The sequence below is a fragment of the Corvus cornix genome, chromosome 5 (assembly GCF_000738735.6).
Source record: "Corvus cornix cornix isolate S_Up_H32 chromosome 5, ASM73873v5, whole genome shotgun sequence".
NCBI lineage: Eukaryota > Metazoa > Chordata > Aves > Passeriformes > Corvidae > Corvus > Corvus cornix.
The window spans coordinates 17788612-17860700 of NC_046335.1; the positions used below are offsets into that span (position 1 = coordinate 17788612).

At 39.0% G+C, this 72089-nt stretch overlaps 2 protein-coding genes across 5 annotated transcripts; one reads left to right on the plus strand and one right to left on the minus strand.

Moving 5' to 3' along the window:
- Positions 1-4686: 4686 nt before the first annotated feature.
- GPR65 (G protein-coupled receptor 65) lies at positions 4687-12037 on the minus strand. 4 transcript variants are annotated; one of them, XM_020584055.2, is made up of 3 exons: positions 11954-12035; positions 10157-10252; positions 4687-7297 (listed from the first exon to the last, which is right to left on the minus strand). In XM_020584055.2, exon 3 carries the CDS (start codon positions 7175-7177, stop codon positions 6140-6142), a length of 1038 nt encoding a protein of 345 aa, XP_020439644.1. In that variant the 5' UTR covers positions 7178-7297; positions 10157-10252; positions 11954-12035; the 3' UTR covers positions 4687-6139. The 4 variants fall into 4 exon arrangements, with proteins under 4 accessions (XP_020439644.1, XP_019135888.1, XP_010392117.1 ...); XM_019280343.3 differs by having other exon boundaries at positions 10157-10222; positions 11954-12014; XM_010393815.4 differs by lacking the exon at positions 10157-10252 and having other exon boundaries at positions 11954-12037.
- A 3298-nt stretch (positions 12038-15335) lies between these two features.
- On the plus strand, positions 15336-48374 carry GALC (galactosylceramidase). Its single transcript, XM_039552461.1, is given in 20 exon segments — positions 15336-15421; positions 15423-15587; positions 15589-15715; positions 15717-15764; positions 16655-16723; positions 18553-18616; positions 20633-20746; positions 22193-22332; positions 24472-24510; positions 31457-31587; positions 33819-33974; positions 36038-36162; positions 37339-37466; positions 37908-37997; positions 39285-39374; positions 39718-39862; positions 40349-40529; positions 42821-42984; positions 44636-44712; positions 45739-48374. Coding segments are annotated over 20 exon segments (2283 nt in total). The 3' UTR covers positions 45883-48374.
- Positions 48375-72089: the final 23715 nt, after the last annotated feature.

The window sequence follows — 72089 nt, forward strand, 5'->3', positions numbered from 1 at the left end:
CTGCAGCTGGTATGAAATATAGCACAAATTTAGGGATATTAGGACCATCTCTTGCAAAAAGCTTGTGCAAGTCATTGTTTATGTTAAATGAACTTCAGTAAGTCATTTGAAAGGCAATGTGCCACAACAAAATGCTCTGAAGAATCATCATAGAATCATAGAATGGCTTGCCTGGAAGGGACCTCAAAGATCATCTAGTTCCAACCCCCCTGCCATGGGCAGGGACAGTTTCCACCAGACCAGGTTGCTCCAAGCCCATCCAACCTGGCCTTGAACACCTCCAGGGATGGGGCATCCACCACTTCTTTGGACAACCTGTGCCAGTGCCTCACCACCCTCACGGCAAAGAGTTTCTTCCCAATATCTAATCTAAACCTACTCTCTCTCTGTTTCAAGCCTTTCCCCCTCGTCCTATCTCTACATCTCTTGTAGAAAGTCCCTCTCCATTTTTCTCACAGGCTCCCTTCACGTACTGGAAGGCCACAATTAGGTTGGCCTTAAGCCTTTTCTTTGCCAGGCTGAACATAGCCAAATCTCTCAGCCTTGCTTCATAGGAGATCTTCTCCATCCCTCTGATCATCTTGAAGACCCTCCTCTGGACTCACTCCAACAGGTCCATGTCCTTCCTGTGCTGGGGACTCCAGAGCTGGATGCAGCACTGCAGGTGGGGCCTCATCAGAGTAGACCAGAGGGGCAGGATCCCCTCCCTCACCCTGCTGCCCACACTGTTTTGGATGCAGGATAGGATTGGCCTTCTGGGCTGTAAGTGCACACTGCAGGGTCACGTCCAGCCTCTCATCCACTGGCAACCCCAGGAAGGTTATATGGGTTTGGACACTAGTACACTGTCTGGGTGTGCTTTTACCCAATCTGTCATCAACTCTGTTTTTCATCCAGCAACAGATCTTGACTTTACCAAGAAAATAAAACAAAAGAAAAGAATATTTTATCCCCGTATTGAACCTGTAGCAGTTGCTATAGAAATAACATTTCTCAAAATGCTAAATTTATAGTAACAGCTACCTTTGCTCTGGAGACATCATCTTTTATTTTTTCAATTTCTCTCACACCCTGTTAAAAGAAGCTCTGAGTCAGTGCTCCCATCACCAAAATATTAAAAGTTAATTTTGAAAACAGAACAAAAAAGGGATTGACCTATTTTCCCATGGTTTTTTGCACCTCCCACTGTTTAAGCATTTCCATGCCACATTAGTGATGATGTGTGCACTCTGATATTCAGTGAGAGATGCTATAGGACACACACTCTGCTGTACAGGGGCTGGATGCAGGCTGTAGGTGATAAACTGCTGACAATGCCTCTGAGTTGGCAGATACAAGAATCTGACTCTGTCTTGTCCAGCATCTTTGTAATTCACCTGGATCAGACTTTTTGCATATCATTTGATGCAGTCTCTTCCTTAATGTTTTCTGTTTGGTTTTTGTTGTTGTTGTTGGGGTTTTTTCTTCTTTTTTATTGTTTGGGTTTGTTTCTCTTTTCTGAAGTCCCAGTCCAGAACATACTTTATGACTTTCTAGGATATTAAAGGATTTAGGTGAAATAGCTTGGTTACCTTTAACTCATAGCTGAACAGCCAAAACGTCCCTGTGTCAGCTTAGGCTAGCAATTTGTTAGTAACACAGCCATTGTGGTGCAGCAATAAAGGAAAAACCTTTATGAAAAACACATGCACAATGTGTTTTGCTCTTTCCTCTTATCAGAGCTAGAGCATCACTTACCAGATGCTGCCTTGGATCAGCCCCGTCAGGGACCCTGCAGGTACAGAGGAGTTGGTGGCCTTGGGCAGGGTCAAGCTGCCATCTAGCAGGGCTTGGGGACCAGCAGGAGCTGCTGTCTGAGGCAGAAGGAGAGCCCTGGCAACTGGCAGCAGTGGCCTTTGGGTGCAGCAGCTGCCCCTGCCTCCTCTGAACTCAGAGCCGTGCTTCGCTTTCCTTCCCTGCAGCCTTGTTCTGGGCAAGCTGATTTTTTGTTGCTGTGGTCCTGCTAGTCCCAAGCACTCATACTCTCACTCATGTTCTCTCTCTCTCTGCTGTATGGAGGTGGGACCAAATGAATAGTTTGGTTTTTTCCCACCTTAGAAAGTAGAGAACTAGACTTGATGATGACACTGATGAAACTGGTAGTTACTATGGGAATCGGCACATGACTAAACTATGGCCCACTGCTTCCTTCTCTACTGGCATTTAATCAAGAGTGGAGACTTGTCACTAGATTTATCAGAATGATTTCAGTGGCGTCATTCTGTGTGAATGGAAACAGGACATGGAATATATTAACTTAATAACTCAAATTCATACTTTGTCATTTTCAGTGGTTCTGCAGTTAGATGTGTTAAACACCAAAAAAACCCCCAAAACCAAAAAACTACAGGCTAGGAATGTGTCTCTGTCAGCCTATAACCTTGTGAGTCAGGTCTGGCCACACTGACGTTAATAAAGTGAAGCTTATCTGTAGCTACATCAGAACAGAATAATGATCTGCAGGGATGCAGATTGTGGCTGATAGTTAGAGTAGATGATCTTAATGCTATTTTCCAACCTTAATGATTCTAAGATTCTGAAAAGAAACAGATTAAATGATGTCTGGAATTCCACCAGCTGGGTCACCACAGTTCACTGAAAATCCCTCAACTTAGGAAGCTGGGCTATATATTTGCTGGACTTTTGGCAGACAGATTCTGTTTTAAGAGAACTATTGATAGACAAATTCACTCCTGCTGCTATTAAGCTGACAGCAGTATTCTTTGGCACTGACATTTCATACCCTGTGGATCCTAATTAAATTACCATCACAGCCCTTTTAATTATCCATATTCTTGTTATATTGATTTGAAGTGAGATAGGAACTATGGTGACTCACTGAGACCATATTCTAATGTCTGTAGGCATTGCCTGTGAGGAAAATGGAATTTGAATACATGCCATTCTACTTGCCATTAAATAGACATGTGAATGTCATAAACTCATTTGTGTAAGGAATGTCATTGCTTTGGGAAGAATTCCTGTGGATTTGCATTGGAACAGTTGGCCAGACCTGCTCTTGTGCCTTGCTGAGATGCCATGGGACTGTGGCTTTTCAGTGACGATGCTGCCCAGGCTGCCTGGCTGTCACCCTCAGCTCCTCGCTCACTGCCCCTTGCAGAGCTGCTGGCTCTCACTGCTCCCTGACACAGAGGTTAAATTTGACTCAGTTTTGTTGCTTACCTTCAGTTTTCATTATTCTTTAAATTAATTCTTAAATTCTTTAAATTAAAAGCTGAAATAGAATTAACTTTCCAACCTTTATGGTGTGTGAAAGATTTAAAAATGAACCACTGAGTTCTTTTTTCCATGAAGTTACAGTGAAGTTTGGTTCTGCTTTTATTTCAATGCTGCTGTGAAATTCCACATTCTATTGCAAAATGCATAGGTCAGCACTGGAAAAAATTCATGGTGAAGTAACTTGCACTTCTGCTTGCATAATTCTTCCTTCATAATATATAAGAAGGAACTACAGAAAAAAAAATCAGAAACACAAAGCCACATCAAAACAAAATCCAGTAAATGAAAACAAAAAAGAGAAGGGAATGTAATTTTCTAGAGAGGATGGCAACAGCCAGAATAGTGACTACCCAGAGGATCACAGGACAATTGGGGTTTGAAGGGACCTCAGGAAATCTCAAGTCCAACCTTCTGCTAAAGGGATGGTCAGCTACAAGGCCAGATGTTGCTCAAGCTTTGTTGAGTTGGGTTTTAAAAACCGCTGAGGATGGAGCACACAGAACATCTTGGTGCAACCTGCTCCGCTGCTTGTCAGTTCTTCATAGCTCAGAACTTCTTCCGTAAGTCAGCCCTGACCCTTCTTGCTTCAAGTTATACACATGATTTCTTGTCCCTCCTTGTCCCGGTTTCAGCTCAGGTAGAGTTAATTTCCTTTCAGTAGCTGTTACGTTGCTGTGTTTTGAATTCAGAGTGAGAATGGTGTTGATAACACACTGATGTGTTTTGGTTTTGTTAAGGCATGTTTATCCTAAGTAAAGGACTTTTTTCTTGTCTCATGCTCTGCCAGTGAGGATGTTTGCAAAAGAAACGGGAGGGGGCATATCTGGGACAGGTGACCTGAACTGGCCAATGTGATATTCCACACAATAGAATGTCATGCCCAGTATATAATCTGGGGGAAGTTACCCAGAAGGGTGGCTGATCTGGGTTTAGGAAGTGGGCATTGGTCAGTGGGTGGTGAGCAAGTGTGTTGTGCGTCACGTGGTTTTTTCCCTTATTATTATCATTATCATTATTATTATAATTTACCATTATTACTACATTTTAAATTTATTTTTGATTATAAACCTGTTCTTATTTCAACCTACAAGTTTTACTTTGATTCTCCTCTCCATTTCACCTGTCTGTGCGGGGACAGAAGGGGGTTGAGCAAGTGGCTGCATGGTGCTTAATTTCCAGCCAGGCTTAAACCACATCACTCCTGCTATGAGCTCTTGTGAACAGCTTGGCTCCATCTTCTCAATACTCTCTTTGCAGGATTGCAAAGCTGCCATTAGGTCCCCCAAAGTCTTCTCTTCTCGAGGCTGAACAAGCCCAGCTTCCACAGCCTAGCAAGTTCCCATTTCAGAAAGTGAAATTAACGGAAAGTACAGACACACACAGCAACTCATGAAAACAGTTAAAACGTTCTTTGCAATGGAGAAATTTTTAATTTACACACAGAGGGATATTCTCATAAGAAATATCTTATTACTTGTGACCACTTTATGCACATCCTCCATACATAATGTCAGACCTAAAAGGGTGCTGAAAAGTGCTGGTCAAAATCTTTCCACAACACAAATTTGCTGGAGGGAGATTTTTTTTTTTTTGATGGAAAGAAAAATTCTTTCCCCATGCAATCAAAAAACCACCATAACCAAATATTTTTCCTGGGAATTGAGCAAAAGTAAAAAAGGTTGTGAGAGGAGAAAAAAGAGACTTTCCATGTTTTAACTCTTTTCAGAGGGCCAGGTGTCTGGATGGGACAGGGAACTAGGGAGCCAGGCAGCTGTTTCTGGGGCCTGCATATGAACAGGTCCCTGGATTAACAGCTGCACTTCTGATCTGTGCTAACATCAACTCTTTCAAAATGTGGGTACTTTTGCTTCTATTCTTACTGTTTTTTTGTACATTCATGTTCAAACACCTGGTTTGTCAGTATTTCTGCCTGGCTTGTTGTTTAATTTTTTAAAACTGGCAGATTGAGAGCCCTGGAACCTCTAGCTGAGGCCTCCATGTGCAGTTAAGTAAATGGATGCAAACCTTGCTCTGTTGAGTCTGAAAATGGAACCACACTCCAGATTTCAGTCATATAAGCAACTCTAAAGGCTGGCCCTTTATGCTGTGGAGATGTGAAACCTCACCTTTCTATCCCTCTCTTCCACCCCTGCATGTATCATGAAAAGTTTCATCCAAGTTAAAACACTGGTGGCTAGAATTTTCTTCTCTATAGGCACTTGAAGTAATGAATCTTCAACTGTCTGAAACCCACTACTGGTACTGTAATGAAAATGCATGACATGCAGTTATACATTAGAACATACATTTTGCAAAGAGAACAAAAGCTTAAGGGCAGGTTAATACCTGTACACAAAAAGTAAACAATTTTAAGAAGTGTCTGATCTCAGGTGTATGCTGAAGAAGAATTTGAGCCTTTAATGAAACACAGGAACCATCATAGCAGCATAAATTACACCACAAAATTATAGAGAAATTTACCACACTCCCTCTGTCTGCTCCTTTGCCAATCAGGACAAAGAGGACTTCAGCCTTCTTCCAGCTAAGTATATTGCAGCAGGCTGGCTAGCAAGCTGCAACAGGAGACAGTTCTGTGGGGGATCCTCAGTAATTCCGTCAGCATGTCACAGCCATCCTTCTTGACTATGTGTTTCGTTGTTGTCATTGATTTATATACCATACCTGATTGAAAGATATGTGTTGATGCTCCATTGATTACATTGACCCTATATGGCTCCAGCTACTGGTTTCACTTAGATTAGTATGTCTGACTTTTGGGGCATTTCCTAGGTACAGACTGGAGAAGAATTTTTCTTTCTTTTTCTTTTAGGTTGTCCAATTTTCCTTTGCATGTGCTCATTCAGGAATTTTTGACAGTCTGTGTTACACTGGAAGTTCTGTAGGTGATCAGTGCAGTGCTTTTTGTAGCAGAACTACATAGAGCATGTTCTTTCACTTGGTCTTCCTCACATTTTCGCAGGCACAAGCAATATCTGAGCAAATTCACTATCTCTGTTCGTGCAGTTTCACTCACAAAGCAGTACAGAATGGGATCCGCAATGCAATTCAAACTTGTTAAGGCCTGTGTGATTCTGTAAACCTTATACATCAACAACAAAAGGTGTGGGTCAGACATGGAAGGTTCTTTGATGCTGCGAATAAGCAATACAACATGATAAGGAGTGAAGCAAACAATGAAACTAACTGTGATGTTCAGAATAAGTTTCCTCACTTTTTTCTTTTCTTCATCTACTGTGGCTTGGTTATACCTCACTACTTGGTAAATTCTGTGGTAGCAAAATATGATGATTATCAAAGGGACCAAATACCCTGAGCATATCCGGAATAAATTTATGTTTGCCTGCCACCTTTCCAGGGGGTAATTATCATAGCATAATGTATGATTAGTGAAATTGCAAGGATCATTGAATACTTCTTTTTTCACCAATATGACTGAATTAAAGATGCTTTCCAGAAGCCAAACAATTATGCTGACAATCAATGAAAATCTTCTTGTGCGCACGTACTGGAACTTCAAGGGGTGAACTAATGCCAGGTACCTGTCAATAGAGATGCAAGCAAGGAATGCGGTGCTGGTGTAGAAATTCATATACATAAGGAAGGCAAAAATCTGACAAAGCAAGGCAGAGAGCCTCCAGTCATCTCCATGCCAGGCATAATCAATCCACAGAGGCAGGATCAAAGAGTACAAAAGGTCAGCCAGGGACAGGCTAAAGATGTAGACTGCTAACTCATTCTTCTTCCTCACCTGAATGCAAGATGCATAGAGGGATATGCAGTTGATGGGAATACTGATCATCATCACAATGCTGTACACAAAGGGAAACAAATATTTATCCAGGGTGTGATCATCATGGCACTCAGTGTTGTTGTTCATTGTCCCCCCCAGTAGTATCCTTGAGATAATTCCAGCCTGGGTGCAATAAAATCCCCTGTGTAGTCTGATGGGTTGTCATCTGTTAGTTCTTCAGGATGTGGTTGACAAGATTCCAGCCTTCTGTTACCAAAAAGGAAAAATGTCAGCTATAACATTTCTGTTTGTTTGTATGGGATTCTTGGTGTGTGTCTTTTTTTTTTTTTAGAAGAAAGAAACTGTAGGACATCAGAGGATGTAAACACTCCTGGAGTTAGGAATGCATAGGAAGAGGAACCCAAAATCTAATGTGGTCAAGGCCAGTTAGATGGAAGCTTTACAGCAGAAGCAGGATGAGTAGTTAAGACACTTCTTCGGGGGGGGGGGGGGGGGGGGTTGTCCTGCAATCCTGGGTCTCTCTTTTGGGAAGTTAAAGGAGATCAGAAAGTGGACCACAAATAAAATAATAGATGTGCACTTTCTATTATTCTGGTTAGCATGGTTTTGGGAATATGAATATGGTAGATTTCTTATCACAAATAACCTCCTCCCCTCTAAGGCAATGGAGAGACAAGGATAGAAATACAGGGATTCAGGTACTGCTGGATGTTGGTATCTCCTCAGAAGAGGAAAATCTGTGTCTGGTATGTTTCACTATTGCAAATCATTCTTGGCTTCTTTGCATCCTCACATATCCCTGCTTCTTCTCTCCTCCTTTGTATGTGATCCCACAAGAACTTGCCATCAACCGAGCTGTCCCAGCAACACTTACTGCATGTACCAGAAACCCTCATGTGAAACCTGGCAGTCTATTGGGTTCCTGCACGCACATGACAATCTGCTGGGTGTCCCTTTGAATGTATGAGGTGGAGACTCTGAGTACAATTTTTCATTTACACTTCTTCCCTCTAAAAATTGTGGCTGCGATGCATGAGCTTATAAAGTCATTAGCAATTAAACTTTTCTTAGTCACTTCCAGGACTGTGGTTATCAACAGCTTCAATATGAAAATATCAGTAAAATGGCAGCCCTGACTTAAGCAGTGAGACTGGAGGAGTTGCATGCGTGAGCCTTAGAAGCACATAGAAGAGCTGACCTTCCAGTAAGAAAGGGTGTACAACTGTAGTTGTGAGACAGATGGTACTCACTGACTGTATCACCGCTCTGACACTCAGCAGCTCCCTTCTCTAAAGACCCAATTGTTACATTCAGGAAATACGAGAATGGAAAATACTGGTTGCAGTCCAGTTATACTGCCAAATATACTAACTGCTTGAAAGACTTCTGTGATAACTTGTCTGTGCTTTGAGCCTGGACTGCCAGCAGAGCAGGTAAAGAGGCTGAAGAACGCGTAGGCTGCATGATAGCACCTCTATAACTGTCCCCACATGGGAAAGAACTTCAATGGAATACAACTCCTGTGCAGAAACTTTTCCATGTGGTAAGAAAAATTTAGCCTTTTATGGGTTTGATGTGTTTCTGGGTTTATCAGAAAACCCAAACAGGATTATTGCCTGTGTTGAGAGGTTATTATATGGATCTCTTGTCCATAAAAATGCCCCTTTCATGATTATTCCTAAAAAAAGGGAACAATGACAAAACTAGCCAGAAAGCAAATATTCAATTTTACCTGCCACTGCTTTATTTGATCAAGTTTCCTACCTTATCAGCTAGAGCTAAACTCATTCACAAGCTTGAAAGTAATGGAAAATTCTTGAGGACTTGGTGGTTTGGTCCATTGAGGAACTTCACCAACATGATGACTAATTTTAAAAAAATGCAGCGTCTATATTTAACACAAACATAAGATGTCTGCATTTCAGCTTGGTTTCGTAAAACCACACAGTAAATAGGGCATGGTAAGCTTACCAGTATAGATAAGTATCACAAAATAAATATCTAGCTCTAGAAATTAGATCCCAGGGTTTTGTGACCCACTTCTCACCAAAAAGAAATCAAATGTGTGCAGACAGACCAGATGAATCAAAGATAAAATACCTACCTCTTCTCCTAATCACACTTTAGCATCTCTTTATGACAGGTCTCTTCCTGTCTACAAGCGAAATATGCCCTTTCAGAAGCATGTATTAAATGCAGCAAGTGTATGAGGCAGTGTTTGCCAGTCTCATGACGGAGAAACTGGAATTCCTTCTCCCTCCCCCATAAACTCTTTCTCTTTTGTTCGTTAACTTGTATTACAGACTCACCATCCTTATAAGCTCCCAGCTTCTCTCGTGTTACTCACAACAGCTTCTTTTGTATCCACTCACAGACCAACATGTCAATTTCCTCATGACACCTGTTTTTCTTCAGCTTTCTCATTTTAGCTCATTGTTTCTAAGAGTTTTGCGGCGTTGATCTCACTGATCATAAGGTAAAACACTTGTCCTTATATTGCTGTTGTCTGAATAAACCACGTTCTTTGGGGCAAGACTTTGCCCTTCTGCCATCTGCCTTAAGGAACTAATATCTGAAGGTATAATTGGCTAATGGCAAGCTGGGACACTAAACATGAAATTCAAAGACGTGAGCTGAGACCACATGAAATTTGTCACCTCAGAACATTTGTTCTGCCCTTCATATTCACAGGTCACTGTACCCCATTTCTTCTTAACCAGTATGTTCATTAGTTCCTATGAACACAGCCCTGGAGGCTGTGTAGCACTCCCCAGGTAATCCATGTCCGAACTTTGATGACACATGGATGGTACTTACATGAGGACATGCTTTCAGTGATGGTAATAATGAGAAGTGTGTCTTTCTGGCATGTATTGATGACCTATACTAAAGTGTGTCAAAGAGCCAGCAAAGGAAGCTTACCACAATGCATGCTGCAGTTTCTTGCACAGAAATATAAAAGCAGAAAGCACTACTTTGCCCTGCTTACAACACATTTCACTCAGATTGCGCAGGGCCTTAATTCAGAGCAGGTAGTCCATATCACACCTTCTTGCTGAGTTTTCTGATAATTAGGACTTTGTAATGCAGGATGATTTTTCTTACCTGAGTGCATGATCTGAAGCATTCCCAGGTTTTCTCTCCAATACTGAGCACACTTGCTGGTTTTGCCTAGGAGGATGGTATTGCCTTACAGCTATCCTAAAAACAATATTTGATCATTTTCCCCAATGATTGTTATTTTTTTTTTAACTATCAAGGAATTTCAGTTTAATGATACAGTCTAATGGTTTGACTTTCATGGTCCAAACCTACTGTGACTAATTCCATATACTTGTGATTTATTTTATAGAATTGTTTTGGTATCAGATGTTTCAAATAAAAAAATTAAAATTATTAACATTAATTTTTTCTTTTAGACACATTATTCAATTATTATCATAGTTCCTGCCTCTGTGATTTTGCTACAGAAAACCCACTGTACAAGAATTCTGAAGAGTCAGTAAGACATAAAATTTAGACAAATGAACTAGCAAATGTTATGCTTCAAGTAGTTTATGCAAACAAACCTGTAAAAGAACCTTGTGAGGGTTTCTAGGGAAAAGTAGTCATTATATACTTTATTTGTATCAATGCATTTCTACAGCATCTTCTTCAGGTTCAAAGAGAGCTTCATGTGGTCTTTCCATCTATGACATTTTGAAATTCACAAAGTGTAAAGTTAAAACTTTCATAAGCATAAATAAAAAAGGATATTCCATACTCTTATCTGTAAACAACTTTGTAAGGGGAGAAAGGAACAATGCTGTGTGAGCTAGTGCAGTAGCTGCTGTACTGGTGGTACTGTATATCAATCGTAAGATGGAAAGACAGATGGTTTTCCTTTTTGTCTTCAAGGAATTTCAACAAAGTAGATTGCTTTGTGTTCTCAAAATAAGTTCCATTGCCAAGATGATTCCTTCGAGTACAAGGGACATTCCATAGCCAATTCTTTTTATCTAATGAGCAGATCTCAAAACTTAATTCTGAAAAACTTCACAGTTTAGGAGAGTTGAAATACACCTTTCAGAAACATGGCCTTTTTTGCTTAAAATTAACAGCATTTTTCCTCATGCAACATTAAAGTTTACCCACAGGTCTCCATGAGTAGAGACTCAAACAGGTCTAAAAGAGCTCAGCCTTTTTAACTTGGACTGCTTCATTGAGCATAAACATTGAGTTAATATGAGCAAATACAAAAAAAACTCCAACATGTTTTTTAGGATGTAGGCCATGCAGGCAAGTATTACTTTGCTATATCATTATGTGCATCATGTTTTCCTCTATGCATACAGAAAGATGTACAAAATATTTTCATATACATGATACCTGGCATTCCAAGAAGCTACTTTTACCAGAGCTTATTTTTCTGCTAAGTTTTAAGCATTCTGCATATTCATATAAATAGCACTGGGTATCTTGTTAGTGTCGGAAAATACTGAAGAACACTAATAGAAGAGTTACTGGAACCTTTGGGGAGGCCTGAGGCACTTTTTGCAGTGATGGGACAGCTCAGAATGTTGAAAATTCACCCCCAAATACAGTTCTTCTCCATCTTCCCCCCTTTCATAATCAACAGTATTTTGATTGTGGCAATGCCATTAGAGCAAACAATGAATCAAGCTTTCTTTGCCAATCCTAGGTATGTCTTTCCTAATTCGATCTTTTGATGTCTTTTGCCTTAGTCTCACGTTTTGGTTGTGCTGGGACTGAAATAATCCTTCTCCCAAAGCAATCTTTTCCAGCCCCTTTTGTGTCCCTTCTTTCTATTGTCTGATGTCAGCATCCCATTAGGGACAGCTAGGTTGAAACCTGTCCCAGAATGTAGCTGTGTCCCTGGCTCCTTGGATCCTGAGCACTTACCTTGGCAGCCACGTGTCCCCGTGCAGCGGTTCCTGTTATGCCATTTGCAGTGTAACCCGTGTCTGCTTCTAAGAAAAGTGTCTGCTTCTACTTGATCAGATACAGAAACAGGAAGCTGCTCTTAGATAAACAGGCAGCAGTTCACACATCTCTTGGTTTTGCTTCCTTTTTTTTTTTCTTCTTTCCCCAATTCCTTGTTTATCTAAGCTTGTCCATGAGAAAAAAGATAATATAATTACAAAGATAATGAACAAAGGATGGAAGCAACCTTGGTAGGTATAGGAATACTTTTAGAGACTTTATAGAAGTTTAATTTAAAATATTGCCTAATTATATGAGCGTAGTATATTTACACCCCTTATCTAGGAGACATTACATTCTGCAGAGAAACCACCCAGAGAAATAAAATGCTGTTTTATTTGTGTTTAACTGTATAAGTTCAAAACATGTATGTTTTTTGTTGACTGAAGGACCTCACTTGCTTTTCCCTACAAGTTTATCACAGAATCAAAAAGAATCCACCTAAGAAGAGCACAAAAATGTATCACGACTTTAGTAGTTTGTAGAAAAACAATTAAGTATTTTCAGAACTTATGAGAAGTTTGTGAATAGTTCTAGTTAACAAAGGATAACAGTATGTTATGCACTGTGACAGGTTACATATTAATGTATTTTTATATAAACTGAATCTGAGGTTGGATGTTGTTTTCATAGGAGTGATTCTTTGAACAGACAATTCTTTCAATTAGACAGGTGAGCACAGTTCTCCTCTCCCCCCGTGATCAAAATAATTTATTGCGTGTATTTTCTTCTAAATTGTTTGAAACAATATAATTCTGCTTTAAGAAAGTGGGTACAATTTCACTTGAAACGCCCATTTGTTGGGTAACACCAAAACTGTCCATTTTGACGATTCAGATGCTGAGGAGAAATGAAACAAAAAAAATTCAAATGTTCTAAAATAGGGTCATACTGACTTTCTTGAGAATACCAGGCAGCTCTGTAATATTTAACCACTGGATGCACAGATTTGGTTCCTTTTTTTTCAGTCAGAGCATGACTTTTTCATCCACAGTTTTTTACTGATCTGACTGTTACATGAAGCCTAAATTATCAACTACTTGTGGCCATTCTCAAACTGTTGTAAGAGCCCCTTCCAGTTTGGTAAATGGAAGACCACTTGCTTACACAAATCTCTAAAATAAATTTCAGTCACACTCTCATTTTTATTGAGACAAAATTCATTAGACAAAGACTTGTTTCATCACTTTCCACATGCCTATTCCTAACAAGAATACCAAATAAGAACAGTGTCACGTTTGCTGGTTCTGCTGCTATTTTGTTGAGCATTCCTACAATTTGCTGAAGAAAAAACGGTTATCATTATTAGAAACAGAGAAACATTATTGAAACATTTCTACAGTTCTTTGCTGTGACAATACAAGGACTGAAGATCAACGGAAGCAAGAGAGGAGACAATGCCTCTCATGCATTCTCGAAGAAAAGCTGTATGTAAAAATAAATTCTTAACTGTGCCCACATGCAACAATTTAATTTCTCATGTAAGCAGCACAATTTTCCACAGGTTTTTTGAGATCTGGACATACACAGTATCTCAGATCAGTCATCTTGGAACAGGTGTTCTTAGTGTTCGCTGTGATTAATCAACTATCAATAAAAAAATTAAAAAAAAAGACCTCAAATAGAAAAGTATTAACAGTGGAAAACAATCTTATCTAGAAAAGAAGCAGAGTAAGTCCTTAGTAAGTTTATTGGCTAAATTCGGGCATACAAAGGGGTCATGAATAAAAGTGTAAAGAAAAAAAGGTTCAACACAAGGTCAAGATTCTTATTGCAGAATAAAAGTTCACAGAGTCACAGTAAAATATCCTTTTCCTTCCACCAAAACAGATTGTGAGAATGTTTTTCTGTACCAACTGAAAAGGGTGGGCACTCAGCACATCACAGGATTGCAAATATGGGTTTTGAAAACTGACAATTTTAGGATCTTATCAGTGAATAAGAGACTGAATTTCACAGCTGAAGCCTTTTACATGGAATAAATTGATGCATTAATCAATGAAACTATAAAAATGAATAAATTAATAATTCATGATTGTTTTGCAAACCTTCCAGGTGTGCAAAACCGTACAGTCTGCTGGAATGAATGTGAAATAGGACCAGGAGCATAATTCTGCCTCTGGCACTGACTCACTGTAGCCCTGAGGAAGTCACTCTGTCCTTCTGCATGTCATAATGGTATCATATAGCTCATTTGGGTGTGAGCAGGTTCATTAGTTAATGCTTGATATTGCTGTAAAGTGCAAAATGTTTTGTGAGTGCTTGGTATTGCTATTTAAAAAGAAATAAACAGGAAACGTCAGTCAGGTAATGTCATCACTGAGACATTAGATCAATGACAAGAGTGCCGAGGCTCGAATAACAGCATTCTTCATGTTTAGAAACGTGCAAAACCTGAGCTTTTTCACAGCTCTTACTCGACGCAGGACATCAGCCACTGCATCGCCTCATGCTTCATTCCACCTTTAGGCACATGAAGCATCTCCTCTATGAAATACTGAGGTCAATAGAAAAGACAGTTCCCCATTATGAATTTTTATAGGATAATCAAGCTGATCGCCGATCTCCAGGTTACTTTTCCTCCGAGCCGAATGCTTGCATGAGGCGGAGTCTGAGGGAATACCCCGGCAGACCTCACGGAAATTTTTGGCGTGCGGCTCAGCTGCTCACATTTTGATGCGGCTGCCCTACAGCGTACCCCTGAAGGCGTGAACAGGCTCGTTCCGCCAATCATAACTTAAACCCCATTTTCAGCATCCCTCTCTGGTGACCTGCTGACGCAGCTGCGGATCTAACTGGCGACCACTGGGATTTCCCGAGAAGGGAGCGGGGCTGCCAGCAACCTCTGCGGGGCAGGGCCTCTGCGGGCCTGGCGCGGGGCCCGGGGCCGCTCCCAGCCTCTGCCCCTGCGGCGATCAAAGGTCCTTCTCAAGGGGCGCTGGAATGTGCTCCTTCAAAGCGCCGCTTTGTGCCGACTCGTCAGGGGATTTGGAGGCAGCCTGAGAGCGGCGCAAACCCAGGACACTGGCTGCGAGGTGCAGGGAGGGCCTGGGAACGACGCACTAGGAAACGCCGTTCCTCGCCCGGGACAAGTATCAGAGGCCCCAAAAAGGAGAGGCAGAGGCCCCGAAAAAGAGAGTCGGGTTGACTCAGCCCCTACGCGCGGCTGCTCACGCTACACTGAACGCCATTCCTGTCGCGCTCGCACACAAACCCCTCCTCGCCTCACAGCCATGCAGCTTTCCCACACCCAGGCTGGCCCCGCCATAGCTTCGGTCGCTGCTCAGTGCCCAACTCCGGCATGGCGGCACACGCCGCAGCGGCCTGCCTTGCCCTTTCTCAAAATGGCAACTGCTGCCTTCAGCCGGGCGGGGCTGCCCGTAAAGGCTGAGAGCTTTCCGGACCCCTCCTTTCCCTTGAGCAAGATGGCGGCGCCGGGCGCACCGCCCCGCCCCGGGGCGGGCAGGCGGCGCGCTCACGTGCCGCGGGTTGCCGGGCAGTGCGGAGGCGCGGCAGGGTCAGGGCGGCCGCAGGACGCGGCGGGAGCGGAGCTGGACCGGGATGGGCTGCGCGGCTCTGCTCTGGGGCACGATCCTGCTTGGCTGTAGCTGCGGCCCGGGGCCCCCCAGGGTCGGTGCCGCTCCGCTCTTGGCGGCCACCTACGTGCTGGACGATGCCGACGGGCCTGGGCAGGGAGTTCGACGGGATCGGGGCTGTCAGCGGCGGCGGGGTGAGCGGCTCCTCCAGCGCTGCGATGCTGGTATCCTCCTCGGCGCGGCAAGGGACGCCTGGGCTGGGCGTCCCGGCAGTGGGAGCCTGTGGTAGCTTCGGCGGAGCCTGGGCCGGGGGTGTCGCGGAGCGGAGCCCTGAGGACTGACGGGGAGTGGGGACACCCACAACGATGTGAGCGGGGGCTCGCGGGCGAGGCCTGGAGGCGCTGAGGGGGAGCGGTGCGGCCAGTGGTTCGGCTGCGGGGGTGATGGAGCCGGGCTCCGCTTTGCGCCAGCCCTCCGGCCGCGCCTGTGCAGTGGCTTTTCGGGGTGCCATGTCCTGGATGCCGGTGGAAGGAGAGCTAAGCCAGGGTGGGTTTTTATGTAGAGGGTCTTAATAGTCCCTGCGTTTTGAAATGCTGGACGAGCCACAGCCGCTCGTTGTCTTTCCTGTGGTCCAGGCAGCAGAGCCGTGAGATTCCCGGAGCTTTTAACCACTCTTCGACCTGCTGAGATGCTTGCTTTGGCCTCCTTCCTCTGTGCCCGCGAGCTCCCCTTGCTTTTGGTGTATGGTGAGCCAAAGCAGGGAGAGTTGAGTGAGAAATAGTGCTGGGTTGGAGCTGCCTTTTGCTTGTCCTAAGGCCGTGTGATCTCTTTCTCTGTTCTCTGGACTCTGTTTGCAGTAAATTCCGGGTAACTGGAGTACAAGGCAGTTGCAACCTGTGAAACCAGAAATGCACAGCTGAAGGCTTAGAAACGAGTTTATGCAGAGGCTTAGCTGAGTTCCAGGTGCTATAATTATTTTTGTGAAAATTATTAGCTCTGTGAAAGGCCTAGCCTGAAAAGCTGGGATGTAGTTAAATCTTTGAAAGTTGTGTTTTCATATTGTCATGTTTTCTGTCCATTTTAGGCCACATCTAGACTCCTGGTGAACTACCAAGAACCTTATCGCTCCCAGATTTTAGATTACCTGTTCAAGGTAAGGTTGGTTTCACTGCTACAATAATGTTTAATTTCATGCAGAATTTCTTAGTGTGTAATGTTGGAACTCCTGTAGTATATTCAGTGCTACTTGAAAGTAGACAAAAATCTCATCTTCTAAAGCATCGACTTTAATGTTGATTGTTATCAGAACCTTAAATTTTAGGTGTTGTTTTTGACAACCAGGATTTTGTTCAGGGCTGTCCCTTCATATTGTTAAGAAAATTCCTTTCATGTTGTCACAATATGTTTTGAAAATATGTTTTTGAAAATGTATTTAACCATGTATTTGATCATTCATGTGGGCTAAATGAGAAGTTGTTTCTGTGGCTAAAGTGGAGGGTTTAGCTGTTCATAGTGATTGAAGTAAGGGGGTCTAACATAGCATAAAAATGTGCAGACTGCACGTTTGTAACAGCATATCTATTCCAAACTAGTTTCAAGTACAGCTGCAGTGACTCTAGAAGGTGTAGGAATGTCATTGGTTTGTAAGCTGTGTTAGTTAGCAAGTGTAACCCGTGGAGTTACCCAACTTAATATATGGTAAGATTATTGCACTGGACATTAATAGCTTGTTTTGCTTTTGGCACTGTAAATTACTCTGCTGGAAGAGGATGTCATGTCACTTTCAAGTAATGTAATCCAGATGGCTGGAGGGGAATAATTTACCATGCAGTTTAAAGAATTAATTTTCAAGGTAGAGTAAGGCATAATGTGTGCCTGGGGAATCAAACCTGATGGTTTTTTTGAGACTACAGCTGTGTGTTACTAATATGAGTGTTCTGAATAGGCATGTGGTAAAAGAAAATCTAGCTGAGAGATCATGATTTTCAAAGAGTTTTTGATGTGTTCTTTTACCAAAACCTCTTAAACTGTCATATCTGGGAGTGGTATACCTTGCCTCATTCTCTTTATCTTTTAGTGTCAGTCAACTTTCATGATGGGAATGGGAGAACAAATGTGTTAGAAGTTTAAAAAATGTCAAAAAGAGAAATGGTAAATTGGACATATTTACTTTGCTGTTAAAAGCAAACAAAAATCCCAAACTTGTAAGCCAAAAGACATGTCATCTATGCAGCATTTTTTAAAAATCAAATTGTGTTCTTATGTCTTAAAACATTTTTTTAGATACCAATATTATGCTAGGGTAATTCCATGGAGGAGGGCAGCTTATTAGTGGTTATTAAAATAATGATTAATTGTAACTTCTGGCTTGAGTAACTCTTAAGCCACTAATGGCTGGAAGAAGTAGAATCACCTGTATGAACTTGAGTTTTATATTTGGCTCCACCAGTCATATGCCAGGGGAGGGGGATAGTGGACTAGACAATTGTTTTCCAGTGTGGTGGGTTCTTGCCTATCTGCCTGTAGTTAACAGATTATTTATGACCTCTTTCACATGAACAGGGTAACCCTTTACAACAAATAATAAATTATTTACAAAAATACCAGCTTAAATAATTTGATTTTAAAAGAAAACAAATTTGACTTCTAATAACATTAAAATACTGCTGTGTTCCTCATATATTCTGTGTTCTACTTTAATAGTGCTTTAGTATTTTTTGAGCATAACCTATTTAAAATCTGCACTGTTGTGGAGAAGGGTTGTCAATGGTGCAAGAGTCAATGAAACTGTTTAAAGATCAGTGTGCTATTTATCCTGCTGGATTTTCTTGAAAATGTATATAATCTCTCATTACATCTGTATGGGTGTTTAAAAAAGTAAGAATATTACATTTTCAGCATGCTCAGAATTGTACACTTACCTCATTCTTCTTATTAACAGCAGGACTCTGTCTGTTTTTTGTCTCTTTTTTTTTCCCCTAGCCAAATTTTGGTGCTTCTTTACATATTCTCAAGGTAGAGATTGGAGGTGATGCACAGTCAACAGGTATGGATTTTGCATGAACAGCATTTAATTTCTTGTTTCAGTGATGCTGTAAGTAACATGTGCTGCACAGGGAGCTGAGGCATGGAGACAGTTGTACCGAAATTGCAAAAAAGCATAATGGCTGCTAACTTGTACAAGAGAGATTTACACCAACATTCTAGAAGCAGCTCTCATATCATATGGTTAATAGGTTGCATTCTAGAGCAAATGAGTTCTTTTTTTTCCCCCTGTCGAAGGTTTCTGAATTGCAGAGCATTTCCCCCAACACCAGTTTTGCAATACTAGGTAGTTTATTTCTTAAAAGCACGAAATGCGAGAACGTCTGATCAGAAGCAGTTACATTTCTTTGGTTTAATTAGCTGCAACATTTCACTGGAGTGCCATTGGCTGGCAGTGGGCAGTATTTTTTTTCTTCCTGGGAAGAGTTGCAAATGAAAATGTCTTGATGTAACTTGCCTAGCCTACCTACTACTACATTTACATACAGGAGCAACTATTTAGTAACTGTTTGTGACCAAAAGCTGAGAAGCAGAGACTACAGGTGGTATGGTAGTGTTGGTTTTTTTTGGTTTTTTTTTTTGTATTATTCTCAGATCTGGCTACATCAGGAATAGACTTAAAACCAGTCACAGTTAATAAATAAAGAGCATAGAATCTGGTGTTTTGGCCTTATACATGTATATATGTGTATATGTTTGTATGTATATATGTTTGTGTATATATGCTTGTATGTATATATATATTTGTATATATGCATTTTTATCTCGTGATGTCTGTGTTTTTTATCATTAGATACTGTTTTTCATTCTTGGGTTTACTTCACAAAAGTTAACATGCTGAAAAGTATTACACTGGGTTTAAGAGCTTGGTAATGAATTGCTGGTTGGGGGGGAATGGAGTCATCTTTAGGCATGCACAGACCTCCTCTTCAGACACTCTTACTGCTGGCTAAGGGGAATGTCACATACTTGTGTGATGGCTTTCCAGGTTTTGAAAGGAGAGCAATAAGGTGCATGTATCTCAATGCACTAGACTGCAGCTCATCTTCTGGCCTCCGTGGTGTGATCAGGAATTAATCTGAAATGTAATGTGAAGCCTAAATACGGAATCCTATTGTTCTATGTCCCTGACAAACTTACATATAGGCGTGTGTTAGTAAGGTAGAAAAATCAATCCTATTTTCTGTGATGAAATATGCTGTTTCAGCAGGCTTCATTTAAAACAAAGTCTCATTAGAAGAGGTCTCCGCATATAATTTAACGTAAGTTGCGTAATTGTTGAAGTCATGTACGCAAGTTATTACTTGACTTTTGTGTGTAATGACTTCCTATGCAACACTGATTCTTTTGCACCTTTTTAGTTTGTTTACCTTTGCCTGAGGAGATTCAATACATAGCATTCAATTCCAAAACCTTTTCTTGCAGTCACAGAACACCATGAAAGTTATAAAGTAGATATTTTACTGTAAAAAAAACAGACCAACCCAACCTCTTTCCTGTAATTGAAAAAAATCGTGGTGGTTCCTTTCTTTTCTCTCCCTGGACTTGCCTTGCACAAAAGAAACAAACTATAACCTTCTTTTGTTTGTTTTGTGGTTTAGAGATAACTTGCTTGTATAATTATTTTTTTTCCTCTTAATCTTAATGCTGTAACTTTCCTAGTGGTTGTTAAGATCAAGAGATGAGACAATAGTGAATATAGATTTAGTGTTATCATTATTAGGGATAAAAAATGCCTAATAGTTAACCACATCTGATGTTAAAAGCAGGCAAAGACCCTTCAAAATAAAAATATGAAAGTCATGCTAAATTAATATGCTAAGAACGAAGGGTGGCAAATCTTGCATTTACCTCTCACTATTCCTTTTGCTTTGAAATAAATACCAAAGAATTTGTGAACCATGTTGGAGATATGTGCTTGCATACTATGGCAATGAACAATGCAGCAAACCTTATGGTGTGTAACAGCTTATGACACACAAGATAATTGTGAGCTACCTGTCTCTTTCCTTCCTAGATGGTACTGAACCCTCCCATATGCACTATGAAAATGATGAGAACTACTTCCGGGGCTATGAATGGTGGCTGATGAAAGAAGCTAAAAAGAGGAACCCCAAAATTAAACTGATTGGTAAAGTGCTTTAAAGCTTTTAGATTTAAATGCCTTTTTATTTCCCTGAGTTTTTATTTCCTATCTGACCCTTAATTAACATTTTAAAGGGGAGCTGTTTTGATGTTGCAGTAGACAAAGTAGAATCTCCAATATTTGTTAAGCTTGTCTTGATGCTTACCATTTTTTACCTTGTTACAGTAGCACAACATCCTGATCTTGTGCTACTGTAACAAGAAGCACAGGATAAAAAATCTCTAATAATTTGCTTATATTAAGTAACTGTAGTGCTTTTAGTGTATCGCAACAATGAACGAATGATTTATCGTGAGAGATGAATTTCTGAATAATTGAGTAAAAAAATCAGGAGGGATAAAGTTACTGCAAATATAAATATGTAAATCTTATACACAGTTCTTTTGATTATATGTTCTTATTAAAAACCAGTCACCCACCCCTTCTCCACTATAGTGGTTCATGTCTTCTGATTTGTTCTACATGTGTAGTTGAGTTGTAAGAGGAGTTTCCTGTCTTCCTGTTTGGATTGTGAGTTGTGTGTGTGCTGTGGCAAAAAGAATGTGGAACCCTAGGTTGTATTTTTGTATTTTGGAAATACAAAATGTATTTCACATGAAACAAGGTAAGAAATCTGTTGGTTAAAAGGTGTCTAATTCCCCCATCTTCCAGGGGGCTTTACCATATCCAGCCACAAAGCAAGGCTTGGTGCAGGATTTGCCAGTCAGATTCTGTTAAGCCTATTATTTATGACTAATTACGATTATTAATAATATCTCTCTTCCCTCAGATCAAGCTCTCAACAAAGGAAGGAGGGTTTACTTTTAAATTAGCCTATGGTATCTTATACAAGATGGCTGGAAACGTAGCAGCATCTGGTTAGATTAATTTTTCTCATTTACTGCAAGATCGAGTGAACAGCTGAGACTTGGAAATGCTTTTTCATGATCCTAGTCTTCCTTCTTCTGTTATAATCAGATCATCGTGTCTTCTGAAATTCATATTCAGGCGATAAACAATTTTTTATGTTCTGTATTTATATTGTATATATGACCCTTTGTCTTCAGCTTTGTAAATTTTTATCCTAAAATCTTTGGATTTTTAAACCTATTAGAGCTAATACCATAAAATTGACAGATTGTATGTAGTCAGTTTTTCTCTAGTAATGAATGCTTCCTAGCTCATAAAAAAAAAAAGCAGATATTAATTGCTTGATCATAATTTGTATTAGAGCATACTCTGCAGTTAGATAAATTATGTTTCATTGTCTTCACCGGAACCAAGCAAGTTTGAAGTGCATAGCTGCTCCTTCATTTTAGGTAGAGCAAATTACAGCTTGCTAAATGGCAGAATTTTCAGAAAGGCTGAAAATCACTTCAGCAGTCCAGAACTTACTGAATAATGTAGGCCAGCCACTTAACTTATTCATTTGTTTTTCTTCTCTCTTTCCAGGATTACCTTGGGCATTTCCAGGATGGATAGGGAAGGGTGAAAACTGGCCCTATGACTATCCAGATATCACTGCTTACTATATTGTTTCTTGGATATTAGGAGCAAAACAGTATCATGATTTGGACATTGATTATATTGGGGTCAGTAAAGCAAAATCTCCTGTATATTTTAAGTATATTTTATCTATCTTCACTCCTAAGATCTTGGTCTTGCCTCTCTTTGTTGGTGACTGGAGGAAGCAGAGGAGGGTGTCAAGACAAATTTATATTTTTTTGTAATTGCAGTTTTGGCTGGTGCTGTTGCCAGGGGAAAGGCAGTAGTTGTGTTACTTTACAGTCTTCCTGAAATGATGGCTGTTAAAGCAGAACCAGTGTCAAATGGTTTCTACCTTCCCAATTCTAGGAAAAAGCTACCAAAAAATTTGAGAGTTCTAAAATATTTTCCTTTTTTGCCTTGTTTGTTCTGCTTGCGTTTCAGCAGTTACCAGATAACAAAAAGCATCAGTTAACACAGTTTGTGAGAGTCAGCTAACATGACTAAGCATAAAATATGGTTATTATTTTGCAGAGGAGTAATCCTCTACAACTTCTTCCATTTTTTCCTGCATTATTTATAGTAGATAAAGGTGCATGTTTTACAGTACAACTACTGTATTGTGCTATTGTGCAATATATGAAAGTAGTGAATGAAAGTCTGTGATAAAATGTCATAATTTGGAGATGAGAGAGAGAAGCAGACAGTCTGAAAAAAACCTTCAAGTTAATTATTTGATCAAGAAAGTGTGTCTAGGATTCCTCTAAAACCAATCCTATACTTACTGGACACTTATTTTGGACTCTTGAGTGTTTTGATACAAGAAGTTTAACTGCAGAAAAGCTGAAAATCACTTCAGCAGTCCAGAACAAAGCTTCTAAAACTGTGGTTCCCATCCCTCAGAAGTCTGACCTTTCTTCTGTAATGTGGGAAGGTGTATCTCACCTGTATCTCCTCTGGAATGCATCCTGCTTGATGTTGCTGGCTTACTTCATTTGGGTCTGTCTTGCACTGTGGGTAACATAGTGATACTTCAGCAATTCAGTTGTGGGGACAGGGAGAACAATTGCTGTTACATTTTTCTCTGCCCTATGCCCTTGGAGTAGAAGGTAAATTCTGCACTTCATGTGTTTGAGTAATGTTCACTTCTGTGTTGTTACTTCACAGTGATTGGCCTTCTAAATACTCTCCTAAGAAAAGGGAATTTCTGCTTCTCCAGGCAGTGTGGTGATATTGCATATTGTGTGATTTCTTTGTGGGTATAATGTGAAATACAGGAAATCAGTGAGAGGTTTGTGAAGGCTCAGAAACTGTCAAAACAATGTTAATGGTGTTATAATAGTACATGGCTAGCCTTTACCACTCCTTTTGCTGTAAGTACGTGTTCTGTATCACTATTTGCTTTATGATAGATGAGCTTTTCAGTAAGTAATGTTTAGATTGGCTCATTTCTGAAGTGACATGTTAACATTTATAGAAAAATGTAGAAATATCAAAATCAATTGTACTTACCCCATCTGCAGGAAAGTGTCTGCTTGTACATCATTGGGTAATCTATACCTTTAGAGGTGAGTCACAGTGTTCATATTGTGGTTAGAAAAAAAAGAAAGAAACAAGGTTTCTTGCCTATGTGTTTTATGGGCCAGGGGGTTTGGTAGAAAGGAAGACCAGTGTTCCTGCTTTTGAATTTTGAGCTCCTTCCATGAAAGATGGAGTTTTACAAATTAGCACATTTTATATCTGTTTACTTAAAATCTGCTGGACCTCTTTTGTGTTCAAGCTTGGATGTAGTCTTGTGTAAAATAGAAAGAATGGTAAGCTTCATTGATTTCTTCAACATGTGAGTTATTCTCTCTCTCTTACGTCTGTGTATTGCAACAGGGGCTCATTCATTAGGCCACACCTTAAAGCCACAATGTGTTTTTCAATAATTACTAGCAAACTGTAGAGCCATTGGTAATGTAACACTGCTGCCATTGTAGAGCTCAAGCAGCTCTAGCATTCTTGTCAGTGAGAAGGCAATCAGGGGACCTTAGAGAAAGATAAAAAAGCGGCTACTATGAACTTTCATACAGAATTTTCCCCAGAAAAGCCGATAACAAAACCAACCTGCACTTTCCTCTAGCACACGGAAACCATGGAGTTGATTAATGGATTCTATAATCTTACATATATATAAATAAAATCTTTAATTCTGCATTGACATATCCTGATTTTTCTAAATGGATTTTACTTTTCCTTTATAGATATGGAATGAAAGGGCATTTAGTAGCAAATACATTAAGGTATGTATTCTTTTCTTATTTCTGTGAAGTGAGATGCTTCTCTTACCATATGCAAATATTAGCTTTTCTGAATTTCTGCATAGGAAAGGGACTTTAATTTTGCAACTATATTGCTTACTCTGTTGCTTGCAGTTGTATGCATGGAGAGATAACATGGTCAGATATCTAGATTGTTTATTTTGTGTGTCTGAAACTGTTATTTTGAACTTTAAGCATGTCAGTGTATGCTAAATGTTAGGATTTGTAAATTTTAATGGAAGCTTCAGTTGATGCTGCTATCATAGAAACTTGTATCATCTTTATACCAGCTTGGATATAGCTAGAAGTCCAAGATCTAGAATTGCTTAAATAGCTAGGTTCTGTGATTATAGTACCCTTAAATATTGATATAAAACCACAGTAAAAGCTCTGTTTTTAACTTTGCAAAATTCAGTACCTTTTGTTCTAAAAAGCTGGAGGAATACAGTATTTCACATAACCAACCTTGAGAGAGCTCTGATACTTCTCGCTGCTGAATGCTCCTGCAGCCCCACCCTGCCCTGCTTTGAAAACTCTGTTCAGTTTGTTACATAGTCTTGAAGTGGAATCTTAAGCACAAGCTTCTGCTTTGTTCCTTTCCTTGTTGTTGCTTTGAGGCTAAAACACAATAGCATTACCTTTTCTTAAAAGCAAGTAAGACTTAGAGAATCATAGAATGGCTTATGTTGGAAGGGACTTTAAAGATCATCCAGTTCCATTCCCCCTGCCATGGGCAGGGACACCTTCCTCTAGACCACGTTGCTCAAAACCTCATCCAGCCTGGCCCTGAACACTTCCAGGGATGGGGCATTCCCATCCATTTCCCCTTGTCCTATCACTGCATGCTATTGTAAAAAGTCCCTCTCCATCTTTTCTTGTAGTCTCCTTTTAGGTACTGGAAGGCAGCAGCTAGGTCCCCCAGAACCTCTTCTCCAGGCTGAACAATCCCTAATCTATGTCATGTTGCCTGGAGACTTTCTCATCTCTTTGTCTTGGCTTCCTCATATGGGGAGAAAGAATATGGAGAATAAACTATTGAGTCTAGGTGCAACATTCTACTTTATAGCTTTTCGAATGCTGTTGAATTGAGACTGAGCTTTTGGCTTCTAGAGCTGAACATTCAGTTTAAAATTTTACCTTAAAATCACCCAAATACTTACTGAAGAATTTTGGCCTTCCTTCTACTGTATGTTAACTGATGAGAGGTTTTTTACTGAACACCTGTTTTACCATTCATTCTCTTACAGTGTCGCTTGGCACCTCTTCTCTTATCAGCACGACAGTTCTATTTGCAGTCGGCCATTTCACAAGAGGTCAATTTACTGAAGTGTGCTGCTGCACACCAAACATTTTCTGTAACTCCTATTAAATACATCACAGATAAGCTCTTAGTTATCTGGCTAAATTTTTACTTGTAAGACATTATTCTAGATACTTCATCCACTAAGGCACTAGTCATGTTTCTTATTAAGTAGAAAAAAGAAAAAAGACATGGGGATTCTAATGCTTATAAATTCTTGTTCAAGAAGACCCTGTTCTTTCAGTTATATGTAGAGTAGGTGTGGGAGAACTGTTCTGCATATGTTATTGTGGAGTACATTTTGGGTGCATGCAGTTCTGTGTCTTGGTACTTCTCTTTCAGCATGGAAATTCTGCAACCGTTCGTTTTTGTTATTCTGATCTGTCTCTGTGGTTAGGCAATTTTCTGAATGTCTAGGTAGCTAGAAAGCTTTAAATTGCAAGGACTTTCTAGTATTATGAATTTTTCTTCTGGTATACTTTGTGTTTTAGAGGTTTAAAACAGCTGAACTGAACTTCCATTTCTGCTTTTCTTCTTCTTAATAAGTTTTATGTCTTAAATAGTTTTAGATTTAGGCTTTGATTGTCATCAACCCTTAGACTTTGATTTCTGTCCTTATTTGACTACATGAAAAATAGAAATGTTCCATATTCTTCTTCACATTGCTAGAGGGCTATTACAAGAAATTATTTAAGAATTCATGCCTACTGATCTTAGAATCAAGTAGCAAAATCTCTCTCATGCATGCACACAGCACACAGTGTGTAATTTCTTTATAGCTGAGATTGAAAAAAGCATTTTAGACTGTGGAGTGATGTGGGTATTTTTCAGATGCAGCTGTATGTGCAAGCTGCAGAAAATACGTTTTTAAATTTTTTTTTTAATTTCTGATTTGAGTTTTCAGATAATACCAGCCCTCTCTAAGTATGGTTCATTCTTAACTCTTAAGGCTGGGTATATTTTGCATGGGTGTATTTTTACCTAAGAAATTCCACAGACAAATGTGAGCTGTTTATCATCTTTAACAGTGAAATAGTAAGGAGAAGCTGGAAAGACAGGAGTTCTTTTCTGCTGGTGTGTTTGAATTAAAAGTTGATTGCCCTCAGTTTTGTTGTAAATATGTAATTCTAGTTTTATTCATTACTTTCCATGAAAGTTAGTGAAACATGAGAACCAAGAAGTGTTTAAACTTAAATATTAAACACTTAAAACATAAAGGTTTTTTTGTTCAGTAAAATGGGCAGTGAAAAGAATGTTTAGGTGCTCTTCACTTCAACAGGACAGGTGTTTGGCAAAGATTTGTTTTCTTAGAGAGCTGCGTGGATAGAAGGTCTTTTCTGTTTTAAAACTTCAATCCCTGTTTTTTCAATACAGTTTTTTTTTGGATCAGGTTAACTTTCACTTCTGATCACTTGGGGAGGTATGTCCACTTCCACATTTCAGCCAGCTGCATTTTTAGATCAGCTTAACATGACTGACTTTATGATAAATCCATTAGTTTTGTTTAATGAATTACATGCATGCAATGGAGTCAGTATGTTGACAGTGTCCAAGTGGAGTATATGTATGCACATGTGGTGTCAAAAGTTATTCAAGTGATGAGAAGCCCATTTTTGTGTAATGACTGTCTCAGTGTCAATGATAATCCTTCAGTTTTAAAAATAATTACCATTAACTTTGTCTTAGTTGCCACTATAGCTTTTGTTTGAGAAGTGAGAACTTTCCTTATCCATCCTGGTCTGAAAATAGGCTTCCACTGACTCTTTTTACAGTTCTTGTTTTCAGTCTTAAATTTTCATGTTGCCTCATTGATGAAGGCTGTACTTTAAGTGGTGTTATCTGTTACTAAGGTGCTTCGACATTCTTTGGACAGACTGGGTCTATGGAACATTGGCATCATCGCCGCGGATGGAGATTGGAACGTCTCAAAAGAGATGATAGTTGATCCCTATCTTAATGATGCTATTGAGGTAGTTGGGTAAGTGTGGGAGAAGGGAGGCATTTTAAACATTGCTATTGCTTCCTTTCTGTAAGTCTTCATCTCCATTTTCAAGAGTCATATATTCTTTTTTATACTTCCTAGCTGTTTCCATTTTTTTCATCATTGTGTACAGTGGTGATGGATTATTCTTTCTTGTCTTTCTCTCTTCTTTCAGTTTAGTATGTGTAAGCTGACCTTATCACTCTTTCATCATTTCTTTCAAGTGTCCAGTTTAGAGCTGTGTTTTAGGCTTCTTAGCACTAGCAAATGACAGGAAACTTCTAACTAATCTGCATGTGCATCTTCCAAGTCAGAAAAACCTTAGGACTGATTTCTTGGTCTGCAACTGGTTTTAATTTCAGGTGAACTTGAACTTTCACAGTGGAACTTACCATCCTGGGACTTTCTGTGGCTGCAGCTGAGATTTTTCTGGTCATATCCTAGAGCTAGAAGTTTCTATTTCTTGCTTATATCTGATAACAGATAGTATTAGAAATGCATGCACTGACAGTAACATAGAAGTAGAAACAAACACCCAAAGTTTGTAAACTAATACAGCCTTTCTCAATTTCGGCAGCTGGGAATGCCTTCTGTTGGAGTTTCAGCAAATGTCAGCTCAGTTGTTTGCCTTCACTCTTGTTCCATAATACACTTTCTTACTAGCTCGCTTCTGGCAACTGGCTTGGTACTTATTCTGCTGTTCTTGCTTTCTTTGTTATCTCTGTTTTCTCTAAATTACACATAGTTTTTTAAAGAATTACATGTTCCCAGTGGAAATTACCTATTCAGATATGAATTGCTCACGTGTGTTACATTTGGTAACTTGTTTATCTGTTGTTAACCTTACTGTGATAAGAGCATTCTTGTGGTCACTCATGTACCATTTATCCTGTAATGTAAGAGAGTATGATATGCTCATCATAGTTTAAATTAATGGATGGTTCAAGGGTTATAGCACAAGTCAGTTAAGCAGGGATTTTACAAAGAAACTGATTTCATATGTGTTGAGCTTGTAAACACCAATCGCCTGAAGGTGGCTGCCTGAGAAATACCTATTGTAGTGTCAGCATTGAGTAACCCATTTGGTTTGAAAAAAACTTAAACTTTCTTAGGTTAGGCAAGAACTTGCAGATCAGCAAGTTACGGAGCCTGAGGAAATGTTTTAGTAATGGTTTCCATGACAATACAGCTTGAAGAATGAATGCACTGACTGTGTATGGCTCTTGTTTCTTTAGGAGTTTAACAGAATCAAGGGTAGGAGTAGTTGTTTTTGTTTGTGCCTTTAGAACACAGACATGTTTTATTTGTTCTTTAAAATGAAGGTTCTTTTTGTCAGAGATTTTTCTTGAATGTCGTACAGATTTTCCCCAACTCTCCCACCACCACTGATCACAAAAAATGAAGAGTTATGTCTTCCTGTGCAGTGTTTTTGTTATCTCTCAAGAAATTAGGGCTAGTACACAATGAGAACACCATGTTTCTCAACCAATGCTGACTTAAGGGTGCTAACTACTAAAGAGAATTCTTGCTGACCTAGTGAAAGATAATAGTATTTATGTGTCTGTCCTTCAGGTTCAGAAAGTTGCTGAAAGTATACTTATCTTTATGTCTCTTAGATAAATGTGTCTAGTTGTTTGCAAAATCTGCTAGTCTGTTTTCCTAAATAGTCTTTAATTCTTTCCTCAGAAATCCTTTTCAGCATATTCTTTTGTAATGTCTTTTCAGGTATAACCCTCTCTGTGACTTTTTTTTAGTTCTTTTAGTGTGGAATGGAAACGTGGGATTAAATTTATATTGTTTTATTTAGAAATTTTCAAAATAGTTGAAATTATTGCTTTGGCATCCATACACAAAAAATAACTGCCCTTTCCCTTTCTTTGTGTTTCAATTAATTTTCTGTTTTCCTTTTTTTTCTTTTTGGCATCAGGTAATTTTTACCTTGATACCATTGCTCCCCATGGAACTTTATCCCTGCCTAAAATGCCATTTGTAATCTGAAGGATATCTGTGGTAGATTAAAGGTAAATGGGATGTGGGAAGAATCAGAAAGGTGGAAGTGAGAAAACTCATGGGTTAAGTTAGACAGCTTAACAGAGAAAGTAAAATCTGTATCTGCAAGCAAAGCACAATGTAAATTTCCAGAGTTTTACTAAAGACATAAACAATATTGGTCCTAATATCAGCCTATGGGGGCATTGCTAGCAATCTGCTCCCTGACAGCAGTTCTCTATCCACCTCGGTGGAAGACTTTGCTGAAGTCAAGGTATATGACATCTACTGATTTCACTCTGCCTGTACAGATAATCACCATGTAGAAAGCAGTCATGTTTGTAAGCATGATTTGCCCTTGTTAAATTCATGCTGCTGTTCCCAGTTATCCTCCTATCCTTCTAGTGCTTTGACATGGCTTCCAGGAAGACTTGCTCTGTAACCTTCCTGGGGACTGTGGCTAGATTGATGGCTCTGTAGTTTTACAGATCCTCCTTCTTGAAGACGAACATTAAAACTTCTCTAGTCAGCAGGAACCTCCCCTAATTGCTAAATACATTAACCTTTATGTATGAGTCTGCAAGCCAAATGCTTTTTCAAATGCAAGATGTAATGGGAAAGTAAAACACAGAAGTATACTGTTAGTAATGTTAGTAGTACCAACGTGTTCAGCTGAAGTCCTTAAAACTTGAGGGGAGAAAATCTTTATGTTTCAGGCTGATGTCTGACTGTACATAACCTAGTTCAGATTCCAGTCTGTGGAAGAAAAATCGTGCAGTACTGTTTTTTGCAGATAGTGTGGCCTGTTAGAGAAGATTATATCTGGTAGAAATGTACAGAATGATTTGAAGATAGTTAGGTGTTTGATGTTACACGAATTTACAAGTACAGCAATTACTGTTACAGGACCTCTGGACTTCAAGAAACTGCATTGTTAGACTTGATGTTATGTGACATTCTAGATTTGTTTCATTGACTTTCAAGGCCTCAAAAATCTCTAGGGAAGTGTACATTAGTTGCAATTTTAAAGATTGAAATAAACACAGTTGGGTAATAAAGTGTATATGTGTCTGGTGTTTTTCTTGTTTGTTTTGTTACTTGTGTTTAGGAAGAGCTCATCTAATTTGTGGTTCCTTCACTGTTAAATTGTAATAGTTGATTAGCAGAGAGAGTAGGGGGAATCAACTCCTCTTTTTAATGAAATGTTTACTGTGCTTTTGCAAGGTTTATAAATTATAGTTCAATTGTCCTTGCCCTGTATGTGGTCCTTTTATGTGGTAGTTTAACCGTCAGCGCTGTAACATCTATGTGGCTGATCTGCAAATAGAGTATTTTGCATGAAATGTGATATGCTATGTCTTTATTGATACTTTGTGTTTGCAAGAAGAACAAAACATTTTTAATTTTTCCTTTTATAATGTATTTTGGGATTCAGTACGGTAGAGAAAGAAGGTGTCATTTGAAGTCACTTTGTGCTTGACAGTCTTGTTTGTTGTAACAGTTGTCCAAGTCACAAAAACATGAATTGAAGCATAGTAGTTTTTGCAGCTAGTGCTGAAGAAGATGCTGCCTTTCTCAATATAAAATTTTGACAATTTGAAAAACATTTTTTTTATTTGTCCTTTCTCTCTGTTCTTTGCTCTCCTTTTTTTTCCAAGCTGTTGAGGTACACATTGGATAAGCATGGTCTGGAGCAGGTGAGGATCATAGCCAGCGATAGACTGTGGGAGCCCATTTCCTTTGTCATGCTGATTGACTCTGAGCTCCACGGAGTGGTCGATGTGATTGGGTAGGGGGTTCTCTGTTCTTCTTTCTTGGTGGTTTGGTTATAGTTTGTCTTCATCTTACTTGTAACTAACACAGCCAAAGCTTTACCTTTCTGTACTCTTACCTGCAAGGAAAGGATTGATACTATAAAACTTTCTTACTAACCCACATCAAATCACACAGCTCTTGTCCCAGTAACAGCCTCAACTTTTAATTGAATCAGGAGTCTTAGATCATGTTGAAGATTCCTGTTGGGCGAGGTTGCACTTCTGATGGATTGAAGGTTTTTTGGACAGCACTGTTTATTCTGAGAGTTGTTTTGGTTACTCCAGTTGGTTTGCAAAAGGTGCTTTAGCTTTACAACTTTGTACACAGCCTTGTGTTACTAACTTTGTTGCTTTGTTACTGGTTTGTTACTGAAATGTTTGTGATCCAGAATGAATTTGGGCTGTGATTCTTCTTTGAGTTACAGTGGCTTGATTCTTAATTCCCATTTTGTTTTGATGGCAAAGTTGTATTTGGAAAACATGCAACCGGCTGAGTTGTTTTACTGGTTCTGGGTTTAGTCATTGTAATAGTAGACTAAATTTGGGATTGATTACTGACTTGATGGCTGAATGGAAATGTGTGTATGAAATGTTCATTAACTTTTCTTTTTACAGTAGCTTAAACTTTACTTACTAGGTGCCATTAACTTCCCTGACCCAATCACATGCTTCAAATGTGGCCGTTCCTTGCTTCAACTTGAGTCTTTTCCATTCATGTTTATATATCTGAACCATAGGAGGTGTAGAAATGAAGGCTTTTTTTCTCCAAATACAGATAGGCAGTCAGTGTCATCTGCCCTTCCAATCAGTCCCTCCCCCATTCTGAACATGAACAGTATCCTGGCAGTTTTTCTTAGGTGGAGTTTTGGATCATGTCTGGATGAAGCTCAGCAGTTTTTACACTGTCTAAGTAAGCTGTATTTGCTTAACTCTTTACAAGTGTAAGTTTACATCCCTGCTCTGATTCAGTCTTAACAGGGAGATTAAATACTCTTGTGTATTTTAGCTTTTATTTGGCAGGGATATTGATACTTAAGAAACACCTTTTCCAGAGTGTGGAAAGACAAATTATTCCTTTTCTGCTTTGTTTTTGCAAGCTATGCACTTTATGCCGTTACAAAACCCTTTTGCTTGGTACTAAGGCAATACTTATGTTCCCAAGCCAAAGGGGAAATACACAGTAATCTGTATGGCAGAGAAGAATGTAGCTAAAATCCCCACTATCTGATACATTACCATTAGTGAAGCTACGTATGAAGGACTACAACACTGGGAAATGGCTCATTGTCCAGTAGAGGGAAAATAATGAAAAAACCCCAACAGTCAGCCTAGAAAAACTGGTGTTTCTTGTATTCCTGCCACAGATGTATCAATTTGTCAAGTTGCAGACTAACAGTAAAGGAAATATTTATGCTTACCTTTCCAGTGCTGATAGTTTCATTTTAGTGTACATGTTTAGTGTGTTCAGTGAATGTGCTAAGTGAGGAAAATCACAACCCTGTTTTCTGCAAGTGATTTTATTTCAGTCAGACAAACCTTGCATGGTGGATTAGTGCTGTGATTGAATATAATCAGTCTCCATTGGGAGAAAGGATCTCTCCTCATACTAAGGAAGATCTTGAAAAGAAAATGAGCTATCGCTATATGTTTCAACTATTAGCAGTTTATACCTCTGTACCTTCTGTAGTCCAGCTAGTATGCTTTTTTGAAACCTGAGTTTATTAAAAAAAGATGTACAAAATCAGTGAAGTTTATGCTTAGTTCTAAGACATTCATGCAGCTAAGTTCTCAGCATAATGCCTAGTGCTGTATCTTATTGTTGGTTTTACATTATTTATGGTTTTGTTTAAAATAGTATGAGTTAGTATGTATTTTCTCTATTCAGCACATTACAGTAATGAACATCTTCAAACTCAATTTCAGCTTGCTTTAGCAAGCTGTGGAAGTTGCATGGTATTTTTAAATCCAAGTTTATCTATATGCTGTCATGTAGCAGAACAAATAATCTACTGATACAAATACAATAAGCTCTGTAATGTTACAGCTCCCCCTTGTTCAATTTTCTTCTATTCCACTTGTAGTATTCCAAAGAAATTTTATTTTTCATTATCAGTTTGAAGGAGGTGAATCATTGCTGCTGTGTGTACTTCCAAACTTTGATTTTCTCTTTGTACTAAGTCCTCTTTCTTTTTAAAATACTGTGTAGGGCTCACTATCCTGGGACAAAAACAGTGCAAAATGCCATATTAACTGGGAAGAAACTGTGGTCTTCAGAAGATTACAGTACTTTCAATAATGATGTTGGTGCAGGCTGCTGGGCTCGGATCCTGAACCAAAACTACGTGAACGGAAACATGACCGCGTAAGTGTTGGGCACTGTTGCTCGCTTTCACAACTTGGGGTGTAAGAATTATTTAAAGTACTGTGTAACACGTCCATCTGCTATGGTGAGAAAACAGGTAGACTGAAAGTCACCCCAATGTAGTCTGAATTCAAACATAGTAGGATATGAAGTCTGCTGTTCTTACCTCTTTCTGGGGTAGAAGTACCACAAGTTTCAATGTATTCTTGTTCCCCAGCACCCAGTGGTTTATGCAGTTAATTTCAGATGCCTTTGAGACTGATGATAATTATTAAAAAGAGAATGCTCTTAAGAAGAGCTAACAATAAAAAATATTGTAGGAAAATAACAATAAAACTAGTTTATTGTGTTTTTCTTAAGGTCTTTATCAGATTGTTTATCTTCAATTACAGATGTAATTATCTAGTTTTTCCATACAACTTCTTCCTCAGAATCCATTCTTAAACATGCTGTAGTCTTTTGATACATTTACTGTTCTCTGCACATTTTCTTTCCAAACTGAAAACTGTAATAAAAATGTTCTCTTTAATGGGATAATACATAACTCAGTTTTAGAAAAGAATAGAAAATATAATTTGATGTTTCTGGTGCAACAACTGCTAATCTGAAAGAAAGAGAGAAGTTTGATTAAAGAAAATGTAGGCATCAAGATGTAAGCAAAATTGTTAAAAGCTTTTAGATTCTATTTAACTTCATTTTGGAAAATAAAGAGAAATATTCTTGTCTGTTGCTTCAAGTGGAGTGCAGGAAAAATCACTGATACTTGTAAAGGGAAGTTTCTTGAATCACCTGGTTTCTAAAAATCTTTTGTTTTCTCTGCAAGCTGAAATTTTCAACCAGATGAATATTTCCTGCATGAATTCCTCATCATTCTGCTTGCTTCTTAATCCTCATATGTTTTAGTATCTTAATTTGGGGTCTTCCTTTTCCCATTGTTTTTCTATTTTTACAAGCCCTTTCGAATTATATATGCCCCATTTTTTTTCACAGCCTAACAGCCAGGCATATGTGTTGTATTTATAAATTATTGTAGAATAGTTCCAAGTCCAGATGTCCAGCACTGAAGTTATCTTGGCTTTTATGCTGAAAACAGAATCTTTCTGACTAAAGGCAGCTTATCTTTCTGCTAAGCTTGTTTCCTTTGAAGTTGAGTTTCCTACCTTTTTTTCTAAGTTTGAAATCAGCAGAACGAGTTTGATGTGAGCAAGCTGAACTTACAATTCAAGAGTTGTTTATTTTATGATCACGTTTTTGTAGAATTCCGGGATCTCTTCTGTATGTATTTATAGTGTGATAAGTCTGTGGCAGTGACTTTAGAATGAGGCCTTTGTACTCACCTGTATTCAACACCAAAACAGATTGACAGCTTTTGCCTTCTGCGTAACTGCTCTGTTAAGCTGTATTTCCATATTTAAGGCCCAGAGGTCTTAAGTTTAAAGCCCTTGCAAAACATTTTCAGTGAAGCGCAAATCAAAGGGCGTGAAGTGATTATCCTTCTCAGTATCCTGACAACGTCTTGAAAGAGCAACAGCTCCTGGAGGATGACTGGTTAAAGTTGTTTGCTGTTTGTTACTTATATAAATAAAGATAAGATCTTTTTTTTTGGTGGTACTTAACTGCTTCCCTAAAAAACTCCATCCAAAACAACTGCCACCATGCACAGCAATAACCAAGCAATCAAAAAAACCTCAACTAAACAACATCCGGCAACAAGCTGTAGACTTTGCTAACAAAATTTTTTCCCTTCAGAATGGGAAAAAGCCCCAAACAGATGGAGTCTTTACCCTCAATACATATTTCCTTTAATGTACAACTTTTTATGGTGCTATAACCAGAGAATTTATCACCAGTTTTGGAAGAAGTACTCCACAGTGGAAGCTGATTTGCTTAATTTTTCTCTCCTGTAGGGTTTTTTTTTTCCTTTTAGCTGGAAAGATATTCCTTCCACAACCACCCCTCAAATTGTTTTCATTATATGCTGGAGAAAAAGGAGGAGTGGATTCTTGTACTGTTAAATCTAATACCATCCATATGAATAGAGCAAACACCTGTTTTTCTTCCAGAACAATTGCATGGAACCTGGTGGCTAGTTATTATGAGCAGTTGCCCTTTGGTCGATGTGGATTAATGACAGCACAGGAGCCATGGAGCGGCCACTATAAAGTTGAATCTCCTATCTGGATTACAGGTGAAAATTTTGCAGCTGAAAGTTTGGTGATCTGACATCAAGCATCACTGTATTTTCTGAGGCCTTTATTTATTTAGTGTTTTTATGTGTATTATTTTTTTGCACCAAATTAAGGTAGATTTGTGGAAAGTTTTGTGAATACATTAAGAAAGAAGAATACAATCTCATTTCAACAGAAAGCAGAAAAATATAATAAAATATAATATTTGTACTTGAACTTTAGCTGTATCAGAAATGAATGAGGTACTGCCTTTATAGCTGTTACTATTAAAATATTTTGATCTGAAGTGCCTATAAAGGTTAATGTGCTTTCCTGTTTCCTTTCCTTTTTCTATTTTTAATCCTTGAGTATCAATCAATTCCATTTGGTAGTTCTCAATTTAAGATAAATGGAACAAAGAACTTCTTGTCCTGCTGGACATTCTTGGCTTGTGTAAATCAGCATTTCCTTGAGCTTGGGGAAAGGAAAGCATGTTCATGTTGTGATTGTGGACACGGATTCACTGGCTAGTCTGTAGTCCTTCTGTAATATTTTACTGTCTTTGCCACAGTTCTGTAGAGCAACTATGCAGTGCCATGAAGGAGGAACAAGACAAATGCTTTAATTTCTGTTCTTCTGCTAGTTACCTATATATGGAAAAGCATTAAAGGAAAAATGGCCATAGTGTCGCATGAAGAACAGCTGAGCAGTTGTTCCTGTGTCCATGTTGCTCAGGATTTTCATGATCTGCGTCATATTCTTCTTTGATAATTTCACTTACTTGCTGAAAACCCTACTTAGTTATTCCTCATGGAGTTGCCCATCTGTGCTTTCTCTGGCTCAAATGTTTACTTTATTTAAAGAAAAAGAAAGAGATTCGGGAAAATCTAAACTGTGATGAATATTCAGATTGAATGGGCATGATTACCTTGTATAGTTTGTACTTCATGTCTAAATAATCGCTATCATTTTAACTGTTTTGTCTGCCACAGAGTTGATATTTTTAATTTTGCTGTAGTATAATTCTTTAATCTTTTGTCTGACATAGGTAAAATTTGTTTTGGAAGTTCTATTACTTTCTTCCCCAAATCAGGTTTCTGTTTTGTCAGCATGTATGAGAGAGAGACTTAATTAAGCCTACAAATGGTACCATTTTTTATTAAGTCTTAATGATTATATTCTGATTTTTGTCTCAGCACACACCACACAATTTACTCAGCCAGGGTGGTCATACTTGCAAGTGGATGGACACTTAGAAGGAGGTGGCAGTTTTGTAGCTCTGACAGATGGCCTAGGGAACCTTACCATCATCATTGAAACTATGGTATGTGCATCAGCAATTCCAGTGGACTAGAAAAGTTAAAGGAAATGTTTTGTTATGAAGCACCTGTCTTGATTTACATAGTTCAGTATCTGTGAATGTTCTTTGATACTTGTAGCTTTATTAGTGACTTCACTAGAGGCTGTTTTTTCTATCTGAACTTTAAATACCTAGTTGAGACTTACTGGAGGCCAATATATATGCCATCTTTATCTTTTTATTACACGTTTAATTGGATGACACACTGGGAGGAAGTTACATCATGTGCTTTCTTAAAATCTGTATTCAAAATAAAATTATTAAACGAGTGTAATTGCAGCTATTAAGATAACAGTGAAATAAACTATTGCTTTTTAAATTTCAATTCTATGCTGTATGTTTTTAATGAATGTTTCCATTCCAGTAATGTGTGTTTCTTGTGTTACATTTATTTTTTTCCTTCAGAGTCATAATCACTCTAAATGTATCAGGCCTCCATTGCCAAATTTCAGTGTCCTACCTCAGAGAGCAACTTTCTACCTCAGAGGGTCATTTGTAAGTAGATCTTGAATACATTTGATCAGCCTTGTAAAATGAATTGCCATTCGTATTCAAATACATGCAAATCAGTATCACAGGTTAACAAGAAATTAACAGTCTCCAGTATAGGAGGCTGTTACACCCCGGCAAAGCATTCTACTTCTGTTTTACCATGAGATGCAATGTCATAACTACAAGTGTAGAATTGCTACCTCCCAGTCTAATCATCTCTATATTGGAGAAGAAATGTCACAGAAGGGAAATGCAGCTAAATTTTTCTTTAGAATTTATCCCAAGGCTGGGTACTCTGACATGCTGACACAGTTTGTCGCGCCAGCATGGCCATGGCCTTTCTAGTTATCAGTTAATTTCCAGGGGAATAGCTCTAGTTGATTTTATACTGTAGGTTTTGTTGTTGCATCCTGTGAAGAGATATTCTGAGAATCTCCCAGTTGTTGATTTGTTTATTCTCTTTTTTAATCTCGCTAAAGTAAATTTCCCTATGAAATGTGAACAATACTTTCACAGTGTAAACTGGAGGGAGTCATTGTTAGTTGATTTGGATGATTCCTTCTCAGAAGTTGACAGTCACTTATTTGGAATTGGATTTTGATTTTTTTTGGCAGCATTAGTTTTCTTTAGGAGGAGAGAATTTGTACGATAGTTTTGGCAATAAAATGGTTCACTTAGGAAAAGTAGTTGAGTGTCAGTTTGGATACACAGCTCCCTTTTGGGGAAGTATTAGGTGGCTTATCCAAACCAAGCTCTAGGTCGCTTGCTTTGTTGTTGTTAACTGAAAAGAAATTATAGGGGTTAGGTGTGATTAAAATCTGATAACTAATGTAGTTGATATGCTGTAGAATTCTGGAGACATGTAAACAAAATACTTTGCTCAAAAATTATTATCAAAGAACTAGCAACTAGACTGAAGGTCTCACAAAAGTGAAACCAGCAGGATATTATTTCAGTCTAGTTACTTCTAGGAAGAGAGCTTGTATCCAAGCTTGTATCTATCACCAATGTTGGTGATAGAGAAGCTAAAGATTGTGTTTGCAGTGCTTTCTGTCTTTATAAGCAACATTAGTGGATGTTAGGACAATGTCTTATTGATGTATAATCTACAGAAACGTAAGGCATATGTAATGGCTAGCTGAATAGAATTGTGGCCTCTAATGTGATCAACAGCTTTAAAATAACAAAAATTAGACATCCATAGAGTACTGGTATTTCTCAAGTTGAATATTCCAGATTGTTTATTTTGCTGTTGTTGTGTTTTAAATTGTACGGTGTTTTCTGTTGTAGTATATGGTGGAAACCCTTCAAGTGTGGCATTCTAGACTTGATTTTGAATCTGGAAAGTCCAGTCTTTTCCAGCAACTCCTTCCTGTAAAGGTAAGTTGATCAGTTCTAATTACAGTCCCTCTGCAGTTTCAGGTGTGTCTTTCCCTTTTGCTGAAACTCCTTGACCTTCATGCTTAAGCTGCATATTTAGGGCATGTTTTATTAAGGCTGTTTGACTGCAGTTTCACTGGCTATATATAAGCTTAACTGGAGGTAATAAAGAATGTGGGGAAAAGGAGTTTTCAAAGTAGCCCAGAGATACTTAAATGCTGAGGCAAGAAGATGGGATTTTTGCCTTAAATCAGGACTTCAGAGGATCTTCTTTACCTCTGGAATTTGGGTATTTTGTCATTTAGTTGTTAATTTTTGCAGCTTGAGCTTTCTTCAATTCCAGGTATGGAGGGGAAGATTTTCTTTAGATCTAAATGTGGATGAAGTCTACACTTTAACCACACTCAAGACAGGACGGAAATGCGATTACCCAGAGCCGCCTTCTCCTCAGCCCTTTCCTTCAAGTTACAAAGATGATTTCAATATACGTAAGCCAGAATTCTCTTATCCAAAAACTTAATTCATATGCAGATACAATTTGTGATGTAGGAAGGCAGTAAGTTATGTTATTTGAATTGTCTGCATGAGGTAGCTTGAAGATCTGTTTTGTTTTTGTTTATTTATATGTGTTTTTCTGACAACTTACACCTGTATGAGTGTACACCTTACGCCTGCAGTGAGATGTATTTAATTTTATGTCTTAACTGGTAGTCACTAGCACCAATTCTTGATTCAGTTGGTATAGCTCATAACTATAGTGAACTAGTTTTTGGAAGGCAGATTGTGAAGAAAATAATTTACTTTGCTCATGTGTTTGCAAAACCGCTGTCTGCTTAAAAACTTCAATTTTGGGGATTGCTTTGATATAGCAAGTCAAAAATGTGGAGAAAAATTTTCAGGGGAAATTTCTGAAAACAAGTACACAGAAGAAAAACAATGTTTTAGAGTTGATGTGTATTTTATTTTCTGAACAGGTAATCCACCTTTCAGTGAAGCCCCAAATTTTGCAGATCAGACAGGTGTATTTGAGTACTTTGTAAATGCTTCTGACCCAGGAGATCATGTGTTCACACTCCGCCAGGTGGTGGTTCAGCGGCCCATCACTTGGGTTTCTGATGCAGACCAGACCATCAGTGTCATAGGAAATTTTAAGTGGTATGTAAATACTATTTTGTAGTGGCATTTGGGGAAATGTCCTCCTCACCAGTGTGAGTTATGATCAGTTAATCTGTCTCAAGCCTCATTTCTCTTAGAGGGCTTTTGCGTTTGCCTTCAGATTCACTGTAGACATGTAGGAATGATGATTCAGAGACTTCTGAAAGTCATTGAGCCCTGCTTAGGGCCAAAGATCAACTGTATCTGTCTAAATGACTCTTAAAGGATGGGGAGTCCACCACATTTCTTGGTTGTTTAGCCCACCACTGCACTATCTTAGAATGTCTTTTTTTGTTTATGTCCTGTTGGGCGTATTTGTTCAAGCTACTTTTTTAGAATCATGGATCTGAGTTGGCATACTAGAAAGACCAACATGTGCCCTCAGTTTCAATATTTCTTAAATTGGACCAAAAAAAGGATTAATTTTAAACTACGTAATTTTGAGTTGTCTGTCTTATTTGTTAGCAATTTGGATCAGTTTCATAACTCTCAGACTATTTAATTGATAATTTGATTGTATTTGTTGCAGTCTGCCATCTTCTGAGCAGTTCCTAGAATTGTGTGGATTTGATGCCAATGCTGCTTAAACCACTTTTATTGCTGGGTGAAAGTAACTGAGGTTTACTGCTTTGACAAAAGTATGGTTACAATTGCAATTCTTTTTAGGAGCTATAAATTTGCTAGGAGCTACAATGATGGTAATTCAGAATTAAGCGGCATATTTTAGAATAATGTTTGTTTAAAATTAATAAGCATTTGGGAAAGAGCCTGTTAACTAATTATGCTTTTAATAGTAATCATAAACTTCGTGCTTAAAACTTTCTCTTCTGCTTAGAAGTCTAGCCTAAACTCTTTTGATGCATTCTTTAAAATAGCCATCCTGTCAGGTTTTTTTCACTTTGATTAGATCATTGATCTCACAAATGGTTTTTCAGAACATGCTTCACACTTCTATTTTCAGGCATGGAGGTGTGATTGAATCAGTTTGGTCCAAAGCCTGAAAGAATATGACCCTCTTGTACTTGGAGGTTGTTCTTCAGTTATCTGATGGTTTTTTTTGCAGCCCTCTGTTAAGAAAAATCTCATATTCCCCCTATAATCAACTTTCCCTCATTGAGTAAATCATATTCAGTGATTCCTATAACAGCTACGCAGGATGTATTCTTAAATTACTGTACTGAGATTCCTAAAACCTTTCTATTACTTTATTTTGGTTCAATTTCTTTCTGAGTCTTCATCTTGTTTTCAGAACCAAGGTTGCTTCCTGAATATTCAGTTTATTATTCAAGTTTTACTGGTCTGTAACTTTTCATAATGCTAGTTCTCAATTTCAGGCCCTCAAGTTTGTTTGCTTCATCCTCAGTTTAAGACTCAACTTGTCCCTAGCAGATATTTTCAACAATGAGAGCCTGCTATTGAAATTCTGAATCAATCTTGCATTAAATTTCTCTGTGGGATGATACTTTACTTCAGTCATCAATGGCAATTTATCATGATTCAAATTCAGGATTGTTTAGTTGGTTGTAGTTTGGATTTTAAACTTGTACATGTGAAAGCTTTTTGTTCTCTTATCCTGAATTTGTTAGTGTTTTTCTCTGATGTTTTTATTGAATCTAGGTATATTCTGAAGGTATTACTGTGTAATTAATTCTGTATTGCTTTGAGTCTCTTTATAATGGCTTAAGGAATATGTGGGGGGTCTCTTTTTTAATACATGGGGAGGCAAGAAAGTAATCTTGTTTGTGTAATGACTATATATTCAAGAATCTGGTACGTCTAATAGCATTACATTAGAATGAAAACTCAGGTAATTCTTACCATTACGTTAGAAATTAGCAGAAAAGTTGCTAGAATAGATATTCTCTGAATCAGTTATCAGCTGAGCAGCTGTCAGAGTCTTTTCACATTCTGTAAATAATTATGGATAATTTTTACTTCTTAAGTATGTGAACTTTTGGATGTATCTGTATTACAAGTGCTTTCAGACATGGAATGTAGATTTTTAGTTTGAATATCCACTAATAGAAGTAAAGAATGCTTTTATTTTTTCATGGTTAAGAACCTTGTAGTGCAAGTTCGGCAACGAGGAAGTTGTGTTAATTTTCTAGGTGCTATTTGATGGTTCTGGTATTACTTTGCTTTATTTGCCTTTACAGCTCTCATTGCATGCATAACACAGTGCTTTACTGTTGAGCTGGGGTGTCATCTCAGGAAAATCAAATAATTTCTACATACTGCCTGCTCAAAAAAATGGATTCCTTTCTTGTTGAAACACTAAACTTCTCTTACAGGGTAAACCTGACAGTCACTTGTGACATCTACATAGAAAAACCACGTGATGGGGGCGTGTTTATTGCAGGAAGAGTTGACAATGGTGGGATATATGTGCGACGTACCAAAGGAGTTTTCTTCTGGGTTTTTGCAGATGGCACCTACAGAGTCACTGGTGACCTAGGTAAGCAGCTCTTTGCAAAAGTGGGTGCTGACACATGGACATGTCATTTTGATAACTTTGATAAAAATGGGTAATATTCAGATTTTATAGTTCATCATCATTACGAATTTAACCTGTTGTGTTCTAATGATGGCCACTTTTCATATGTGGAGAAAGCATTTGAAGGCTACTGGCTGGCCCATTTCTCAGGCTCAGCTTTCTGGAGTTTTTGTTTTTCCACTGACAAAACCTGTTTTACGTTATTTTACTTATCATAAATACTCTGATACAATATTAATTACAAAAAGATTTGATCTGTGTTCTAAACTACACATTTAAAAAATCCTGATTGACATGAAGTGGGCTTTTCTTAGAGAGCGGTTCAAGTCACTGTACTTACATATGGCTTAAGTGATGATGATAAGTGGCCTCCTGTTTCCTCAAATTGTGCATTCTCCTGTTAATGTAGCTCAATGGAGTGAGCACGTGTTCTGCTTGTGATGCTAACATTCATGTGTGTTCATCTGTAGAGCGCTTGACAGGCACATGGAAGAGTGTATGATAACACTTCATCAATAGCTAAAAGTTATTTTCAATTTGCTTTGAAATAGTGGCATATTTAGTTGTTTAAATGCATTTCCTATCACTTCATGAGTATAAATTAAAATTTTCAATAGTTTCTGATGAGTCAAATGTAGCTTCTAGACCTACAGTATATCTGATAAGATATATTTTTTGTGTTTGGGTGTCTGTATTCCTTTCCACTTTTACCATGGACGGGTAGCATAAAGAAGGTTTTACATAGCTTCCCTTAACAGACCAGTGCTCCCTTGCAGAGGAAGTTAGACATTGCAAGACAGACCTTGCAATGTCTAACTCAATATAAACTTAAGTTTCAGCTGTATGGAAATGCATACTTGTGTTTAGGATCGACTCCATTTTTCATTTGTAATAAGAACTAGCAACATTACCTGATTAGTTTCTCAGGCTGCCAGAAATGATTTTTCCTAGATGAAATGAGTGGATTTTGATTAACCACCCAATTATTTCAGGCTGAGACTCTTGTTACACAATATGATAATTTTTTCTGTACAGCTATTTTCAGTCATCTTTATATTTTCTAGAAGGGAGCCTGAATGTTAAATTATCTTGCAGCAAAAACTGTCTACTGAATAATTGAAGACTTGTAGCACTTAATTTTTTTCAGATCTTCATCTTCCCTCCAGGTGTCATTCACACCCCATTTTTTCTTAGCTTAAATTTTGAGTAGAACTAAGCAACATGATAGTGTGACAACTCAAACCCTGTGATTTAAAGTAGTTACACACAATACAGAAACAAGAAGATCTATAGAGCAAGCAGAGCGATAGCTGCTGTCACTCTTTGTGAACCCATACTCTCCATAGAGTGAATCCTCATCTCATGCCAAATTGCCAAGAGCATTGGAGATGCTCTTGATTGAGAAAACAGTTCTCGGAAAACAGGAGAGTGCACTGATAATGCAGCGTCCAGGTTTGCATATTAAGCCTTCCATGCTGCAACTGAAATTGATGAAATGTCAATCCTAAACACTTCTGAAAAATAGATATTCTTATCTTTTTGCTGGCTTGGTATTTATCAGTTTCAGCAAAGGGCTGAAGTAACACTTCACTAACTTAAGTATGTTTTGCAGCTGGAGAAGAAATATTAATGAAAGGACTTTCCGGTGTCCGGGATAATGCATGGCACACACTTACTCTCAACATTCAGGTAAGGACATGGACAAATAGCTAGAAAACCAGTTATGAAACTTTCAGTCCTAAATGGCTTGGGCAAAACTGTGCTATGCTATTGGTGGTGTACTTGCAGTAGTTTACCCTATTTAAAACATAAATAATGTCTGTTATTTTAAACCAATATTAAAATACCATACCGAGTTCTGCTGCCTGTAGTTTTAGAGAGATCTTGAGAAACTGTAGAAGGTACAGAAAATGATTGGAAAGCTGAATTGAAAGGTGGAGGTAGAAGGGTCAGAGAGGCAAGTCTCTTGTTTAATCTGACAGAAAGATGATGATGTGACTTCCTATTCTTAAAACAGTCAGTAAACTACTAAAGTAGCCTGTGTTAAAAATCTGTGTCACACCAGTTCCCTTTGCAGGCTAAAGCCTTGTATGTGGAGCTAGTAAAGGACTGGGGAACTCAGATAAGCTGAGTTCCTTCTCTACTGTGGTGGAAGAGCGCGGGCATTGTGTTACTGTATAAAGGGGCTGCAGTTAGTGAGAAGCCTGTCCACATTTTTTTCCTTCCCTCCAATTCCACCCTTTTTGACCATAGTGACTTGGTGAGGAAGGTAGCCCCAAACTGTACTTTAAATATCCCTGTGCACTTTAACGGGTGTGATACTGGTGCAAGTATCTAAAAAGCTTTAAGTTCCTCTTTTGAATGCCTAATCCCTTTGTCTAACATAACCTTTGCAACTGCAATTGGCCTGAAAGGTAGGGACGCTTGAATGCTAGTTTACCTTTCAGGTTCTACACTGAGTTAGCAAAGCTGTGAGTTGGGGAAGAGGAGCCTTTTATATATTCACTGTAAAGGCATTAGATCTGTTTCACAGAGCTGATAGACACCAGAGGATTCTATGCACTATTTAGATGCATCTCTGCATGAAAAATGTGTGAAATGTGGTTGAAAGTTGACTTGACATCTTTCTGCTTTGTCTTGTCTCCCATGTGAGCAGGCTCAGTGTCTACATAGACCGTGGATTTTACAAAGCTAACATTTTTCTTTTTCTGACAGGGCAATTCTGCCTCAGGACTGTTAAATGGTTATCCACTCTGGGAGAATGTCACCATTTCAAAACTGAAGAACGGCTGGGCTGCTCTCGGAACTCGCTCGTTTGAGTTTGCACAGTTTGACAATTTTCATGTTGAAGCTTCCTGAGGTGGCTTTGGCATTTGGAGAACCTGGTTCTCATGTTACTTTGAATAAGAGCCAAGTCAAACTTGGAGGAGAGCTGAGTGCTAAACTGTGATTGATCTGTTGGCAAAGAGTCTGTATTTGGCCCTTATTATTTGTTAAAAGTTTATTTGAGTAGGTATCAACATGACAGTACCTTTATCCCCTGCTATGGGATTTTTGCCCTTCAGTTTTTGGGGGTAAATTTTAGTTCAAGGTAATGATGAAAACAAATTCATGGATTTAAATATTGTTAATAACAACATCTTAACTTACCAGCTCACTTCTGAGATAACTTTAGAAGTTAACAGCAGACAGATGCATCTTAAGCTGCATTTTTTAACACTTCCACTATTATGTCCATTGCTTTCACTGTGAAAGAAAGAATTAAATGCCAGTAAGCCTTACGAGCCAGTGGGCCCCATACTTTTGTAGGTCTATCATTCTCAAATTTCATTTGGATAAAGTACCTAGATTTCCTAGAGTAAAAAAAGATGTTTTGTCTGTGTTTTGCTGCAGTCTGTGACTAGACATTACAGTACCCCAAGTGCATTTGATTACTTCCAACTTTCACTGCCAGCCCTAAAATATATCCCATTTTCAGTGGAATGGAAATGTGCCTTATGACTTAGCAGGGAGTGCAGGATGTGGCTTACTTTTAATCTACCTCCTCTTTCCAATGAAGGGGTTGAAATGGATGAAAAGATACCATAACTTACAGTTTGTTGATGATAATATTGTGGGGTTTTTTTGCGTAGTGCAAAGAGTAATACATTGCATCATGGATATTTTCATGTCAGGTCACATGTGGAAACTGACCTTTTGTTCCTAGAAACTTGGGCAAACACCTCTCTCTTTTGATGGATTTAGAGCTTTGAATAGAAAATAATTAAAGCATAACAATGATATTTATTTTATTATATTACTGTGGCACAGAGGAGATATGCATAGTATCACTTCCTGATACAAAAGAAATTAAAAAAAAAAAATCAGTCTTTGCCCATAAGAGTTTGCAATGTGATCATAAGGTAAGTGACAGTAGGTGGACACAGAAGGAATTGTTTAGTGTGCTGAGCAGTGCTAATGACACTACAGTGTATGTTTTTAAACTTTTCCTAGCTATCGTGAAGTTCAGAGGTTAATTCAGAACTTTGGGAATGGAGGGATTCTGTTTGGCTGTTGCTTCATTTTTTTTCCCCCAAGTTACTGTGTTATGAAAAACCAAATAATTGAGAATACGAGGTACAGAATGGGTTTTTCCTCACAGACGTTTGCAGTTCAATTGGCTCCAGAACTTTTCTTGTTTGTTGTTGGTCAGTTTGAATGAAGGTGATGTCTATTCCTCTAATGAAATGTGCTTCCTGTGTCCATCTACTTTTCACATTCACATGCTGTTTAATTGACAAGCAGGTCGTTCCTCATACTTGATAAGGCTCTAGCAGCTATATGAGGCCATTTGTAGCAGGCAACATCTGGAGAAAAAGATTTGCAGTGTACTTTGATTTACAGAGATTATTCTTCTGATCCCCTTTATTTTGAAGTCTGATTCCAGTAATTGTTAACTTCAGTCTTTGAAGTTGTCATCAAATATAAAGTTGGTGTAATACAAATCATTCCTGGAAAATTTTTATAAAGCTGATCTTCCACTTTCCTTTTTGGAAAAGAGTGTTTAAAATTCCATCTCTAGTAAGTAAAAATGTTGTGTCTTTTAGCTATTATATTGATACTACTTATTCATACTTGGAAATTTCATACATGCCAGTAACCTTGAAAAATGGTTTAAACCACTAAACTTTAAAACTCTAGTAGAAGGCTTCCAAATGTTAAGTAAATGTTTACTTAAGTGGGTGGAAAATGAAAGGCATTTTTTCCACATAATTTTCAGGTATGGATGCAGATCTGTTCATTACTTGCTTGATTTCCTCAGGAATGTCCCTGGTCACTCCCCATGCGAAGGAATCTGATTTTGGGTCCTCATATTCAAGTAATATGAGTATGATAATCTCAGAATAAATTTATTTTAGCTGTGATAAATTTTTGTAGTTGGATGCTTCTTGGAGACTTCCTGGTAGCTTCTGTGGCTGCAAGCAGTGTTTGTGTAAGAGAGAGATCAGCAGTGATGGAGTTATTCCAAAGGAGCTGTCCATTTTTTTAAACTTTTAATGCACTAGTGTAATAAACTGTACTGTTATATTGTGTACTAAACACAATGTATTTTATCACTGGAAATGTTGATTTTTTTTTTTTCTAATCTTAATTTACAATGTTTGAGGATTAAAGTGTTATGAACAGAGTAAGTGATTTAATGGTGACATAATGTTATTCATCTTTATATGTCTGTAATTCTTCACCCTTCAGTAGACTGTAGTATGTTTGGCAATAACCAGCTGTCGGGTTTTTCACTGAGGGGTGGATTTATGTTGTTGATTATAAATGCTAATCATTCCAAATGGACAAATAAAACACTTAAAAACGCTTTATTTGTGCAGAATGCTTCTGTAAATGGGCCTTGGTTTTCTCCAGTAAGAAAGCTGACAATTCTTCCATTGTGATTTCTGATAAATATGCTTGGCATTAACTTAATTGGATTGGAAGAGTATAGCCAACCGGTCCTTATTAAAAATATCTCAAAATCCATATGCAGTAGGACTTGTGCTATTGATAAAATGATTTTCTTATAGCACTCAATACACATTTTGCTTTTTTCTGGGTTTTTTTGGTTTGGATTTTTTTTTTTAATTTAGTGAAGGGAATGAAATTGTATTTGAGGACCAGTGATGCAAAACTGCTGAGTACTAAGGTCTTGTGAGATTTAGCTGAAGGTAAATTTCTAGATGTGGAGGCAGACAGTTTTGTAAGGATGTACTTTTAAAGTTTAAAGGCTTTTTTATTTTGAATATTCTTTTGAATCTAGCTTCAAACACACTAGTTTTTTTTTTTCTTTAAGCTAAACTTTAGGATTTGATTTTACAAGGAAGGGAGAAATTCCATAGAGCTAGTTCTATTTCCCAGTCCATCATGCCAGTAGATACAACTTACCCTGGAATTACTGCCTTCCAGTAACCAGCTATGTGCTACCACCTGCACAAAACACTGCATCAAAATCAATTCTGTCCCTTCTCTGCCCACCCCACCTTTGAGGTTAGACACGAGCAGTTCTTGGGGATTTCAAACTCCTGCAAAACACAGGGACTCCTTTGCTTTAAAATGGCAGGAAACTCTTTAGGCTTCCCATGATGGTTCCTTTTGCAGCTGCTTGCTTGTATCTCTGTATCAAAAATAAATTTCTACTTTCAGATTTGATTTGGAGTGGTAGTGGTTTGCTTTTTCCTTGTAGAATCAGTTTTACTGCATTGTAGCAGCAGGTCTGTTGTTTTCACTTAATAAATTTTCATTGTTTTACTTGGAGTTTCTATCCAGAGTCCATTTTCTGGAGGGGTGTGGGTATTATGAAACCAACCATCATAATTACAGCTGTCTTTGATGATTTTGGCAGTATGGCCAAAGAGGGATAATGCTTGGGGACTTTATTATCCTCTCTTTGATGTTTTGGTCTTTTTGATTTTTTTTTTTTTTGTTTGTGGGGGAGGTTTTTGTTTGTATTTTGGGTTTGTTTTTAAACCCTTCGTAAGTACTACATTCATACGTGTCTAGCACATGCTGGGAGTGGCAGACAGGCAGGTTGTAAAAACCCTCTAATTTTGAACACTCCCTAGTCTGGTAGTGGAATCATCAAGTAGCTTTTTTAGAATTCTGAGAGTAGTGTGCATGGAAAAGTCAGCATGAGCAAGTTCCTCTTGCTGTGTTCCTTCCATTTATGCCCAAGTGTCGCTGAAACAATAAGGGTTGTGTTTCTAGAACTTGTGTTCTAAAATAACCCCAAAACACCCACTAGTAATAGAGCAGAGGAAAATGTGTGCTGCAGCAGTGTTGCCAAGCTTTTACTGTGTGCCAAGATACTTCTCTGTGGTTTTCATAGTGGCTAAGACAAACAACTGTGAAACGGTGTTTTTCCTCTCATGGAATTATGTTTGGATAAGGTTAGAAACAGACAGAGAATCCAACACCAGTTTTGTCAGGGGCTCCCAGCAACTTTGCAATGAGTGCATTAAACCTGACTCCTACTTTTGTATACCCCAGGCTAAACCTAGACATACTTTCATCTGCTTTCCAGAGGTATCCTGAAAGTATTTGCTGGTGTGTTGACTTAAATTTTTTTTAGTGCCTTTTCTGTTGGTATCAAGTGTACCTGACTGAGTTTAAACTTCACTTAGGGCAGGAAAACAGTAATTTTTGGTTTTACCGTGCTCACAGATGCATTTCAAAGACGGTACTGTCGTAGTGTGTGGCTCAGTACAGAATTAACTTGAGGCTATGTAAGAGGAAACTGAACCTAGTGTGTAGTATTAGTATAATGTTATGCAGCCATTGTCTGGGGATCCTTCATGGTCTAAGACAGAGAAGGTAACACCAAAATGGCTATTAAAAAACCAAAAAAACAACACCAACAAAAAACCTCCAAACTGCACGCATATTACCAAATAGTACTGGGAAAAGCAAAGAACAGTCTGGGTTTAGCTTGGCTTCCTTTGTTCAGTTTCTCCTGGAAAATACAGCTGTCCTCTTTAATGTGCTCCATAAACAGTGATTCAGTTACAATGCCTACAGAGAGTACAAGACTTCGTTGTTGCTAAAAAGCAAATGTTTAGCTGATTACAGACACTGGTATTTCCCAAGAACACGAGAATCAGAAAAGGTAAGAAACCACGAGAACAGGTTATGCAGCTGAAAGGTATGTCTGTGATGTGTGAATCAGTCCTGCTCCTGGTTGCAGAAGATTCCTTCCCTGTGGGCATAGCAGCAGAGCTGTATGAAAAGGGGAAATATTTCTCTGCTACTGCCACCCCCCTTCCAAGGTTTTGGGAAGTTTCATGTACACTGGCCAATCTGAGATCATGCAGGAGTGACTGTAGCCTCTTAGCTTTATTATATAGTGTTAACAGAGTCATTTGAAGGAGCAGCTGGCAATGGCTAACAGCAAATCCTGTTAAGGATGTCCATATTCCCTTCTGATGTGATTGCTCTTGTAGTGGTAGCAATAAATGGTAGTGTTCACTGGCAGGAGATCAGGCAGGCTCTGTGCTGAACAGAGGTGCACACAAATGTCTTGGTGCAGAGATCTATAAAGCTTCACTGGGATGCACAATGTCTCTGGCAAAAGATGCCTATTTCCTGTTTGGTCTAAGATGGCTGTTTAATGGTTCAACTTAGTTTTTTTATTGCTGCTCAGCTGCTACTTTATCCTAAATAAATTGTTCTGCCAGCATTTTATGAAACATGCTCATTGCAGCAGGGCAAGCCTATACCAAAAGGAGGAGGCTGAGGATACCCTGTTGATCATTCAGCCCATCTCCTTGCTAGATAGATTGTACATTTTTAGGGCCTGCCTTAGTTGAGTGCTGAGACAAAAGTGGGGGAGAGCTTCCACTTCTTATTTGTAGGTGGCTATTTTGCAATGGATTTTGAAACAAACAACATCATTGCTTCTATTTATGATCTGTGTAAGGGGTGTAGGGAGATCATTCAACTTTTCTTCCCAATTCATGATAAAAGCAAGGTTGATACTGCAGAATGTATCTTATATTTATTGAGCTCTGGTAATTAGTTGTGGAATGCAATGAGTCCTTCATGAAACACCTGTAATTCTACCTTGAGAGACAAAAGACTTTGATTAGATGAATGCTTTCATACAGATACATCAACTGTGAACACCCACTTCCCAAGACAGTGGGAGTTTCTCTTACGGTCTTACTCCATGTGGGAGACTCATTTCAAATACAATAGAGAGGAAGATATAAATATATTTTTCTAAATATTAGTTGTAGTAGATCTCCACAACAAAAATTCCAGCCTCCCCAAATACATTTGGTACATACCTTGGTTTCACTCTCCTTTCCTGTTTGCACTTTTAAAATGGTGCATACTTAGAGACATCTGTCACCCTTCTCAATCAAATACTTAGCCACACAAAAATGCAATAATCTTCATCTTTTGAAGAGATGAATCTTTTTAGCTCTGTATTGCGGCTAATTATATTTTTCTTGTGCTGAATCTGAATATTGTCATTTCAATTGATTTTTATAATAAATAAAATTAATCTATACCAGGCTCTGGAAGGAGGCATCAGAGAGGTGGTGTAGTCATCTAAAATTTCTTGGGGTGTTTTAGCCCCCAAGCCACAACTCAGCTGTATTTTTCCTTTCCCCCACACATTCTCCAGTGCCATATAGGGTGGCTACTTGGGTAACATCCTCAGTATGTAGCATTAATGGTAGTATTAAGGATTGAAGGTGGGTGTTTTTCTTGTGAACATTCTTTGTAGAACTCAGCCTCCTAGATGTCAGGCAAGTTTTTTGATCACTTTTATTATACAATCAGGAACTGGAATATAATAGTCTGGAGGATTTTCTTTCTTTTCCTTTGAACCATATTTCTTTGGTTTATTTTTTATTTTTCCTCAAGAAGCCTGATGCAGGAAGGATTCTTGGTTGCTTTTATTACATCAAAACCTGATTACAGTAATTCTGTGTTTAGCAACCTCCCTGATGAGCACATACTGCATCCTCAGATGCCTTTGAAGACTTTTGCTGGGGGTACTTATCCATATTAAGTCATTTCAGAAGGCAGTTTCTCTGAAAAAGTAGTTAGTTTCCTCTACAGTAATATGCTGATTCTAAGTGTGGTGGTGTTTTCTGCCCTGTGATCTTTTAGCCTTGCATTGTCTAACTGAAATGTCTTTTTCTCCCTGTTTCTACCACTTCAAAAGATAGTGGGCCACATCCTGCTTTAATCTGCAAGGATCTCAGCACCATGCAAATGAGAGAAATGTGTGTTGCATGCTGCATTTTTCTGATGCTCTAGAGATTCCCTGTTTAGGTTTCTCTCTGTTGGGACAGTGCTCTGAAATCAGAATAGAATGAATTTGCATATGAACCTGTACTGAGTTTTCAAAATGTACTCTTCTGGTTTTAAGTGATTATGGGACACTGTGTAGAGTTCTGGATTTTTTATCAACTTTTAAATCCACTACACTTACCAGAGCTTTAAATGAGTGGTGGATGGAGGTCAGGAGTGCATCCTATCGTTCCTGGGTTCACTTCATGCCTCAGTTTCCTCATGAGGAAACACACAACACAGGGATATCATGGCTCTGAACACTCTTGCTTAGTAGACCTGAAACAGAGCTGCTGCTTCAACTTCCTTCCTACAAGGACTAAAAGCAATAGTGGGGACAACACTGATTAAAAGCTCAGTGTCACCTTCTGTTGAAATGGTGAGAAAATAACTGTCCTGAGAACAAGCCACTGCGGGTGTGCCTCAGCTCTGTGTTAGAGGTGGTGGAAGGGATGACTTTCTTTTCATTTGAATCTGCCACTGAACATGCTGCCTTTTTTATTCTTCGTGTCTGCATAGAACGGTGATAATGCTCTACCTCTAATGATAGTCACACTATGACTCACAAAGTTTTGGAAAGGACTCCATTGATTTGTGTATATTGGAATCCTGTGGTTTCACAGTCCAATAGTCTCACAGTAGAGAAAAACAAGACAAAAGTAGTGGTCAGTGAGCTGAAACATCACTAACAGCTACCTACTACCCACAAGGAAATCTTCTGGAAATCTGTGCTTCACAGAGTTGCCTTTCTAGTGGAGCCAGTAGAATGGAGATGAGTAGGATAGGTTGGAAATGGCTTTATTTGGTATAGAAACACATAGTGGAATGATGTAAAGCTTACCTAGTGTCTTCTCAGAGTTGGATTTGTCCCTGTGTATTTAACATGACTTTACAAAGTAGGAGGAGTGTTAATGCATCTGTAAAAGCCTGAGTCTATAATATGCTCTCATGTCCAGGCTCTCTCTTTTTTTTTCACTGAAAAAAATGATGTAATTTGTACCTAGCAAAAGAGCAGAATGGTATGGGAGGAAAACAAGGCCAAGTCCACTTTTCTATCTGCAGTCACTTTTCCTCAGTGTTGTTTTCCTGGAGCTAATGAACACTGCTCACATTATTGCGTGACTATAGCTACTTCTTTTCCTCTGTAGACCCAATTCCCTGTGAAAAGTCTCTCAGTCCTAACCAAAACCAGAAAAACAGCAATGCTGTTCCAGTTCACTGAGTGTGACTGACATGGTACTTGAAATCACCACTCAGTCCAGACAGTCAGGAGGGGTAGCTCATACTTCAGGCTGCAAAAAACCCCCACCTCATTACAGCAAGTCTGATCTGTTCTCAGAAAAAAAAAGAAAATCTATAGTGGTATCACAAAGATTGGTTTCCGAATGAAAAATTGAGGTTTGACATGAATACCTTAGGACTTTTTATCTTTTGTGACAAGTTCGTAAAGCAAAAGAGGCCCTTGCAGTCTGTGCCGGAGGCACTAGATGGCAGTGGAAGCATGGCTAAGAAAATAGCTGTCTTGCTGGCTTTGGGGCCAGCTTCTCTGTGCCATGAAAAACAAGAAATGAAGGCAGCTTTACTTGAGAGGAAAGATAAGATGAGACTACGGGCGGCCTTCTGTGCGCAAAACTCAAGGCTTCCCTTGCAAGGAATACTAATTCCTCCTTTAATAATTTTGCACGTCCTTAAAGCAGATTAACCTATAAACCCCCAAATTCTTTGTAAAACATCTATTACCTACAGTGGTTTGTCTGGAACAAAGCCATTAAACGAAGAAAAAACCAATTTCCAATTGCTGCCAGTGGCACAGCTTTTGTGTGAGTCTTCGTAATTTTTAACTCGTGTGTTCAAGCTAAGAAAGGATCTGCAGTGATTATTTTTAGAGTACAATGAATTTGCTCTTCAGTGCTACAGCCTATATCCTAAAAGCTTTTGACATGCCACAGCCCCACTATCGGAAGGTCTCCCTGCGAGCTGTGTGCAGCTGTGTGTGCTCTGAGACTCTGTCTGGGAGAGCTGTGCCCGTGCACAGGTGGGATCACAGGGAGAAAACCCGGACTTGAGCAAATGAGAATGCTGTGCAGGAGCTTTTTACAATGTACAGCTGCAAGATGGTTATTTCCCAGCAGTTTGAGGTTTTCTGAGGTGTGGGGCTCATGTGTTCTCCTTAAGTTTTAAAATATGAAATTGATAGTTTGGGCAGCTGCAAGGGACGGAGACACTGTGAGAAAGCAGCAGCATATTTGCACTGACAGAGGAATTGTCATCCAGCTTACACTTGAGCAAGGCAGTTCTTTGCTCAAAAGGGTCTGGAGACAAGGAAGGGCAGCAGCCCTGTAAACGTGTGAAGGGGGAACACAAACAACACATCTGAAATGAACTGGCTGACTTTGAGGTGATTGAGAAACTTATGAAAAGAAAGAGGTCAACTGTGTGAAAGCAGAAAGGGAGGATGGGTTTGGCCATTATCAAGTGTCTCAGAACAGCATAATCAGAAATATGGGAGAGGTAAATGACCAGTGATTACCGGGAAAGCAATTCACTCCCTCATGCCAGGTTTTCAAAAGCTTTATGTGCTGTAGGTTAAGAGCCAGCTATTTGCTTTCACTCTGGATTAAGCCCCAGGCTTCCTGAGGTGATGTCTTTCCCTGTCCCCGACAGACCCCCATGGTCAGGCAGCTCAACTCTGCACATCAGTACGGGCTATCTCAGCTCAGCCTCTACGCCTTACTCAAGGAAATTGGTTATGGGTTCCCTGGTTTTCTTTCTGTACCTTTTGCATTATCCTAAAAGGGCCTGCCTGGATGCATGTAGGGACTGGGAAGCAGGTCTTTGTGTAAATTAAAACAAAGATACAAGATCCTAACATGAAAAAGTGTCACTATGTCTTGTCTTCTGGAAAGCAAAGCAAGAAATGTTTCTGATTTTGACAGAGATTATTGCAATACCTAGAGGGTGTGTGAAACTGAAGTGGGGGCTGCTCTTTAGTCCTGCTTTTATGTAAGGCATCCATGAGGTTTGCTTCTTTAAAGGGTGGATGTATCATTTGTGTGGTGGGGAGAATGCACAAGGAGAGGAACTTAGTGCTTATTTGTCTGATGTGGCTCTTAAGACCAGTATTTCACGTGAATTTCTGTGGGAGAAGAAGATGTTTTCTGTGGGGGTGTCATGCCCTTTGTCTAATGAGAGGTGATGTCTTTTTTGAAAAACTATAGAAATTTTATTATTGGTTTATAATCTTAATACTGTCTGTGTATTTTTTTTTGTCTGTTTTCTTTATGAAATTCCTCTGATTGCTGGTTATTTTTACAGGCCTTTAGGTGCTCTGTGCTTCTGGGTCATGGGTCTTCCTTGTTTGCTCTGACAGAAAGTGATCTTCAGGAACATCTCAGGGTTTTGTTTTGCCTTTCCTTGCTATAACTTCAGTCTGTTGTGCAACAGTGAGAAAGAAATGTGGTTACTGAATTTTGACAGTTTTCTCTTTCATCCACAGTGCTTTGAAGGCAAATTGCTTACCAAAAACGTGCTTGGATAAGTAAAGAATATACAGGAAATGAGAAGAGAGATCCCAAGATATCATGTGGCCTGTAGAGGACAGTGGTTATTTGCAAGTATCTTTGGAGCAGGTGAGTAATATGGCCCCGTCTCAGCCAGCAGGATAACACCAGGATGACTGTGCTTTGTATAACCAGTGCAGGCATGCAGCTTGGCAGCCTGTTAGCAATGTTTTGAGTAATTTTGAAAACCTCCTTCTGCATTACTTAGTGAGTGAATTTTTTAAGACAGAGCCTTTAGCTCCTGAGAGAGGAGGAAGAGCCTGGAGAGATGCTGTTGTAAATCTGTTCCTGCCAGTTGCCAGTGAGAGCTCCTGCTGCTGGTTTCCCCATCAGTAATGACAAACCAGCTGTTTGGGCTCAGTGCTGCTGCGCTGGTGGGCGCTTGGGCTGCCCTGTGCTGTAATACAGAGCACAGAGCAGTGAAGTTGAGGGGGAGGAGTTCTAGTAAGAGAACAGAGCTATAATCTGATGCCTCAGAGATCTGTATGCAATGCTTGGCAGAGCAGAGGCTGTAATGTGAAAAATACCACACCAAGGATAGGGCTCGTGTCAGCCCCTGGGCCAAGGCAGTGAGGCAGGGTTCCTGGGAATAGCTGGCTGTAGGATGTTTGAAGTGAGGGAATGGAGCTAACTCCCAGAGAGAGAGAATACAGGGATGACCTTCATCAGGAGCTGAGGGTAGTGAGCCCTTCTGCAGATCAGTTCCATGATTTCTGCTTAGGCTTCATGTATGTGATCTGTCCTTACAACTCACTTGGTGAAGAATTCAGATTGAGAAGCCACACTAGATTCATTATGTTCACAAAAAAATGTGCAAAAGTGCGATGAAAGGTCTAATAATTTTCCTGGATTTTCTTATGCTTGAGGAGCACAAGAACTTAAAAAGAGGAAACTTTTTCAGTGTGATTCTTTCTTGAATACACTAGGTGCATCTGGCACATCTCCCTGTCTTAGGTTCAACCAAAAGCACCAAAACAAGTGACTTCAAGCTTGACTTCCTATGTGTATTTCACGGTATACACGGGCAGCCCCTCATAATGCTAATTTTAGAAGGATATATTACCATTCCAGAGCAGAGCAGGATTTTTCAGATAGAGGAAAGAAGAGCTCACACCAGAGCAACACACAGCCTGGCAGTTGAGTCGGTGGGTCTGGATCTGGACCCTTCTTCTCTGTGCTTTAGTCCTGACAATTAAACTGACAGTCTGTTTTTCCTTAATGTAGTGGTTGATTGCTATTTTGGGGGGATACATGAGGCTTTATTCACGACTCAGCCTCATCTTATGCTGGTTTACAATTGTTGTCAGATGAGTTACGATATTTGAGATGAGTTGTTGTAAAAACATATGTATGTTCTTAGCTGGCAACAAATTTTAGTATTTTAATGATGCTTAAGACAGCTCCAGCACAGAGAAGACACCCTATTAAAAACAGTAAATCAAGCTCTGCAAGCATGATAGCTGAATTAGAGTTTGAGCTATTCCAACGTCTTTGCATTCTGCTCTGTTGCGGATATGTACACACACAGACATATAAACTATTTGCAGTTATAGTTTTGCAATTCAGTGTGTTGCTTACAGCAACAATACATTTTAAGCAAACAGCACAATATTGGATCAGCTATCACCAATAAAGCTAGTCTTCCTTCATAAAATCCTCCTCAGTGCATCCTTTCATTCATTCTAAACTATCTTCATAAGCCAAAATTGAGAGAAGCATCTTGTAGAAAGACTAAATACCTGAATAATGGCAAAATATGTTTCTCTTTTACCACTGTCTGACATGGCTGGGGCAGGGAGGAACGTGGGGTAGTAAAGGGTAAAACTCTTTCCTGGTCCTGCACTGAATGATTGTAGCGGTATCCATATCTTAATAGACTGGACAAGGGAGAAATCTCTGACATGAGAAGGAATCTTGAACTGTGCTCAACCTTAAATTCTTCCTTTACAGAATATGAATATTAAACACCAACCCTAGCTTACTCTGACAGATGGGATTTAACTTATGGGCTCTCTGCTCTCTGTGTCGGAGATATAAACCTGTGTTATCTCTGGCTTCAGAACAAGCTCAGTAGCTACTTCTCCACTTTCAGCTTCTCATATTTTCTTTGCATCTCAGACTATAGGTAAATGAAGTCCTTCCATCTTTTGCCTTTCACCTACACAAGGCAGCACTGCTTAAAATTCCGGTCTTTCATATTCCATTAGCCCAGGGAAGCCAATAAATGTCAAAGAAATGTTGGATTATTTATGTATTTATTACGTCTATGCTACATTTCTGGGAAGGTCTTGTGGCATTTGGTCATCACATTCTTAGAAGACATATCATAGGGTAACAGCACTGTACAGATATCAAAAGAGTTTAGATGTTTCCCACACTATGATGAATCTGTGTTGTTCTTGAGACACTACTGTTTTGGAAAAGCACTTCCCTCTTCATCATATCTGTTGCCAAATTACTTACTCAGCTCTCCTTTATTTATTTTTTGGTGTGTTTTTTTGAAAGATTCATAAGCAAATTTTAGTGCAAGAAGGAAGGAGGCTGGTCTTAGAATTTGTGCATTGCACACAATAATTTTTCTCTGAATCAGTTCCAAGTCATGAGTGCTCTCTCATAGCAAAGGCAAAAAGAAGAATCTTATCAGGATGGTGCTTATACCTTTTGGTAGGATTCAGGTAAAGATTTATGGCTCTAGCATTGGTGATAGCCTCTTTCTGGCTGCACGGTTGGTAGCCTGTGATGACTTGCAGTCCCCACTTACACAATTTGACCAGGCATACTCTGGCACTCAGATTTGGCTAGTTACAGATAGGGTCAGCACTGCCTGCCCCACTGAGTTTAAATCAGATGGTGCAGACAGCAGCTTTCTCTTAAATGTGGATGTCCCACCCATGGATGTGATAAGCACTCTGTTGTCATACCCTGCTGTAGTCTCTCTGAAAATCACATAGCATCAACAGCCTTTGAACTAGAAGTTATTTGTAAAGACTAGAGGATCCAACCAAGGTGGCAGAGGATCCTAGGGGCTCCTCTCTCCCCTTCCCACTCCACTCCACCCCATCATTTCTGTGTGTCCCTTGTTTTGACTGTGGGATATATTTTAGAATTCGGCTGAATTTGGCTTACAGCTCATCTTTTGATTTAGATGGCAATAGCAAACAAACTGTCTCCATTAGTGATGTTAGTAGTGGACAATCAGAACCTGTAGCTTCTGTGGTCTGCACTAAGCTTTCAGAGCAGTGTGACAAGGTAAGGGACTACACAGAAACAGAAATGTGTGATTTGTGTAAAATAAAAACCCACTGTCCAAAGCTTTGCAATGAACAGAACAGAAAGATGTGAGTCATACATAGCATGCTTGTGCTGGGCTTGAGAAGATCGGCCATGGACACTGTTGACTAATTACTTTCCTTTAATGAAAAGCTAATATGTGATTGTTATTATCCCAGCAGTGGATTCTAAGTCTTATCTGCATTCAGTAAACACCCAATATGCAGCCTATCATCCATAAAAGGACAAAATGCTATGCCTTATGCCTGGATTCAAACCAGTAGTTCATGGGAATTTGAGTACTTCAAATACATTGTGCTCAGACTACTGAGCCATGTCTTCTGAAATCTGTCATTTACTGCGGTGTGATAGTTAAAGCTGGTAAACTGGTAATGCTTATTTAATGAATTCTAATAGCTTGTTTTTATGAGTAATCTGTCAGGAGGCCCCATTCTCTTTGTGCATTTGTCCATCGATCTGTTTATGTGAACAGCTTTTGCTCTGTTATTTACAAATTACTCTCAGATTGTGTTGTTCTCCATTTAGAAAGTGCTGACTGTCGAGTGGACAAGATGATGTTTTTGATCAGATAATCGATGTCCAGATCATTTATGACTAGCAGGAAGTAAATCAAAGCCCTTTCAAAATGGTCCCATGGAAATTACTAGCCATTGGCATGTGTGGTGGCATGTTTTTTCTCCCAAATCCCCCATGTACACAAATACATCATTCATGGCTACTTTTAAAAATAATAGGAAAAGCTGACATCGTGCTAAAAGTAGAACAAATATCAGCTAATGCTTTATTGCTGTTTGGTATTTTTTTTAAGCCTTATGGGTGTGTGTTGGTTATTTTTAGGCCAGGCAGGGACATGAGAACAGATTCCCCAGGTGATTCTGCAATAAGACAAAGTGTAAGTTACATCTGGGGCAGCAAGGAAGAGAAAAGTAAAGGAGAATAAAGGTTACCTCCAAGATATTAAATACAGGCAGATCCACATCTTGATGGCATACTCACTTAGATGGAAACACATTCACCTAAGTGTGCATAAAATATTATTACTTTTTTAATGGGTCAATTTAGGAGTAAGCCCAAGAAATCCAAGGTCAATTATTTGTATTTTTCATTACTGTAGATAATAAATAATATGGCTGCCAATGTCATTGGGGTACCATTTTACTGAGTATGAAGGTGGAGTGCTATAGAACCTGCAAGGAGGTGATAATTTTTGGCAACACAAGTCTGCAGTCAACTGGGAAAGGACTTTATTACTGACAGAATTTTTACTATGCTGGCTGTAAGTTTATTAAGCAGTATACTGCATAATTTCTGTCAGCATATTGTGTCATTTTCTGAGCTATATAATAATATTGCTTTGAACTTTTAAGGGCCTTCCATTTCTGTAGCTTCCTAAAAAGTTATACCCATATTAATTGCCATGGCACCTCTGAGAGGCAAAGAAATATTTTCCTCCTCCTGGGAGAATCAATACTACTTTCAGCAGTGAAAGTGAAGTGAAATGAAAGGCTCAAAATCAAGCTAAAGGTTTGGCAGGACTGGGCTTGCAAAGGAAGCAGCATCTTGTGTCTTAGATGTTGGAATGACAGGTCTCAAAGCAGCTGCTCTTGGCCCCAGACTTTCTGCACAACACTTAAGTAAATTCCTTTTGCTTCACTTCTGCAGATGTGACTGTATTTCCTGCTCCTAGTCTTGGCCTTTGTAGGAATGGGTTCTTAGGGGCAGTATGCTTTCTGGAGTGTGCTTTGCTCAGTGAAATGGCTGCGTTCTTCAGACACTAATCACCAAAAACACCCTCCCAAAATAACAATGTATATTTACAGGAGGGCCATTTTTCCTCAGATGATGATAGAACGGCTTTCCTTGTATAGTGCAGCACAACCACAGTTCCTCCTGTGACTGGTTGAGTCATCTGAGGATGAAAGCAGGTGCCTTTGACTATCTCAGAACATGCCTAGAGCACAATCTCTTGGGCACCCTCAGGTCGCCAGTGTTCATAAGCTGGCCAGAACTTGGACAGGAAGCCTCTGAGGGAAGCCCAGGATGCTGCAGGCCACTGAGTGGGAGATTTCTCTCAATGGCCTATGTGCCTGCCAAAGGTACACAGAGATGTTAGCATGCAAGGTACCCTCAGTAACTATCTGTCAGGTTTGGCATTAGAGAAGTCCTCATTAATTGTAGGACTTGATTAGGCACTGCCAGACTTCACAACACTAAGGCTCTGAGCCCTGTAACCTATAATAATGTTCACTGTGCTCTGTTTACCTGCTCTGATTCTTGATGGTGGGTACAGAATCTTCTTTGTCGTTATCTCTGTGCTGTGGCTGGGTACCAGCAGTGGTGAGCAGGGCCTCTTTCATATGGAGTACTGAGATTACAAGTTTGATAGGCACTAAATTCTTTGTGATGCTTCATTCCAAACTACAAAAACAACCTACCCACTTCAGAGTGAAACAATCTCACTTGCTCTCCTTGGCAGAGCAGGTGATTCAGCACAGAGGGAGAAAAATAATGTCCACCAGCTCTATCCTTCTTATCCTCTTGCTCTAGAACCTTTGAGTCTATAATTTAGTCAGGAATGTAAGGGTGACCTACAGAATCAGGTTTCTTCTTTTTTTCATATCTTTATCTGAGGGCAGAAACGAAAGGTTTTTATCAAGAAAAAAAAAGTAATGTTTTCCCTAAATTTTTTTTCCATCCCTGTCCATGATGGGAATGTTAAGATTAGGTTTTCTGGTTTGGCTGGAGATTTCCTTCAAGAAAAGGGCTAAGGAAGGGATGAGCAGGGCTCTAGTGGTTCTAGAACAGTCATAACTGAAGAGGTAACGTCTGGTTCTCTAATGAAGAATTCTTCATTTTCAGGATTTCTACATCAAGACACTTTTCCTGTTTTCTGAGTGTTTTTGACCTCTCTTTTACAGGAAACGAGCAGCAGTTGCTGTTCTGGTCTGTATTATCAGAGTGATAGGGAAATCTTGAGAGCTTTGAAAAACTTGGGTAAATTTGATTCAGGAGCTATTTGTGGGATTAATTAAATGTACAGGTTGAGCATCCACAACTTGTGGATTTGAGGAAGAGATTTGGGATAAGCAGCACCTCAGTCCTCGTCAAGCTGTAGTAACTATATTTCATCAGACTGATGCCTTGCACTTTTGTCTTCTTTAGCTTGTCTATTCTACCTATCTATTTTTATTCTAAATAGGACTATTGCAAAACCTGTATGATTTTTTTTTTCTTTTTGATAGATCCTGAAAAAGCAGTACATGTGTTTAATATCACCACAGAAGAGAGGGGGAAAAGTCAGTGGGACTTGGTGTTTACCCATCAAAACAAAGAACAGAAGTAAATCCCAGAGAGATTTATTCCATTTAATAGTCCTGCTTTTTACAGAAGGCAGAATTCAGCAGCCTGCAAAGCAGGAAATACTCTTGGCAGATCACAAGTGGAAAAAGTGAGGGAAGGAGATTAAACTTGAGGATGAAACACCTACATTGGTGAGAAATAGGTTAAATAATGCTCTGCTTTTCAATTATGTTAGAGCTGTAGGTACTGAAGCCTACTCATTAGCTGCGGCTATAAAATTCCGCATTTATTGTGTCATTTTTCTTTCAAATATTTGCCCGATGGGCTTGTGAAATGTTTAGCTCTCACTGCCTGAAATTCCCACTGTCTCTCTCAAAGAAATCTTCTCTTCCTGGCTTTATACTCAGAAATGTCAAATCCACACCTGTTAGCTCTCCCTCTATTAAAACAGTGCTCAGTACTAACCTTTTTTTACATACTCCTTGTGAAGAGAAACATCATGTCCTACTCACCCTCCTGCTGACCATCAAATCTGAGCTGACTCTGTGGGTTCATTGCCAGACAGCCCTCCGGGTCAGTCTGTCCTGGTGTCTTACTCCTTACTGAACTCTCCAGCCCCCTGAAGCTATTATTGACTCAGTCTTTCTCCACAAAATGAGCATGTGACAGCTCAGTTTTATTTCAGGGCCTGAGCTGTTGTGGTATCAATCAAACAGTAACTATTTGCCTTATATTTAGTACTTGTCTAAGTCAATCACCATCAGCCTTCCACCAGCCTTTCTTACCCCAAAGCATCCTCAAACTGTCACATTTTGCTTTGCTAGTCACAAGGTATCAGAACTTCTTGTCCTGGTACTTGGGGGCCTCAAACAAAGTAAATCTCCTTACTGGGCTTTGTCTCTCTCCCTTTTACAGGTGGGCATCCTTTCTTTGATGTCAAAGGGTTGTCCTGGGGGATTCATACTTAATTCAGCTATTGAGATGTAAGGATTTAACTGTAGTTGCATTTTTCAAGCGATCCCTTGGATTTGCTAAGAGTTTCCACACAAATGACAGTGTGTTTCCACAACAATCTGCATGACATGCTAACTGCAACACAGGATATGTCTACTGTGTCTTCAATATATTCCCAGTTCTATTAAGAACTGGTAATCAGTTTCAAAGTAAAGATATATTTCCTTTATGCTGATATTTTCGCTTGTTGTGGGGTATAGACTAGCAGAAAATTATCCTTTAGCCTTTAACTGGTGACTTCTGTTTGCTGAATAATAACTGACTAAATTCAGACAACCCAATGAAGTAAGAAGCAAAGAGCTGTGAGCATTGCATTGCCTCCTTTGTGTGTTACTTGATGGTTTTCCTGGTCTGATAATTATCTAATGCAGTAATATAGAAAAGGTCAGAGTTACTGTGCGGCTGCTTCTGAACGTAATTTTTCAGCTCATTTTTGGCACGTCATGTATATAATCTCCCAGTGAGGAATATTTGCATTTCATTGCCATGATTTAGGAGGCGTTTTTTTTTGCCTGTGCTTCAAATTGCTTTCAGTACTCTCTGCAAAATGTGCTTTGCAGCAATGCAATGTACTTTCTGAATTCATTTTAGAAATTTGATTTTGTTCTTCCCCTTCCCTTCTGGTGTTGTTCTGGTGTAGGGGCAGTACGAAGGAAGTCGGAGAGTAGGAAAGGAGTATGTAGAAGATTTGTAATGTAAAGGAATAAAGAATATAGTCCACTTTATAATATCATCCAAAAAATTTACTTCTCTGCAGAGATTAATGTTCAGAAGTTTTTTAACCTATGTGCTTGTACATGCTCACAGTGAATTACTATTATTATTAAATCTAAAGAGAGGAGGGAAGCACTAGGGAGGAAACACTGTGTTTCCCTGACTTCTCCAGATCCTTGCAAATACAAAGAAACTTGTAGGACAGACAGCACATGGCAGGACAGGTGCTCAGAGGTGTTTGTTTTGATAGTGCTTGCAGTATTTTTGTCTCAGAAGCAGTGTTAATATGCAGGGCAAACCATACATCTGGTTTCCCTCATCTTGCCTGAGAGCCAATGAATGCCTTGTGGAGAAAGGTTTAGAATAGTGGAGATGGTGTAAGCTTTTATAAGTTAGAAACAGGATTTAAATGTATCTTCAGGGGCATCTGTATGCCAGGCATGTGCCACTTTGGATTCAGGCAAAGGACTCATTTCCAGAGTGGTGAGCCCACACATAGGGCTGTGAAGACATCAAGTGCTTTAGGGGGTTGTATCTTCTTGCAGACAGATCTTATATCATGTGTCTAAAGTGTGGGCACCATTGGTTCCATAATTCAGGAGTTTGGAGCCTTAAGCCTGACAGTATTTAAGAAGCATTTGGACAACACCTTTAATAATTTACTTTTACTTTTCATCAGCTCTGAATTGGTTAGAGAGTTGGACTAGATGATTATTGTAGGTAGGTTCCAAATGAAATATTCTATTCTATTCTATTCTATTATCTCTTTATGGCTCTAAGTAAAATACCTCAAAGTTTTTTCCTTGTTTAGAGAGTTCTCATGCAGCTCTCTCTCCTTCAGATGAATTATTTTATGGAATAGTTCAAGAAAAGAGTCCAGAGAGGTTTGTTATGTATTGTTATATCTATTGACAGTAGAAACAGTTCCACTCTTAAAATCTGTAGTCTAAGTAGCAAATTTAGTCTTTTTTGAGAGCTGTCCTCTTTCTTCAGTTTGGAATGTTTGGGCATCCCATCTTCTGCTTATTGTTAGTGTGAATTCTATGTTTGCAAATAATTATGTGAATGTAATTGAAAAGCAACGAGAGTAATCAAAAGCCTAGAGAAACATGGGTTGTGAGGAAAAAAAAAAGTGTGGCTGTTTGATCTTCTAATATGTATAAAAGACTGCTGCAAGAGGAAGGCAATAATTCATTTTCCACGCCCAGGGCACAAGTGATTATGGCTTTAAACTGCAATTCTGAATCTCTCTGAGCATTCTCCATTGGCTTGTATTTCTTTCAAGTGACCGATTACTCACGTACTTGCTGTTCTCATAAAATGTACTCCAGCCACAGCTATGCAGTGTGATTCCACCTATGAACTCTCTGTGACTCTCAGACAGGCTGCTGTGGGGCATCTCTCTGATCTAAGTGCAGGTGGGGCAGAAATCTGGTGTAGGTTGAGCAAGGAGCCCAACAGCAGAGCAGAGGAAGGACTTCGGATCTGGTACTCAGTTATGAGACTGATACAGGAGAGGGACAAATGTGAGCCTGCAAATGAAATCACCATTCAGGATTCTCTCACCTCTGAGAGCCTGACTTCAGCATCTTTCTCTCTCCCTCTTCATGACCTCACTGATAACCATCATATGGCCTAACCCCAATCATGACGTGTGTACACCCGTTCAGTGGTCTGCAATGGGTCAGAAAGCAGCCTGGCTCTCTGCTCTGATAGTTAGCAATATAAATGTTATCACTGACTGAGGGAAACTTTATACTGTTTTTTAATCTGTTGGACATCCTGCTTGGAAAGAGGAGTAATTTTTCAGCTGCAGGAAAACCATGAAAAGGAAATCTTTTGTTGCTGTTTGACTGATTTTCACACTGACAAGTGGAAACAATCAATGGAAGTTACCAGCCCAGGAACATCTATCTTCCCTTTTTCCCATGTGAAAATACCCAGTCTAGAATGAAATCAACTTTATTGGGAAACTGAACTAGAATTCAGATATTTGCACTGATATGGTGGTCTACTTCATCCTGTTTACAGGATTTGTAATCAGAGCTGTCTGGATAATATTGATATCAGTTTAAGTCTTTGAGAACCTTCTTGGTGTGACAGACTACCAGTTGATTCATGTAGTCACATCTGCCATACCTGCAATCCTAATTTTGAATCTTTTTCTTCCACTCAAAAAGGTGGAATTAATTTTGTGTATTTAGTGGTCCTGCTTGGGGCTACTTCAAATTAATCTGGTAACCTTTAGCAACAAAAGCTATGATGGAAAGGGAACTAAATATATGTGATGGCTTCTTTTAGTAATGTCTTCCCCCAAAACACAGTATCTTCCATAACAATCATTCCATCTGCTATATGGAAAATACTCTCTTAGGATGCATTTCCCTCATAAGAATGATACAGATGTAGGTAGCACTTCCTTGGCTGAGGGTTTGGCTCACATTACATTTCCTCTCCATTCCAGTCCCTATATCTATCCACATATGGATCACATTCCTGCATATCTGGCACTGGTGTATGTCTGATGCTTTCTCCTTTCTCAGTCAAAGGATTGGGGATAGAGGGGTGTCTGTTCTAATTCTTTTTGCTTTATTCTTGATCTAAAAAGGAGGCTGTATTTGTTTAGAATCCAGCAGGAACCAAAGGCTCTTTTTGAGATGGAGAAGAATATCCAGAAAGACTTTAAAGTATAAGGAACTAGGCAGGAATCTCAACTCCTTTGTCACACAGTGGGTAGTCAAATTTTTGAACTCACTGTTAGCACTCAGAAACTTTGTTTGATCTTGCTATACTGTTATATAGATTATGCAGCTCACCAAACTGTGATTCCTGCTGGTTTTATGCTGAAAGTAACCAAAAGCTTGATGCAGCCCAATTGCCCATAGCCTTTAGGCAACTTGTCATAGTGCAGTTATCAGTGAGGTAGAAGAGAGCATTGCTAAAGGGTCCTGAAAAATAGTCCAGTGGAATTGCAGGCTGGGATTGACTACAGGCCAGTGCTCTGTAGCTTGTGATTCAACTGGAGCCTCTCACTGAGAGATCAGGCTCCAGGCTCAGCTGGAGTAGATCCGAGTTCTGCATACAGGGACTAGAGAAAGCAGATGGGCATTCATCATATCCATAGAAACTTACAGACCCAGGTTTCCAGGATTTGCATATAGCTGATGGGGAATTTGAAACTTAAATGCAGAAGGATCATGTGGAAAAAAACCCCTTACATACATACAATAATATCTTTTCAACCCTACAGCTTCTAGCACAACTTCTTCCCTGCTCTATCCTGCCTCTTTTTTTTTTGGAGGGAAATGGCTCATTTTTCTGTTTGGTGGTAAATAGACCTGATGACTGAAGCCAGGATGTTTTTAGACAAAATAACAACACTGTAAAAAGAATGATCCACAAAAACAACTTTGTTTACTGCCATCCAGAGTCCTGCAGCACCTAAAGATATTAATTTCGGGAACTCCTTTGCAACCAAACAGACCTGCTGCAAACCTAATCCAAAATCTGCACCAGTTTTGCTAGCTTTTTTCAAGATTTACACCAGTTTGGTTATCTTCTTCTGATTCATCTTTTCCTGTTTTGCATTTGGAATTAGTCTGTGCTGGTGCAGAAATTATTGACATGCTGCAAATGGATCCTGATATTTTCATACTGAGCAAAGGCAGTGAGAGGGGAAAGTCTCATGTAACTCTTTCCTGAAGATGTGGAAAATGCCTCAAGGCCCAGAGACAGACATGAGTAGCCATACATACTCAACTAGGCACCACCTTGATGGGAAAGAAAGCCCTGCAAAGAATTACCATGATCCTTTTGCCACAGTAAGAAGGACTGAAAGGTTTTCATCAGAGACTTAGTGGTGCTTTTTGGGGACAGCTCTAGATATTGAAGAAATGTGTTTCTGCTTGTTGTAGAACTTTAGGAGGTTTGGTGTTTGTGAAGCCATGAGAAACAGCACCTGGACTCTGTACACTGCTCTTCCCTCCCCGTATCCTCCATTTAAACTGGAAAGCAACTGACAATCAAACCTAGACTTACAAAATCTTGACAATTCCCCCATAGATACTGAAATAAAGAGAACCTCTGCCTTGCATCCCTGCCTAAAGTAGCCTTAGAGGTTCACTGTCCATTTTAGTATTTGGTTTGCTCCTTTTCTATCAGTAAAATTGTCCTTGGCTATTTTGTGTTTGGATGCACCAAGTCCAAATGAGAATGTACTCTTGGCAATACTGATAAGTAACTAACTTAATTGCATTTCATATATTTACTTCAGACCAGCTTCAGTGAAATAAATGCACAAAAAAACCCTTCTGACATGAACAGGAGTAAAGACACCTTTGTGATCAGAAGACACCTGCACACAGAGAGCTGGTGCTCCTTTGCACTTACTAGAGCCATGCAAGCTGTACCAAAGAGCCATAATCATGTAAGACTTTTGGGGTGGTAGAAGCACCCTGTTGAGTTTCACCTCTTCTCCATCTAATTTCCCTGGTCTTCTGCAACCTGTATTATTTTTGTAAGTAGGAGGAAACAATTTGCTTGCTAACATTATGCTGGTTTAAATAGACTTTCAAGTATAGATTTTCCATAAACCTAGAAAGCAGCCCAGCCTATCTGTTGGCTTCTAATTCTGAAATTTATTAGCTCTCCACATCCATTTCAGATACAAGCACAGTCTTAATTGCTCCATTTTTATTCTCACAGAAGATGCAGTAAATCTTAATGGTTGTGCTTCAAACATTAAGAAGCACTGTAGTAGTTGTAGAAGAAAAGCATTCAAAATACATTAAATTAGTAAGTGCTTAATAACATTTCATTTTCAAGCTGTTTATCAGAATTTGAGTTTGAAAGAATAAATGCTGCAAGAATTCTTTAAAAAGAAATCCAACTGGAACACTTTTCCCCCCCAAACTTAAAATTTCCTTATAACATTTTTCTAACTCCTCCTCCCCTTCTGAGATTTTCAGAACTGTGAAAACAATATATTTTTTGCTTTAATTATAATGCTAGCTGAGAATGTGTTATTTTGGCTACATTACCAGCTCACATACAGTTTGTTTATAGCTCTCTGCAAAGCCATTTTAATAAGGTCAGATTTGCAATTTAAATTACATTAATATTTCTTGCAAACTCCAGTTCTGTTTGTTTATGCAAGGGGTAAACATACTGGAAATTTATTGTTTTAAAAATACACTCCTTTGTTTCATTTTCAAATTGGTACCTCAGATAGTAAACAATCTTGACTTTATATATTTTCTTTTGTGAAAGGAAGAAAACTTTTTTCTTGTTTTGCAGGAGGAGAAGAAAAGAATGTGAGAAAGTGAGAAAGAATTAAATCAGTTATTCAGAATGGAAATTTCATCTGAAGAAACAATCCACAATGAAAAATTTATTTTACAAGTGAAGACCTTTTTCCACTTGCATTTTTTTTTTCTAGGGGACTGCTGCTTTAAAGATTTGTTAAATCATATGTGAAAACAGATACCTACATATGAATATCTTGTGACTCTTCACCGGTAATTTTTATTCCCATTCTGGAACTGAATCTTAGAATTGGACAGTTGGTCATTACACTATGATACTATTTTTTTTTCTTTCAATTTGATGACCTTTTTCTTTCATCAGAAAATTTTCTGTCACCCTTATTTATGTCAACTACAGGTATTCTCAAAGCCTAGCCTTTTAGCAGCTAATTCTACACGCCTCACAGAAGACACTACTGTGAAGCTTGAACATGAAACACATTCAGTTTTGCAATTAAACAAATTTGGAAATTAAGAATTTTTTTTCCTGGACATTGATTTGAATATTTAACATCTATCATGTGGTAACCTGCCAACAGGAATGTGAACCTTATCAGATGAATTTCTGATGAAAGGTTCCTGAAACAGTGTGAAAGAATTGTATTCATTTTTCACTACCTTTGTTGAGCAGTTAATGTTTGATATTGTCTTATTTATATAAAAGCTATGTAACTGTCTCATAGACCGTACACACAGCTTGATTCCTACCACTTTGAGCTAGTGGAGAAACTCTAGTTTCTCACTTGTAGCAAGTTATTTTATTTTCTGAGTGCTAGAAAAATATGTGAAACACATTCTTGGCTGGATGAGTAGTTTGCAAGCAGAGTCCTAGATCTTCTGTTACAGTGTGTTGATGCCTCTCACCTGACTAACCCACCCAAGAGCCAGTTCCTTAAGCCAAGAGCCAGCGTTGCTGCAGAATAACTTTTTTATAGATCTGAAATGTATTGTGGATAGATTTGAAGTGACGGTGTCAGTACCCTGGCAATGGCAGGCAGGCAGGTGTGACAAATGTAGCTGTGCTTAGAGGAGTCCTGCCATTCCTGCAGTCTGTTGGACCCAGGCTCACTGTATTTTTCCCAGCTCTTTGCATCCCTGCACAGACCCATAATGTCCTTCCTCCTTTTCTGCTTCCTGCCTGAAGGAACGTAGGGGTGACAGTCAGGTCTGTGGGCTCAGAAGCTTTTTGATCTTCAGAGAAAGCCAGTGGAGAGGCCATGCAGCATGTGTGAGCTTGTGCCTGTGGACATGGGTTTGCTGAGGAGGGAGGTTGCTGACCAACCTAGCTATGAAAGATGTGTTGCTTGGATATTTCAGAAATTCTAGCTTTATGCTGGTGGGTTTTTTGTTTGTTTTGTTTGTGGTTTTTTTTGTGCCAGCCTGCTAGCCATTTTTAAAACAGAGATAAACATAGCCTTCTTGTGAGGCTAAATGCATAAGGGTGGGAAAAACACAGCAATTTTTTGGGCAGGAGTAGGAAAGAGAGGGCAAACCTTGGGAAGCTCAAAGGAAGAAATCAGAAGATGCTAAAGGAGGTGACACAGAGGTTATGTTCAGGATTTATTTCCCTTAAAAGTTATTCTGTTTTGTTGTTTTTAAGACGATAATTTCATCCTGCTTTGAAGAAATACAGCTCTTGAGATCATTTTTCTCTAGCAGCAACAGCAGGAAGAAATAAAGGCATGGATACAGATTTTCAAGGCAGTGATAGCCTTTGCCCTGCTTTGTTCTCATTTGCCTGGGAATGGTTCGACAGAAACATGGATGTTGGTGAGGGCAGAGATTTATCTTGGCTATTAAAAATGAAAAATTTTGGTTCATGAAAAGACTGAGGAAGAAGCTTTCATCAGAATCTCTTTTCTTAAAATGAACTCAGTGAAAAATTGAAGTTCATAAAAATATATGTGTTTTGACCAACTTCTTTTCTCAAGAAAATTTCTGATGTGAAGTTTGGGTCAGACCACCATAGAACACTGAATGACCAATTCTTGACAATGTGGCCAGTAGCTTGATCCCCAGGACACTGACCTAAACCCTGAAGTTCGCACATATCCAT

What these genes read in the sequence shown, in the direction of transcription:
- GPR65 (XM_010393815.4), bottom strand. Translation starts at nt 7,177, where the DNA reads ATGAACAACAACACTGAGTGCCATGATGATCACACCCTGGATAAATAT.